The sequence below is a fragment of the Euprymna scolopes genome, chromosome 3 (genome assembly GCF_053919585.1).
Source record: "Euprymna scolopes isolate OS-2025 chromosome 3, ASM5391958v1, whole genome shotgun sequence".
Lineage (NCBI taxonomy): Eukaryota > Metazoa > Mollusca > Cephalopoda > Sepiida > Sepiolidae > Euprymna > Euprymna scolopes.
In genome coordinates, this window is record NC_136484.1 from 45832984 (window position 1) to 45905072 (window position 72089).

Consider the following 72089-nt stretch of genomic DNA (forward strand, 5'->3'; position numbering starts at 1 on the left):
AAGTATCATCCTTTAATTGTGCTCTAAATAGAAACATTTATTTTAAATACACACTTGTATTTTTATCTCTCTATCTCGTCCGAATACTATTTTCATTATTCTCATCATATATATATATATATATATATATATATATATATATATATATATTGTATCAATCGCTTTATTGCAGATTAGTAAAATATCAATATTTCACTAAAATATGCGTCACAATAAAATTAAAATTATATCATTAAACGACTCCTTTAAGATTAGTTATTTCCAAAGATTTTATTCAAATTCATGCAATATTCACGAAATTATGACATTTTATTCTTTATCAAAGAATTTCCATCGCTTTATTGTTGTTTTAGGGTAAAAATACAAATTCTTATCTTGTGAACTTTACTTTTTATTATATATTTCTATCAAAGAATAATAAACAAAAACATATCCTAGGTGTGGGTCTCATATACATTAATTATTTATCAACATATCTACCATATTTTAAATAACTTAAAACAACTTTTTGTCTTCCGAGGAAGTCGATTCTTTGATCTTAAAAGGAGTTATGGCTCTAGCAACATCAACTATGTTCTTCCACAAGGCATCCTTTCAAGTCAATTGTTCTCCTCTCTTATAAACTCCTCTTTTTAATATTGACCAGAGATATTCAATGGGGTTAAGGTCTGGAGAACACGGTGGTCAAGTCATGAGAATTTCCCCAACGAATTCCATAGATTCAAGGGAGGATGCAGTCGTCCCAAGCAGAATGGAATGGTACATTGTCATGTATAAAAATCATCTAAAAGCGACGTGACAATGGTAGGCCACCTAGTCATGTCGACAAATGATTATCCAAAAGGGCCATGTATGCATTGCTGGTAAGCTTTACACCCTCTGGCGCTCGGAATGGTCCAACCAACTTATCCCCGATGATTCACGGTAAAAACATGATGCCTCCATCTCCTTGTTGGCGATGAACTCTGTAATGGGTCAGAGTTCTGTTCGGGTTTCAAACTTTGGTCCATCTATCCGGACCGTCAAGAGTAGCATGGGTCTCATCCCTAAATAGGACCTGTTGAAAATCCATTTTCATATAATTCTGTGTCCAAGCCATTGGTTTTTCCCTATGTTGTTTGCTCAATGGCGGCAATCTCATTCAACACATTGTATCGGGCCTGCCTGGATTTTGGAGAGATTCAAGCTTTTGCAAAAACGAAAGTATTGGTGTTGTTTGTGTTTCGGATGACTTTCCTGCGAATTTTCTGAATATTACAATTTAAAAGGTTTCTCCTGATGGCCTTATTTTTCTGGATTTGGTGTTCGGGTTGTTCAAGTATGCAGCCAAGATTTTAGGATCCTATTCCAGCTCCGTGGCTAAATTTTTGATGGACAATCCTTCTGTGAGTCCAGCAACTATCTTTTGCTTTTCGATAACCTTTATGCACCTGAGTTTTTAGCATTGTAAGAGATCTGCAAAAAAGCGATGGACAGTAAAATTTCTTTTATAATAAATCAAATGTCATAACTTCATGAATATAGTATAAATTTGAATGAAATTTGAGGAAATAACTAATCTTAAAGCAACCCTTTGATGGTACAATTTTCATTTATTTGTGACGTATATTTAGGGAAATATTAATATTTTAGTAATATGCACTAAAACGATTGACACAGTTTATATATATATATGTATATATATATATATATATATATATATATATATATATATATATATATATATATATATATATATATATATATAATAAATTCCACTGTGAAATGAACCTACTTCGGATTTCGGCGCGGTTTGCTTGATGTGTGTTGGTTAATAGAAATTCTTGTGTGCAGGGTATTTGCTCAGTTGGTAGAGTGCTTGGCTCGCATGCAAGAGGCTCGGGTTTCGAATCCTGAGTTCGGATGTGTGTAACTGATGAACCCAAATGAGGGCGAAACTCGAGTCTTGGACTTCCGATTCGTTGACTGTCATGGCTCTTGTGAGCTGCGACGTTGTTTGGCTGTGGAATTTATTATATACATTCTCTCACATTCTGAAAACCCTAAAATATATATATATATATACACTACCGTATGGTTAAGTGTTAATTTTACTCATTTAGAACTACTTTAAAGTTTGAAAAGTTATTTTTACCTCTGCTGGTACTAAATGTGTTTTTTTTAGTATCAGCAGAGGTAAAAATAACTTTTCAAATTCCCATTTTAAAGAAAAACTTTTTACGAAAACATCTGAAGAGAGCACACCCTAAGCTCGAAACGTGTTATAAAAATATTTTTAAATAAAAATATGATAAAAACCTTCCCACAAAATAAAAATCTGGAGAACAGAAAGACAACTTTTGATTCTAACATTTAAAAGCAATTTTATTAATTATTTTCATTAGTTTGATTGGATTAGACAGAAGAGAGTTATTAGCAGAATGAGTACATGAGTATGAGCAGGGACAAAAAGTTAGGCAGTTCCGGTGAAAGAGCAAAAAGTTTATGTATGTGTATTAAGGTTGATTCTTTACCTCCTCGTCGAGCTAGGGCTGTGACAACAGCATATTCTTTCCATTGTTTTGACTCTTGCGTATATATCCGTTAATATCTTATATGTTTTTATATAGACTGATGTGGTTCTTTGTTGATTTACTGTGTTTACCGTGTTGGATATATACTTGAGTCAACAATATAAAAAAAATATTCTGTTGTCACAGCCCTAGTTATCACTACCGACAGCCAGAAAGGAAAATAGAAGATTGTCATGCATTCAAACTTTTTATAAACTATGTCACGTGCTCAATTCACTTTAAAAAAATCACCTCTGATCGAGAAAGCCAGAATGGAATGCCTGCATCAACGTATAAACCAAAGTTATTCAAACTAGTAAACTACGAAATGTTGCTGCCTGTAATCGCAGTTGCTACAAGTCTCAACCGTTTTCTATATAAAAATTTTCAATAACAAATAGACCTATATATTTATAATTAAAGCTTTATTCGTACAAACACAGCATTATTACACATTTGTAAACATGTTTCAGTCAGAGATTTAAAATGGCATTGACATCCTCTGGACGAAAACATGTATGCACGTCTGCATATATATATTGAGTAATGTAGCCATATATATATATATATATATATATATATATATATATATATATATATATATATATTACTACATTACTCAACATAATTTGGATGCGATACACATTCTGTTTTCATCATGGGTTTTTCATTTGTGTTTGACAGCTATAAAAAAAAAAGGAAATATGACGTTTTACATTATTTTAAATTGAAAATCATAGAAATTAAAAATAAAGGCATAAATGTTAAGATGGGCTTTAGAAGAACACTTATTTAATCAAAATTGTTGAGTGTAGCCCTTTTTCACATGAACAGGGTTAAAGCTTATAAATGTACTGAAGTTTATTCAATTTATTTAACTCTACTGCGAACAACTCCCATCTAATTAATACGGAATGCATTTTGGAGTCCCATCCCAAAATGTCTCATTTATAAAATTCACTATATATGTCTGTCGTTCTATCTGTCTGTTTCCATTTTTTTTTTCAAACTGTATCTCCTCCAAAACAGAAGGTCGTAGAGTGGTCAAAACTGGAAGAAATGACAACATAAATCGAATTAAATTGCTCTTCTACGCATGCGCAAATATATATATATACATTTATACATAAAACCTTTGTTCATTTTTAGTTATTTCTTATCCACTTGACAATGGCTGATTCGATAACGTCTCAAGCTGAAGTGCTATCGATTTTGTTTCAGGTTTGATTCTAGCTGATGGCATCCAACTCATATTTTTTTTTAAAATCACATCTATATATTGGGTAGAATATAATATGAAATAATCGATAGAGAAGTTACTCTATAATAATAATTACGAATTCTGCATGAATTAAATTATCATATTTATGCGTATTTTAGGACTGGACAATGCCAGGCTCCCTCTGCTAGTGTATATGTATAATAAATGTAAAATATATCAAAAATATATTAATTGTAAGATTGTGTTCTGGACTATGTGCAAAAGTACGCTGGGTTCCTCGTTTGATACCGAGCAACATCTGGTTTGCTTGCTAGCTCTTATTTAAATACTTGAGGACAGTTTTTACTGGGTCCTTCATTGTGAATTTTCAGAAATTTAGGTTGAATTGTAATCTATTTTTAATCTTGGCAAATAATTTTCAATGAAAAATGAGAAATATTTGGTGGAATTTAACAGGTAGTAATTAAACAGAAAAGGTTGAAAAAAAAAAATTACGCCCCCCCCCCCTTCGCACACTTTTTGTCATTCTTCATAACAAAATCACGGAAGGGGGACGATTTTTCCTATGAAAAACTAAGACTTATTACAGCTTCAAAACGGTAATAAAGACATTTAAATGAACGAGTCTCGTTGAGTTATCTCCCTTAGAACATATCAAGGGACGTTAATTTTACTTCAAAGTTATTTCCCTTGGTCCACCATCAAATCTGATATAATACCGTTGCTGCTCAGTGCATCCGTTCTTGATAGATCATTGAAGTTAAGCGCCAATTAAACCTGATCTAGACCGGATGGGTGACGGTTTGGCAATACCAGGCGCTAAACGTCGGAGGAGGATGACACCTTCTGCAAAAATTAACGTCGACAAACAACAACAAAGTAATGGTTATGTCTGTATTTACTCGCTGCCCTACGAGGGCAGAATACTATCGATTTTTAATGTGGGGAAAATTCAGCTCGTCCAAAAAAAAAAAAAGACACTGTGGAGTGAGACAAAAATTAAAATTGCCTCGGTCTAGAATGATTTCTTGTTTATTGAGCAGAGACCGGAAAGATAAAGTGTAGTATCAGAACATATACTACACGTTTAATTATTTATTTGCAAAAGAAAAAATATTTGGGGAAAAAAGTATCTTTTTAACAAATTAGGCACAAGGCCATCAAAAGAGTGAGGAGTGTGGGTGTCGTTGGTCATCCTCTGTTCCTTCCAAAAAAAAAATCATTTTCACTTAGAATATTGGCAATCTTCACATGTTTCTTCCCGTAAGTACCTGATATCTTTTTAGAAAGAATTCTGACTGGAAAATTATCGGGAAAACAATAGATTGATACATATATATATATATATATATATATATATATATATATATATATATATATATATATATATATATATATATACTAGGAAAAGTACCCGTCGTTGACTGGGTTCCAAAACAGTCTACAGAAAATGGACTCTGATTTATGAAAGTATGATAGGTTGTGAAAAGGAAGGGTTGTAAAGAGATAGCTTCGAATTTGGGGTTATCAAAACCAAAGCAAAATATGATGAAAGTAAAAATGAAATAGATAAACCCCATAATTTATTATACCATACCTGTTCACATTGAAACACTTATTACAATATTCTGTGGATCTATATTAAAAAACCTTGTTAAACTTTGTGACATATTCTATGGAGGTCAGGTGCGAGCGAACACTCCATAATTTTATTATACCATATTTCTTCAAAATGAAACATAATTATCAAAGTATACTTACACAGATAGATATGAAAAATCTTTATTAAAGTGTGTGCCTATTCCATGGAGGCCAAGCGCGAACGCAGACCCCACAATTTTATTATACCATCCCTATTTAAGTTAAAACATACTTATCAAAGTATTCTTTTATACATCTATATCAAAAACACTTGTAAACGTTTTTTTTTATTTTTTTATTTTTTATTTTCATACTTTGTGGACCAGGCACGTACGCAGACCCCACAATTTCAATGAATCATCATTATGCCAGATCAAACATATCCATTTTTGTGTCTCGATACATCTTCTATCATTATATGTGATCAGTTTTCTATAATAGTCAACCATATAGGTGCCTATTCGTGACCAGACACACACACAGACGTTCAGCTTTATATATATATATATATATATATATATATATATATATATATATATATATATAAAAAATGGGTTAAGAAATTCCAACGAAAGAAAGATGTATATTTAAATAAGGGAGTAGTCACCAACAATGTGTATTTTTTAACATTATTTTATTATTCCGTGTCTTGGTTTTTCATTGAGAATTATGTTTGGATCATGTGCCTAAACCTAAACGTAGCTTCCATGAAGAAAGCTTCTTTCTTAGAACTGAACACCTGCGGAACTCTTCTGTTTACCTGCTTTTCAACAGACTACAATATGGTCGTCTTCAAGTCCAACGTAAATTCTTGATGAGCCATTCCCCTTAAGTAATCTAATTTACCAAATTTACACTACCAATGATTACTATATTGTCCTTATCCTCGAGTGGCCTCTGGGCCTTGATAAGTGGTGATTCGCTTGTAAAAACAACCCAAAACATCCATGAAATAAATAAAGTGTTCTGTTCTAAATTCCTTCCAAATTCCCGAGTTTGACAGAAACATTCCCGAGTTCGACAAGATACACTTGAAGAAGGTCATAGGTTACATCGACTGAAACATGAAAATCCACACTGAAGATGAGAACAGTAGTCCGATGAATACAAATAATACATTCAATTTAGCTTAAATTTGCAGCTTTTGAAAAAAAATAACAAGTGCGGGCTTTCTTTTTTGACGGAACTGTATCTATCTATATATATATATAGAAGTAAGGGAGTAGTCACCAACAATGTGTATTTTTAACATTATTTTATTATTCCGTGTCTTGGTTTTTCATTGAGAATTATGTTTGGATCATTTTGATAATGTTTTTAAGTCATTAAAATCGTTTTTACGCGCGGTTCAGACGTTCTGTGAAGCGTCCTCGTCAGAAATTATTTTCAAATGTGTTGGAGATGTAACTTGAAGACGACCATATTGTAGTTTGTTGAAAAGCAGGTAAACAGAAGAGTTCCGCAGGTGTGCAGTTCTAAGAAAGAAGCTTTCTTCATGGAATCTACGTTTAGGTTTAGGCACAGAGAAAGAGGGGATGAAATTATTGATAGTAGTTTCAACTAGACGAGCGTTTCTTGTGAATGTTTGGCGAGGGGGGGGGGGCAGAGATTGTAGCTCAGACGAACACTTGCCATGAAAATAAAGATAAAACAGAGACAGGCTCGCAATGTCTCTTCTGTGAGAAAGAGGTTGCAGAGAAGAGAAAAGGGCATCTCCCACTAGGCTACGAAGTCTATTTTGAACTATGTCAAGTCAGGATAAAGTCTTCCTAGCAGCTCCTGCCCAGATGTGACAGCAATACTCTATCCTCAGACGTACCTGGCTCTTATATAGGTAGAGAATTGCATCAGCAAGTAGATATCAATTGGATAGATAAAAGGATCCCACAATTTTTCCAGTCACCTTGGCAACGGATTTGATGTACGTGTTCCATTTTAGATCAGGAGTAAAGGTCAAGCCCATAAGCTTGCCAAAACATGGATGAGAGCCATTCATTTCAGCTGATGCCAGATGGAGATCAGAACATTGATGATGTAAAGACAGAAGCTTGGTTTTAGATGCATTAAAAGTAATCAGACACTTTTCCCCCCATTGTATCATATGCTCAAGATCAGAGGAGAGAGAATCAGAGAGAACTTGGCCGTTTAATGTGCTGCCATAGATGGTAGTTTCATCAGCAAAAATGTCTATGAATGATCTAAGGATGTGATTTGGAAGATCATTAATTTAGATCAGGAAAAGAGTTGGACCCAGGATGGATCCCTGAGGGACTCCAGCATTAATACTATGAACTTCTTATTTCTGCCCATCAACCACTACTCTTATGAACCTATCAGAGAGAAATAATTTAATAGTTGAAAAGACATTTCCAGCTATGGTATAGCTGTAGATCTTGTGAAGTAGACCTTTATGCCATACTCTATCAAAAGCCTTTGATATGTCAAGAGCAATTGCCATAGAAAGAAGCCTCTGTCAAGAGTTTCACTAATCCTACGAGAAATAACCATAAACACATCCGCTGTAAATCTAGCAGAACGGAAACTATATTGCATGTCACTAAGAAGATTATTTTTGCTGAGGTGGTTGACTACTTCTATTTAACACAGATTCTAGTAACTTACTCATAATGCACAGGAGACTTATTGGCCTGTACTGAGAGCGAGACGACCGATCACCTGATTTCTTAAATACATACACATGAGGTTTTCTATGGTGTTGGGATCAATTCTCCTAAAGACAATGCTTGTACAGCTTTGTAAGTATGGCAGCTAGTTCTGGTTGTTCCATCAGCCATGACTGGGTAGAGGTCCAAGTAATTCTCAATTGTATTTTTTGGTCGCCTACACTGAGTATTGAACCTTCAACCTTCAGTAGAATATCACTTTTTACAATTGATTTTTCCAAGTACTCTAACCACCGCGCGAGGGGTCCTTGCAGACAATTCTGGTACAAATTTTTCAAACTACGGCTTTTCGATGTTCTAACTGTACTTTTAGTGGACGACACGTCTCACCTTTGTATAGTTTTCCATATTTACATGGGATTTCATATATACAGTTCTTAGTCATTCACAGGCTGTTTCCGGGGAGTTAAATCACTCCTGAACTGTCCTGATGTCATACGGATTACATATTCGCTGAAGTTTTTCAGAAAAGTCCTTCATGTATTGTACACAAATTGTGGTGAGTTTCTATAATCTTACCTATTCATATTTGACTTTTAATTGAAGTATCTTAGTGTTCATGTCAATTTAAAAAAGTAGCTTCAAATCGAGAAGTCAAAAAGAACCTCTGCAGCAACAAATGAGCTTAAAACCAGCTTAAAATATTCACCTTTTAGCATCTCTAATAATAATTGTTGTTATTCCTAGGTTATACAACAAAACATTGTGTCTATATACCTCGAGTCCCTCTTAGTGATCGTCAAGAGCTCATTAATCTCCACCTTTCTTATTTATCCAATCAAGAAATTAGCCGCAGATTGAGATGTGGTGAGAAAAACTGTGCAAAAGCACCAAAACACTGCCAGTGTTCATGATGCTTCTTAATCTGGTCATCCAAGAGTTAGTTCTTACAGGGAAGAAAATGCTATGAAGATCCGCAGCCAGAAACAGATTTGAAACGGCTCCCCAAATCCAACAACAGTGTAATTTTGTTAAAAAGTGCTGTCTCTTCAGATTGAAGGAATTTAATTTGCGATGCTGTGTTCCAAGACACAAGCCAATGATTTCTGTCAAGAACAGAAAGCGCCATCTGGACTACATCAGATGCAATGAAGATTATGACTCTTCATATTGATTGAAAGTGATTTTTATGACAAAAGTAAGTTCAATAGGTTAGGTAGTGATGGTAGGCAGTATGTCTGTCGAAGGAAGGATGAAGAATTTAATCCTAAGTGTACAGTTTCAATGCTGCAAGGTGGTGGAGATTTGGTGTGGGGCGTTATTATTGCCAATGGTCCAGGGCCTATAATCTGCTATACGCTGTCTCGGCATTTTCTTTGGTCGGAATTTGAATGATAATCCTATCTTCATACAGAATAATGCTCCCATTCACATAGCTGGCAAAGTTAAGAGGTTTCTTGAAGATCATGATATTCCATGTTTGGATTGACCTGTACAATTCCCAGAGCTCAATTCTATCGAAAACGTATGGCATTTCATCAAGCAACAGCTATGCAATGATAAAATTTCAAACCTGGAAGAACTTCAGACAAAAATTATAATAATTAATATATAAAAATTATAAGCCATTTTATTATTATTAGTTTTCTGCCACATCCTCGGGGCTGTCGTGAAAAGGTGACGATATTATTTTTTCCTTTGTGTTTTGTGAAGTTGGTTTTACTATAGCAAATTCAGATATAATAAATCTTGCGATTAATTTTTGAGTCGTTGGTATGATTCGACCAAGGATTGAACTTCGGTCTTTGGGCTCATTAATTAACACTCTAATCCTTACTGCCAAACGGGAATTGCGTGGCAATATCTTTTTTATTAACAAATTACATGAGTTCTGAAATGAAAATTCGGTTGGTAGAGTACCAGAACGTGCAGATAATAAACATTTTGTGCTGTTATTGTCTAGTATAGAGGCAAACAAAATGTCTGCCACTTGTAATACGATAATGAAACATGAACCATTTGAAATTCAAATACAAAAATATACTCTTACGTGTGAACACCCTGCATAAAAATGAATGGAAATTATGCTTTGTCAATGTTAGCAGTAATATCTAAATATTAATTTACTTGTCCGACATCTGGTGTCACAAAATAAACATTATCATCGCAAATATTAATTAATGAGAAATGAATTACCTCTCTTTATAATCGCTCTTTATCAGTTAAAAATCATTAAAACCATTTCCTCTCCAAAAATTTTCAAAGCAAAAAAAAAACATGGATGTCTGTTTACGGTTTTAAATTGGCTATTTTATTTTATTTGTAAGCTTTTTTTATTATAGATTTTTTTACAATTAAAAAAAAATAAGCATGTGAATTGACATTTGCTCATTTAGTATTTATGTTAAAAATATTATTCAAAAAAACAAAACAAAACAATGTGCTGTGTGTTCAATTTTCATTGAAAAAAATCTAAATTTTTTTAATCTATTCTTTTTAGCTTTTAAAAGGTTAAAAACAATTGCTTTAAATTCATCGTTATTTGTTTTATTTTATTTTTTTTTATTCATTTTATTCATGTGTTTTAAAAATTTTCAACTACCATCGAATTTCCATGGGTTCTCCTAGTTTATATTAATGCTAGCTGGACACCGTGTGTTGTCTGATTGTACAATATGCTTGAACATATTTTTATTCATGCAGAGTGCATATGTATTTTTATAGAATCAATCCTATTTTGATTATTATTTGATTATTATATATTACGAGGAATAATTTGCCCGGTGGATTAATTCGCAAAAAGTATAAAAAAATAAAATAATAATAATGATAACGTCATTCATCAAATTCTGTCTGTGTTTGTTTACAATATTCCGTCAGCTTATATTTGGGTCTGACGATAAATGCCCTGGAAAGGTTACTTCCGATTAATGTTTACTTTTAAAATATGCAAACGAAGAAATGATTCGCAGCGATTTTAAATGGTACGTCTTCTTTTATCGAAAATTGAACCCATTAATGAGAAAAAATTAAAATAAAATGGTGAGGTACATCCCGGGCTTGCACAGGGGATCATTCGATCTGTAGTTGAATGCTCTACCATTGAGCTATATCTCCAGATGACAAAATATGTTGTTGTTTTTTTAAGAAGTAAGAAGAAATGATTTGCTGAGATTTTATCATTTCCCTTGGTCGGTGTAACGTAAAATATTCCCCTGTAAAAATTCCTTTTTTTTTTTTTATATATCTATAAGAGAAGAAAGACTATTTTTAAGATTGGATTGTTTCGATTTTTGATACTTATCGGATGAAATTCTGTACAAAACATATCTAAGAACACTGCCAGCCATATAAATTAGCTTTGTGTAAAACTGGCAGAAGATAGGCTCAACCGTTTCGGAACCTATGAGGAACTCATTCACACACACACACACACACACACACACACACTCATACAAGTACACATACACACACACTCAAAGTGAATTTTATATAAAAGTGGAGATAAAATAATGAGGTAAGTTAAAAAAGAAAACGCCTCAAACTAGAAAGTTTTATAAGAGGAAAAAAACATATACATCGGTACAGAAAAATAAAGAAATAAATAGAGCGAAGGATATAGAGATAGCAGGAGTGTAGGTCTGACTCCTTTAGTACTTGAAATAGTTTGTCCATCAATTTTTTATTGCTAAGTCTTTTGTTGGTTGGTTGGTTTTTGTTTTACGGCATATCAACCCTTTTCAGGTTATTTAATGCCGAATCCAGTGATTTTGAAGAAAAGTTTTTGATAGAATATATTCGTTTTTTTTTTCAAGTCGGTTTCTATTTAACTCATAGTTGGGACCCGAACAGGTACTACCACTCTGGGTCAAAGTGGACCTGGGAGCAATGACAATTAAGGGGTTGCTCCACACTCCCTAAAGTCCGCAAGCGGGGGCCTCACCATCGGATATAATTTAAGGTCATATCCAGGACCCACTCTTTTATGATGGGGCAGGATATATATATATATATATATATATATATATATATATAAACAAATGATTAATAAAATATCTTAAAAGACATCTTGAAAAAGGACAGACGTGTTTCAAATATTATCTCTATAACTTTTCTTTTAATGATTTGGAATTCATTCCATTTGCGCTTTTTTCCAAGGAACTCTGCCTTTTGGATGATTTTGGACCATTTGGAATTTACCCAGTGGATTGAAATTTTAAATTCGACCGTTTGGGATTTTACCATTTTTGGATTTTTACCCTTCACCGGACTATCCATTCATGTGAAATCTTTTTATTATTTTTCTTTTGCCTCCTGTTCCCCTTACCTCACCCTTTTTTAACCAAGTAAGATCTTTGACTTACTTGTAGTTTCATTAAATACTTTTATATGCAAAATCCGATCCTGTATATTTTGCTAATTCCTGCCCTCTGATGAGAAGGGGAGTATTTCTTCGAAACTCCGTGGATTAAGGACTATCCACTTATCTTGTGCTTCCTTTTTTAAAATTAAATATGTTTTTAACTCTTTTTCAAGATGTCTTTTAACATATTTTATTAATCATTTGTTCATATTATAAGCTCTATTTCCTTTTCGGTTTTATTGAGCTTTTTATATCTGGCTGAGTTTATTTTACTTGTAAATATTAACTCTTTAATATTTATAATATATTTTAAGTTTACCATTTTGATTACCTTAGTAAACTTATTGCAACTTTTATTTTTATATATATATATATATATATATATATATATATATATATATATATATATATATATATATATATATATATATATACTGGTAATTAGTAAAAACCTGAAGAGAGTGCTCAATACTATTGCAGAGCAAATATGTGTTTTATTTTTTATTACCATTTGATCTGTTTGGTTACATATGTTTCGGATGTTGGACCATGTTTACGATCCAACAGCCTCGTCAGACCTTACAGAATGGTTGTTAGTATTTGGAAGAAGTGTTTTAGAAGTACATTTACTGTATATACCTGGCTAAACAAGCAAAAGGCAGTCAAAATTTTAAAACCTAAAAATTGAAACTCCTCCCCCTCCTCTCTTTACCCCCCCCTTTCTTTTTTCTTTACCATCCTCTCTCCACCTCCCCCTTCCTATATCCATATATCTCCACCCACGCCTACCTGAATCTGCTACCCCCCCCGACACACACTGCAATCTAATGTATTTTAACCTTCAAAACTTAATATTGTCGATACCCGTCTCCCTCCCCCTTATTATCTCTTATCCCCTCCCTTTTTTTTTCTTGTATTTCTTCTAAAACGCTTCTTCCAAATATTAACAACCATTTCTGTAAGGTCTGACGAGGCTGTTGGATCGAAACATGGTCCAACATCCGAAACATATGTAACCAAACAGATAAAACGGTAATAAAAAAACATATATATATATATATATATTAGTGTTGGGACGATTAATCAGAATCGGAATCGGGAATCTGAAAAATCAACAAATTTGGGGGTATCAGAATCTGTATTGGAATCGAAAAAAGAGGTGCCTATTTTCCAATGCCAAAACAATTCTTTTATTTGATTTTGTTTAAAACAAAATCTTCGATTTCTGGTAATAATGATATAATAATAAATATTAATTGATTTTAAAATACTAGTAAAGCTAAAATCTATAGATCATCCCCCACAAGTGTAATTTTATGTTTAGGAAAATATCTGCATATTAAACATGTTTTTTTTTTCACAGAAATCGGGAAAAATAACAACTCTGTATCAAATATTTAGAGATGTTTAAAGAATCAGAATCGAAATCATTAATTATATCGGAATCAGTAATTGTATCAGAATTGGGAAAAATACTGGAATCGTCCCATCACTAATATATATATATATATATATATATATATATATATATATATATATATATATATACAAACACACACACACACACACACGCACACACACACATATATATATATATATATATATATATATATATATATATATATATATATATGTGTGTGTGTGTGTGTGTGTGTTTGTATATATATATATATATATATATATATATATATATATATGATTGGTTATTGTATTTTTTCGGGACATATCTTCTCCCTCATCACTTAAGTAAACGTAAGTAATTAAATACAGCAGAATCACTAAAAAGATTTTAAAAAGTACAATAACAGGGCTTACAGTTAAAAGCGATAAAATTGTGCATAAAAATTTGACAGGGTGTCGTAGCTCAGTGGTAAAACATCAGGCTACCAATTATGAATTACGAGTTTGATCCCTGTTAAAAGTTTAGCCATGCTGATGATGGGTTATACCCCGAAACACATGTACATGGTGTACATGCACGTAAAAAATATTCAACAAATATTTAAATAAAAAGATATGTAAAATATTTAAATAAAATACATTTAAATATTTAATAGATAAAATAATGTGTGTATATATGTTCCATTGTGTCCTGTTCAAATCCTGTATACTGTTTTCGTCAACGATGCTGATGAACCATAGTAAGTTTGAAGCATATATATATATATATATATATATATATATATATATAGTGCAAAATTTTGTTGAAAATTCAAAGACTCACGTTTTCTTTTTATAACCTTCATTTATTTCCTGCATTTTTCTATTACAGCTGTTTCATTAATGAGTTGGCAATTTTACGATTTATGTTTCCATAAAAATATCCTGTCACCACCAACTTCTCCAGATGTTTATCCATTAGATTTTTACAACAAATGGTATATTTTTTAACATGCTGGGCATCGTATTCGGGTAAAAAGATTTCCACAGTCATGCTTCCTCACTTCCTCCATCTTTTGGTGTTATGTAAAGATAGTTTTCCATTTTAACCCGTACTTTCGTATATATATATATATATATATATATATATATATATATATATATATATATATATATATATATATATATATATATATCCTTAATCTTTATATTTTTTTATATCGAACGGTATAAGTATTTGTTGGTTTGCATTATTAAACTTCTTTTTGTTGTATTTGAGAATTTCCGGAATTGATATTTAATTTATGGTTTTTCGTCTCTTCAATCATTTTCTTAACCTAAAAATCAAACAAAAATTAAAAATTTATTTTTCGTGTAAACGAAAGTATAAATTAAAACACAAGAAAAAAATATTCAAATTAAATATTGATTGCAGTAAAGATTGTCTGCTCTTTTTTTACTTCTGGTTTTTACTCTGCAGACGGGACGACACTAACAAGATAGATATGGTTCCTTCTTATTAATGATTATCTTCCTGTCTGATATAATAAACTCCCCGCCCCCTTTCCTCGTGTTAAGGAGGGTTTTCTTGTTCGCTTGATCATGTCTAATTATCCATCAAAATGGACAGCAGAAACCGGAAGTCAAAAAGAGCAGACGACCTTGACTAGACCGAAATATGTATTAGGTTAAGAAGAAAGTTCTTGCGGAATTTTAAATTTTAATTCCAAATTATATATTTTAAAATGTTTTCGTTATAATACCTTTACTTTATATATCATTTTAAAAAGCGTTTTTTGCTCTATCTAATCGTTTTAAAAACAATTTTGTCCTATATTCAGAACGTTAGCATACAAGATCAAAAAAAAGGGCAAATTCACACAATTTTCTTATTTCAATTCAAGCTAGGCTAAACAGCTGCTGAAATAGCTCGCAATATCAAGGAAGCCTTTTGTCAAAGACTACCATTGAATGCATAGCACAATGGTGGTTTAAGAAATTTTGAGGCGGCCACGAGTGTCTTGAAGATGATGAGTGCAGTGATCGGCTATTGGATGCTGACAACGATCAATTAAGAACTTTAGTCAAGCCCAAATCCACGCACAACTGTTCGATAACTTGCTTCCTAATTGGACGTAGCGTATACAATGATTTCCAACCATTTGGAAAGACAAAAACTTGATAAATGGGGGCCTCACAAATTGAATGAAAACCAAAAGAAACAATGTTATGAAGTGTCATCTTCCCTTTTTTACACAACAATAACGACTTGTTTCTCAAGCGGATTGTGATTTGCGATGAAAATGGGTCTTTTATGACAAATGGCGATGCTCAGCTCAGTGGTTAGACGCCGACGAAGCTCCACCATACCTTTTGAAACTAGAGTTGCACCAAAAAGAAAGTCATGCTTACTGTTCTTTGGTCTGCAATCAGTCTCATCCATTCAATTTTTTTAATGCAGGCGAAACCATTACGGGCAAAAAAAGTATAATCAATAAATGGGTGAAATGCATCAGAAACTTCAACAACAACACCCAGCATTAATCAACAGAAAAACGCCCAATTCTACTCCACGACAATGCCCGACCATACGTTTCTAAACCGACCCTGTAGAAGTTGAACGAATTGGACAATGAAACTCTGCCTCATCCACTATACTCTCCAGACCTCTCACCTACCAACTACTTTTAAAAGCATCTCAACAACTTTCTGCATGAGAAATGCTTCAAAAAGCTAAGCGATATCAAAAACACCTTCAATAAAGTTTTGTTTGAACCAAGATATGTTCATCTGAATTTAAAAGTTAAAAACTGCAAGAACTTTTTTGTCAACCATACATATATATATATATATATATATATATATATATATATATATATATATATATATATATATATTGTTTTTGTAAACTATTTTTCACCTCAAATAAGGTATATTACGACTTGGAAGTAAGAGACTAGTATTCGAATTTGTGTCTTACGGGAAACTGTTGCGGGGTTGAGCAGTGAAATGTTAGATTATATTCCATGTTAACTTCAGCAGGTTAATACAGTTATAGAAGCAGGAAGGGAATTCTAAAGTTTAGCAGTCCGAGGGAAGAAACTATCAAAGTAAAATGTTTTCCAACATCTAGGGACGTCAACCTGTAAAGAATGGAATTATTTTGCTTGTCGGCTATTTATTTTTTAAGCAAAAATATAATCGCGTAAATGATGTAGAAAAAATTTTGTAAATATCCATTATTTTAGAAACTTCGGACACTAAATTTTAGACATTTTTTTAGATATTTTTAGATATATTTTATATATATTTTTTATATATATTCGTGGGTTTGTAACTTGTAGTTGCTTATCATGAACAACAGGAATGTTGCAGGTACACATATGTACAACTTGAACTTGTTCTATCGGAGTGCCTGACTAATAATTTTGTGCTTACAATGAAGAAATTATTCAATGATAGTGAGAAGATATTGATAAACAAGGCTATAGTTACAGGAAATTCGTGCAAACAGAAAACGACTATATGTGATGCAATGATAATAGAAAGGAACTTGTTCACCAAGGTGCACAAAGGAAGCTAAAGTAGGATTGTTAATCAAGGTATGGTAGTGATTGGAACAAAGGGCCGTACAATAGAGTTCAATATATTTAGAATTAATTTGGGAAGTGGCAATGAATTTTTCGGATGTGTATGACAGTTAGGGAAAATTTACAGACAGTCTTGAGCTTGCGACAGTTAAGAGCAGTTTCAAGCTTGGGACAGTTAAACGCAGATTGTAGCTCAGAGATAGGCTGACATACAACTGACATGACGAACATGACCTCGAAAGAAGACGTAGATGTGGACTTTTAACACTTAGAGGGATGTTTCCTGGGATGGTGTCACACACGTGCCCAAAGCTCAATCGATATGTACAGAATGCGTTGGTGTTTTTTGATCGCTCGAGTTTATGTTTTGGGTTGTTTTATTTTGTATACTTGCTCAGTTCCTCAACGCACAACTGCAAGAAAAGAAGACAGTGGAAACATCTTTGGAAGTCAGTGTTGTTGCAAATCAGGGTAGCCCTAAATATATATATATGCTCTTTGTGTAAACAAATCGAGCTTAGGTATTTCGGACGATGTCAAAACATTGTTAATTCACTACTCGCACAGCAGCCACTGATTAGCGTAATGGTTAGGAGCCTTGACTCTCGTACAGGCAGTTGGGTTTCAATCCTGGCTTGATGTAGTTGCCTGTCTAGTCGCACTGATGAGCTGTGAAACAGGGAAACAGTACTGTATGTGGATGACTATATATATATATATATATATATATATATATATATATATATATATATATATATACAATATCACAGATCTTTTAAAACATTGCTTTGTTTTTTTATTTGAATCTTATTTTAAATCAGGCCTGCAAATGTTTTCATTCAATTTTTTTTTATTTACAAGAGAGTCACCACTTATCAAGATCAAAAGGCCACTTGAGGATGAGGGTTAATAAATGTAAGGTGATAGTGTAGTAATCCTTAATGCTGTAGATTGAATAAGATTTGGATTATTTAAGGAGACAGCTCAACAAGAACTTGTTTACATTGGACTTCAAGGCTACCATATTATAATTGAAAATTAGGGGCTTCTGTGGTGGCTCTAGGGCCTTTCCACTCAGGGTAAGCTATGGTCCAATTCAGTTCTAGTTGCACCATCCCAGGAATTATTTGTTGTAACATAGCACGGACGTGCATATGCAAATGCATGCAAAATAACATAGAAAATAATAAACACTTTTTAAAAAAGATCACGTTAGAGATGGGAAGAACGTTCGAGATCACATTAAAGGTGTAAATGGCGTTTGTGACTACGGTTACGTGAGGGACGTCACAGCGGTAACAAGAGAATAAGGAAATAAATGTTGTACAAAAAAAAACAAGCGAGTTAAAGTTCTTTTCTATTTATTGTCTGCTTCGCAATTGAGGCATGCAACATGTTGGTTCCTGGACAATGTTATAAAGTTCACTTCGGCACTAAATTGAAAATTAGGGGTTGCTCTCCTAACACTAAGCCTTTTCACTCAACGTTCAGTTCAGTTTTAATTGCACCATCCCAGGAATTGCTTACTCTCTTTGAGGAAGAATTAGTTTATTGCCAATTTCTTGAACCACTCATACTAGAAATGCTGTTCATGATTATTTTTGCATGGGCAAAAATTACCCCCACATTTCGGTCTCATGCCAAAATGTTCTTTGCATGGATATTTTTTCTTTAGCTTGTATTTTTTTTTATGTATTATTAAATATTTTCCTTCTTGTGGTTCTCTTATGTAAAATCCCAGTTGACTTTATATTTTTCCTTTTTTTTTACCTTTTATATGTGGTTCTACCGGATCAGGTTGTCTGAAGATATCAGCTTTTTGGCCTAAAATGCCCAAGACATTAGTGCTATTGTTTTTCTTTTACCTTCCATTTTGAAAAACTCAACCATGTACAGCAACACAAAAACAAAAGCAACAATTCTCCTCTACAAAACAATCAGACCAAACACCATGAATAAATATTTTAAGATATAAAAGAACGCAAGTAGTGTCGAGTTGCAAAGTTAGAACGATAACAAAATGGCTAGCATAAAACAGTCATCTTGGAAGACTCGATAATGGGTCAAAACTCAAAAATGAAACAAAATACTGATAGAAATTCACTCAATAAATGTCTCGGTGACAGTTATTGCGTGTTCTGTTTCATTTTCGAGTTTAGAGTGATTACAAAGACTCCAAAGAGGGCCGTTTCATGTCTGTCTCTTTTTCGGTTTATTGTCTGTAGTAAAACAATGTCTACGTTGTCATTAATCAGAAACTTACCCAAGTAAACAAGACCAATGCCATTTCACTCACACAACACATGTCTTCCACTCGTAACATCCCCAGATTCGCCTCAGCTGCTCTCGCTGATTTCAAGGAGACGCAGTGCGGACTGCAATTCAGGATTCTTCGAATGAATGGATATTTGAAGCTTCTCATTAAAACAACTATTTGCTTCCAATCCTGGAGAGAGAAATAAGAAATGTTACTCTTGTAGTGTATGTCACTGATGCAAAGTAAACAGCTCTCATTGGCTAAGAAATTCATCGTTTTTCAGAAGAGAATTTGGAACGTTAAAACCAATGCAAATTAGAAGAATTATGTAATGTAGGAGTTATATTTTAACATCGACCTGATGTTATATATGAAAGTCTCTCAAAGAAACAATAGAAAGAAATTCGACACAAGTTTCTTGTTTTTTTCTATTAGTTGAAAAGAAAAGGCATTTATTACTGGTCGTTTCTACACCAAGCCGCTTGACGCACGTCAATGACAATTTTGTCGCATTACTGCTTTTGCCATCGTGGTCAATAAACAGTTCTTTTAATGTGCAGCTATAACCAGGTATGAAACTTTTAATTAAGTATCAAAAAGTTGACTGGCGAAGTTAATTAAATAATAATTAATTTAATTATGATAATAATTGTTTTATTGAACAGTATAAAATTCGTTTGGGTAGCAACACTTTTTAAGAACCAAATGTAATAAACTGTCATTGAGTGCAAAGAGATGATGACCCGAGAAAGAACAGGATTGACCGCTAAGTCTCTCTCTCGGTTCAAAATGTTGAGATCCAGCAACAAGCAAGAGCAAGATAGTCAGCAACAAGTTAAACTGTCAATAAAACAAAAACCATCTGCAGGTGTATCGACCTTTCAAAATTATAAAAACATTATTAAAATAAATTCGTTTTAGGAATCCAACATTTTAAGTGCAAGGAGATTGTGACTCGAGCAATGACCTATAAAACTAAAACAAAGTGCAGGTGTTTGCACTTGCTGCAAAAATCATCATTTTCAAAATTATAAACAATAAATATATTTCTAAGTTGGCAAACATTGTGGGTCGGCCTAACTTGGAATTAAACACAAGTTTGGCACAAGGCTGGGCGGCTATACATCGTTAATCAACTAATCACAGAATTGCTCCGTATAGTGCCCCCCCCCATGACTGCAACAAATTGGCCGATTATCTAAAACCAACCAGAGGCTAACCAGGGTGATTGTTACGACGATAGCGATTAGTCGGCAATCCCCAATGGCTGACCAATCAGAGACTGATTGTTCAAGGATTCGGACCAATAAATAGAAGATACCCAAAGCGAAAACTCGAGTTGGTTCATTTTTTTGTCGCCGTTTAAAGAACCAAATCCGTTGCCACTCCGTTCTACATCATTTACTCTGTTTAATTGCATTTAAGATTTTCTAAGAAAACTTTATTTCGTCAGTCAGCCACAATCACTCCCATTCCGTGGTGTTTTTGAAGATTGTGTTAATAAACGTTGTTATTGTTTATAACAAGCGCTTTCTGACATTTTCTTTTGTTTGCTTGGCAACTTTTCCCTCCAGCAACAACCCAACCTTTGTCGACTGGACCGTACTCATCTCTTCTTTCTACGGATCTTAAAGCAACGTGGGCGTGGAAGGAAACAAAGAAAGACCAGTCGAAATATGTGGTGATCACGAAACCATCGGCCAACTCGGGTTCGTGAAGATATCGTACCACGCTATGTTCTTAATTCGTTCCTCTGTATACGGTCGTCAGAAAATATTGTTAAAGTTTAGAGTTTTGCACCTTGTTTAAAAGTTCCTGTCGTGCCTGTTGTTAAAAAAAAAATCTGCCATATCGACTGCTTAACTCGTGCTTAAAAGTTACACTCTCTCTCTCTCTCTCTCTCTCTCTCTCTCTCTCTCTCTCTCTCTCTCTCTCTCTCTATCTATCTATCTCTTTTTTTGTTAAATAGAAAGATTATGCAATGATAGTTGCAAATGAAATGAAAAATTATTGTGACGAGTAATTAATAACACAGATGTTAGTCTTTAACATTACAAGAAAATCTATAAAAGAAATCTATAATATAAATCTCACCTGTGTGTTTAAATGTATGTATGTATGTATGTGTGTATGTATGTATGTATGTATGTATGTATGTATGTATGTATGTATGTATGTATGCACCTATTAGTCCGAACCAAACGATCTATTTAACATGCAGCAAAGTTTGCAAGTCTACTGCTGGTTTGAGAAGACGTGATTGTTCATAGAAATACCCTTCAACCTGCAGAGGAAGTCAACTCGATGGAAATTGCTCAATTTGTATGTCACATCTGCTTCAAGATTTGCAAATCTGCGGTGGGAGTGCAGAGTCATCTTAGATGGCATGGACGACAGGATTGGGACAACTCAATGTGACGGTGATCATCTGGAAAGATGTAGCAATCATCATCATCACCATCATGTATGTATGTATGTATGTATGTAAAGCGAGAGACCAGTACCCGCATTAAGCTGGTCTGCAGTTTAACTTTTTGCTGGCTATCTTGCTCTTGCCTGTTGCTGGATCTCAACGTTTTGAACCAAGAGACTTAGCTGTCGTAAAAAGCTAAGACCCTGTAACATCATCTGTGTATAGATACTCCCTCAGACATTTGTCTATTAAAATGGTCCTGTGGCGATGGAAGTCATTTTTGGGCTCATGAACTTTAAGTGTCTTAGGGAATGGCACTCGTCTGACAAGATTTTGCAATCATCATGTATGTATGTATGTATGTATGTATGTATGTATGTATGAGATTTAGCTGTTGTACAAAGCTAAAACTCTGTAACATCATCTTTGTATAGATATTCCCTCAGGCATTTGTCTGTAAAAAATACACCTGTGGCGATGAAAAAGTTGTGAAGCGTGTAGGCCTGAAATGATGGAAGCATGTAATAATTGATCTGCCATCATTATATGTATCTATGTGTATATGTATGTATATGTGTATGTATATACATGTGTATGCATATGTATGTGTGTATATGTGTATATATGTGTATATATATACATGTGTATGTATATGTATGCATATCTATGTGTATATGTATAAAAAGGGCGAATGAACTCATTTTGGGGTCAACGGCCAACTAGCACCGTGTATATTTGTGTGTGTGTATATGTGTATTGGGGTAGAGAGGGCTCCCGTAAGCCGTGGTGAAGGCAACCTTTCTAAGAGGAGCAAATCTCTGATTTAAAAAACCATAAAGCGGAAGACCATTACCCGCATTAAGCTGGTCTGCAGTTTAATTTGTTGCTGGCTATCTTGCTCTTGCTTGTTGCTGGATCTCAACATTTTGAACCGACAGAGAGACTTAGCTGTCGTACAAAGCTAAGACTCTGTAACCTCATATTTGTATAGATACTCCCTCAGGCATTTGGGCTCATGGATTTAAATGTCTGAGGGAGTGGCACTCGTCTGACAAGAGACGTTGCAATCATCATGTGTATATATACATGTGTATGCATATGTATGTGTGTATATGTGTATATATGTGTATATATACATGTATATGTATATGTATGTATATGTATGTGTAGATCTATATCTATATCTGCTTGAGTGTGTGAATTCACCGGCAGGACTAAAAAAGTCATTTTCGGGTTCATGGACTTTTAGTGTCTGAGGGAGTGGCAATCGTCTGACAAGACGTTGCAATCATCATCATCATGTATGTATGTATCTCTCACCAAAAACTTTCGACAGAGGCGATGGATTTTTATTAGATCAGTATCATTTTGAAGCTTGACCCTTCAGACGACAAATATAAAGAATTTGGCCAAAAACATTAATTCCTTCACCCTCAACTGGGCAGTTTTCTACAGGGAGGGTCGTTTTTTTTTTCGCTGACAACATTTGCAAGTTATTCAACCATAGCGTTCACAAAGTCGCATAAAGGCGTTATTTCAACCGCCCCTGACGTCACAACCACGGTAGGCACATCGGTAAGACAGTTTGTTTTTGTTTTTTTGTTTTTTTCACCTCTTTTTCCTCTGGCGTGTTACGGGTCCAAGCCTGCTTATTACCCCTATTTACTTTTGCTCAACACAAACCTCCAAACACCTGGGCAACGCCGGGCATCTAGGCTAGTATTTAATAAAATATAAGTATTATAACTTCCCTAGATATTACATCCAAGCAAAGAAGTTTTATTTCCCTTGTATCAGTGATGTACTCTACAAGAGCAACATAAAATCAAACGTATGTGGATCTAATCACTAATAGTAATGGTCTTATGAAAGTGGGAATATTTTAAGGATCTGCTTTTCCTGCTGGTGATTAAATATGATAATCCTCAATCTGAGATCTAAGATATTAGTTCATGTAAACAACCCAATATGTCGAATGATGCACAGTAATTTCGCAATCTCAATCAAGTTGTTGGTGAAGGACCAGTCAGTAAAATCTAAGTTTAAATCGGGCAATACTACGTCACAAAAAAAATAGCCGTGTTAAAACTGTTGAAGACAGTTAAACCTGGACAACGAAAATACTGGCCAATGACTTCAATGTGGATCATTCGATCATAAATTAAGCGACAATAAAAAAGAGATATTCTGCCTTATTGCTATTTCAAACTTCTCAAAAAATTATAGAAATTAACTGAGTGATCCTCCACCACTAACTCTCACGGCTGAAATATTATTTTTTGTTGAATAAAATTTATTGAAAGAAACAAACTCAATAGTTTTGAACCAACACAACAACTTGATTATTTGCATATTTTTCTTGTAGTTATAGTCAAGATTGTCCGCTCTTTATGACTTCCAGTTTCTGCTCCGGAGACAGGACGGCCATAACAAGCAAGCTATTGTCCTTTCTTATCAATGATTATCTTTCTCTCAGATAATGTGAAAGACCCTCTCCTTTCTCCATATTAAGAATAGCTTTCTTGTCTGCTTGACCATGTTTGATTATTCAGCTAAATAGACAGGCTGAAGTCAAAAAGAGCAACCTTGATTATAACCTCGTTCTCTTCTTAAGTGGTAAAAAAATCGATGTCTGTTAAGAATTACCTACCTTGAGTTCCTCTTCGGGTACGTTTAATATAAGAAATACTGATCTCATCACCATGGTGACACCCTTGGGTGGATTGCTGTAAGATTTAATTTCTGAAATGGCACGATGATTAAAAGAACCGATTGTGGTGCGAATTGCATCAAGTTCGTTAATCTTATTCGATATTTTCTTATCTTGGTTGGTCTTTTCGTGTAACCTGTCGTCAAATATAACTTTTGTTTGGTCTTCATCTGAAGTCACGGCAAGATATTCATTTTCTTCCACTTCCAGTGCCTTAATTAAATCTGAAAATACGTAAGAAGATGTATTTAAAAACCTCAATGTTCTTTTATATGACAGTAACACATGAAAAAACAGTATTCTATGTTTTATTTAGAAGAACTCAATAAGTATAATACTTGACTTTTGCCCTAAAACCTTATTCAAAGTAGGACTGAGATTCTATCCGGCAATTTAAAGTCTTAAAAGTTTTAAGAGTCACGATAGTAAACGCCTATCAGACAGTTTTAATCTGTTAATGTCTATGTTAGTAAGGTTTTGTCGTCACTTTTTGTGTGTCTGCGTATATGTGTGTTTCTCGTCTCTACATGACTTATTATATGACATTATTATATTTGTATTGTGAAAAGAATTGTGTTTGAAGGCTATTACAATGCAGATTGTAGGAAATACAGTGGACACAAGTTACTGTATAAAAGAATAATGACAGCAGGTGTTGATGTCACGAATTATCGAGAATAAAATTTTATTCTCTATCCTGTACGACACATTATGTTGGTAAATAAACATGATATAATTGAAAATTATTGAAATTTCTTCAAATTTCCGTCAATATTGTCATTATTTATTTATACGTTGACTCGTGTCCATTGTATTTCACACAAATTGTATTGCCATGACCTTCAAATACAATTCCTTTCAAACTACGCACAATGCGTGAATTTATATTATTTGAATTGCATGAACTACTGTTCTCTTCATGATTGTTATTCTCACAACGTTCCGACCTACTTTAAGTGCATCTTGTCGAGCTCAGAAAGATTTCTGTCAAACTCGGGAATCTTTATGGGTTTCAAACAAAACTCTTGGTTTTAATCGTGAAATTGTACAGCACAATCACGTTGACACACCGGTTCTCGCCAGATCACCAAAGTTAAGCAACTTTGAGCCTGGCCAGTACCAGATGGGTGACCATTTGTGAGGGCTAGGCGCTATATGTACCTTCTGGGAAGGTTGGGCGTGGGGCCAGCACCCTCACCCCGAAAAAGAACTCCTTTGCTACAAAAGCATTTATAAAGTTGTGGATGGCTTATGTCTCTCCAGGGGCTCAAGGCTATAGATTCTCCATGAAATTATCGTTTTTTCAACTCGTCAAATATGACCGGATGGAAGTCTTAAGTAATTCGTAATTGCATTCTTACTATCTCCCACACTGGGAATTGAACCCTCAACTTTCAGAAGACCTGTAGCATAACGGATATAAGTACCATGTTGTAATCATTTTTAAGTGATAGTCTTCTGTGGGGTTGAACTTCAAATCTCAGTGTGGGCGATATTTTGAGTGCAATTATGAATTATTTAAGAGTTGTGCCTGGTCATGGCTGACTAAATGAGAGAAAGATACGCCAAGAGATTAAAAAAAGTGTTTCGCTTTCAATTCCGTGCAGGTTCCCGAGTTCAACAAAATGCACCTGAAGATGGTTAGAGATTACATCAGTAATCATAAATAATATCCCAGATAAGAACAATGGTCAGAATAATCCAAATTATCAATCTTCATCTACAAATCCCAGAACATTATTTTAATAGGAGAAAAAGTTATTTACTTTGTGACGCTTCTAAATTTAATAGGAATTTCGAAGCATTTAAACTGTACAACAAATTGTAATCATTGAAAAAAAAAACATTATATTCTATTTTTCAAAAAAAAAAAAAGAATTAAATTATGCAGTTAATCAGGCATATCTCCTAACAACGCTGCCGTCATCTTTTCAGCTGCCCATGCTGTTCAGTCCTTTCCACTAAACAATTTACAAAATTACCGTATCTTAATTTTTTATGACTAAATAGAAAAAAAATGGTTCCTTGTTTTTTGTTTTTTCTAACTACGCTTATGACAACGGACACGAATTTTTAGGACTATTTGGTATTTTTACATGACAATTCACTAAAAAAAATATCGTATTATTATTATTATTATTGTTGTTGTTGTTGTTGTTGTTGTTGTTAGTATTGGTAGCATTGATATTTTTGGTCTTATTATTATATTCCATTCCCTTATATCAAGTGATACTAAGCACCTTAAATAAGAATGAACACCTTAAATGATAGTGTCCGTCAACGGCTGGCGGTGACCGACATTAGAAGACATACGATGTGCCCGCCAGTGCTCACCTCTGATCACACGTGGTCGCCAGTGCTCACCCACGTCAAGAAGTGACAGTAACCACAGCCGATTTCATGTCTGCCAGTGCCCAACAGTGTATACCAGTGTCCAACAGTTGAAGACAGACGATTTCATTTAGGAGCATTCCAATGGAGGTTGACACTGATCATGACCGCCAATGAGTTCCACCAGTGAACATCAGGTCCTGCAATAATCGCCACATGCCAGCACTTATCACCAGTAACCACCTAATTTTCCAGAGCCGGTCATGGATCTTACTAACAATCGTAGGTTAATTTGTTTGGGGGGTGGCCATTTACCAAATCTATTCTGGTTTTGTGTCTTATTTCAACTGGGCAACACAGATACACGGGTCTTACTCAGATCAACAAAATTAAAAAGAAAAAGTGACAGGGATAAACAAGATAAAAGAGAATAGAAGAAGATGGAAAAGTGGAAATGAAACTCACAGGTAGAGGATAAACAAGAAACATGAAGAACTGAAGCAAAAAAAAGTAAAAAAAAAAGGAAGTTAAGATGATACAGATACACATCAGAACAGTACAAGCAAAACAAGACCTTTGAAAACAATGAAAGTCAAATCTATCAAAATGTAAACGGAGGAAAAAGAAAAACAGAACGACTGAACCATAAGGAAACAAAACATTAATGGCGTAAGATATAGGAAGATCGGAAAGATCACAATAAGAATGTCGAATGGCTGAAACCCATGAAAGAAGAATTACAACAAAAGAGCCAGGTACGTCCAATGATGGAATACTGTTGCCACATCTGGGCAGGAGCTGCTTAAAAGGACTTGTCCTGCCTTGATAGGGTTCAAAATAGATTCGTGGCCTCGTGGGAGATGTCCTTTTCTCTTCGCTGCAACCTCTATCTCACAGAAGAGGTGTTGCGAGTTTGCCTCTGCTTTATCGTTATTTTCATGTAAAGTGTTCGACTGAGCTTCAATCTATGGTCCCCCCTCGCCAAACTTTCACTCCTCTAACTAAAAACACTATCAATAATTCCCCCCACTCTTTATCTGTGCCTAAACCTAAACGTAGATTCCATGATCAAAGCTTCTTTTTTAGAACTGCACGCCTGTGGAATTGTCTTCCGTTTTCCTGCTTTTCAGCTGTCTATAATATGGTTGTCTTCAAGTCGAACGTGAACAAGTTTCTGATGAGCCGTTCCACTTAAGTTAACAAATTTACCGAACTTCCATTACTATCGATTACTATATTATCATTTTGACTACTGTACACTCTTTACCCATTATCCTTGAGTGGCCTCTCGGTCTTGATAACTGGTGATGCCTATGTAAAAAAAAAAAAGGGAAAGAGAATGAAATCAGCAAGGAAATCCTCAAGACAACCCTACGAAAATGGGAAATTGGAGAGCACCAGATCAGGAGAGAATACACGCATACTGGTTCAAAAGATTCACGACACTACATGAAAGACTAATTCAGAACCTGACAATATTTATCCAGGAAGCAAACACAACTGACCAAAGGTAGAATCACACTTGTGCAAAAAGACACAGTAAAAGGAACCGTCTCCAGCAACTACAGGCCTATACCATGTTTACTTACAATATGGACAATACTTACCGCATAACTAAAAGAATAAATCTATCGCTCCTTTCATGATCGTAGACTACTCCACAAGGAACAGAAAGGATGCCAAACGGGAAAAAGAGGAACGCATGCTCTAGTATACATATACCAAAATATCCTGAAGGAGATAGAACCAAGAAAAGAGATAATAACCTTAACATGGATCGACTACAAGAAAGCGTACGACACGATCCCTCAAGCATGAATAATAGAATGCTTGTGAATATACAAAATACCAGACAAGATTATCAATTTGATAGAAAATGCAATGAGAACATGGAGACTTGAACTAACAGCGTATACACAATACATAACTGATTTTAAAATATAAAGGTATCTTTCAAGAAGACTCCCTATCACCACTGTTCATCATAACCACGGTGCGTCTTAACAATATACTAAGAAAGTACCAAGTCGGATACAAATTCACTAATACAGATGAAAGAATGAACCATTTAATGTACATGGACGACTTGAAACTGTTTGCAAAAAACAAGAAGGGAGTAGACACGCTAATAAATACAACGATTATCTTTAGTCAGGATATCCGAATAGAATTCGGTATGTGAAAATGCGCACTGCTGATCATGAGAAGAGGAAAACTGGGGACAACGGAAGGCATGAAACTACCCAACCAAACTAAATTGAGGGCACTAGGTGAACATGACAGCTACAAATATTTGGAGTTCTGGAAACAGACATGAAAGCTACAGAAATGAAAGAGAAAATTAAAAAAGTATACATCAGAAGAACAAGAAAACTCATTGAAACTAAACTATATAGTAGTAACCTAATAAAAGGCATAAACACATGGGTAGTGTCACTAGTAAGATACTATGGACCGTTTATAGATTGGACCAAAGAAGAACTGGGGCATCTCGATCAGAAGACTAGGAAACTTATGACCATGCACAATGAACTACACGCAAAGGGTGATGCCGACCGATTCTATGCGAAAAGGACAGACGGGAAAAGAGAACTGGTTCGCATAGAAGGGTGTGTGTATGACACAAAAAAAATTGGAAAAATACATACTGCATAGTAGTAACCTAATAAAAGGCATAAACACATGGGTAGTGTCACTAGTAAGATACTTGTGGTTAGAAGCAAGAAAGAGAAGTCTTACCGTGGGTGCTCAGCGAGTGAGTTCAGGCGAAGAAAAGGAAGAACAAACATGGCGGCCAGCATTTTTATTTCGTCTTTTCTCCCGTATGGCACTTAACATGGCCGTTCAGCTCTCGAAAATCAGGGACCGTTTATAGATTGGGCCAAAGAAGAACTGAGGCATCTCGATCAGAAGACCAGGAAACTTATGACCATGCACAATGAACTACACGCAAAGGGTGATGTCGACCGATTCTATGCGAAAAGGACAGACGGGAAAAGAGAACTGGTTCGTAAAGAAGGGTGTGTGTATGACACAAAAAAAAAAAGAATTGGAAAAATACATACTGCAAAACACTGAAATGATAATTACCGTAGCAAGAGACACTGAAGAAATGAACAACACAGAAAACAGAGATGCAAGGGAGAAGACAAGAAAAAAATGAGAAGGGAAGTAGATACACGGTCAGTTTATATGAATGACAAAAGATGGAACTAACGAAAATACATGGACATGGCTACGAAAAGGAAACATAAGCAGAGAAACCTAATCTCTAACAGCCGTACGAGATAACTCGATAGAATCAACCACATCAAAGCAAGGATCAACAAATACAGAAAAACAGCAAATAAACCACATGATAAGTGGATGCAACAAACAAGCCCGAAAATAATATAAGAAAAGAAAGTAAAGAAAGCAGTACACTGGGAATTATGTAAACAATTGCATCTTGAACACCCACGCAAATGATATAAGCATAAATCGGCAGCAGTGTGTTAAAATGTAAGTTACAAAAACCTTATGAAACATAAATTACAAAGAGATAAATCCATTCAAGCAAGAAGACCAGATGTTATAATAGTAAATAATATTTTTTTATAATAAGAGTATGATTAAAGAAAATTGGAACGTTTTACTTATAGACATAGGCGTTATGAACTGACCAATTAAATAGAGCCACGTTCTGCTAGCAACCAATCAGAAACCTGCATTGCTCTATAAAAATATTGGCTCTTTTAGAATTCCCGCGTATAAATGTTTCGTGTTCACACGAGAAAGATCTTTGTTTTTGTCTGAAAATTTTTTAAGTTCAAGACTTGTACATATCAGCTACCCACCGAAAATTCTTTTTCATCTCCAGGACCTATACAGATTAGCTACCCATCGTAAACTCTCCTGGAATTAAACATAGCTTTCAATTCAAAAGAATATTCCTGCCAGATCGTGCATTTTTCTCAGCAGACCACAGAGTTAATATCAAGGAGACAGAGAAGTGGGGCAAATATAGGAAACTGGCCAGAGCACTCCAAGGAATATGGGAGATGTAAAAAGTCAAAATAATACAATAATAGTGGGGACACTAGAAACAGTCCCAAAGGAACTTTTTAAAAAATGGAGGAAATAGAAATTAGAGGGATGGCCTAGAAGATACAACGGAAAACAATAATGAAACCGGCAGTAAGATTAAGGAAAACCCTTAAATGCAGAAACTAATGTACATGAATTGAAGGCACTAGTCAGACACACAGAAAAATACTACATAATTAAAACACAAAAAAAAAACATCACATAGAGAAAAAATGAAAATGTATAAATTTAAGATATGCCACCCACCAAAAAAATTACCGGCATCAACTGGCACAACACTTAATACTTGAGGATGATCAAGTAGGATGGAAAGGCCGAGAAGAGAAAGCACTAACCAGACTTCCACTGATTTGGCAAACTACACCCATTTATATTTATAAAAACTTTATCCATTTATAATCCGAAAACTCCGCCCATTTACGTTCTAAAAACTCACATTAACTTTTGTAAAAACGATTCGTATTTCATTTTATAATCTTTAAAATATCCGACTGCCTGACGTGTCTGAACAAACCAAGAATGTGACATTGTCACACATTCAAAGGTTTATAAACTGAGCTAATGGTTCTTTATGAAATAAAATAAAGTATATCGATTTCTTGCTTATCAATAATGATCGGGGTTTTTTTTCAAGAATCCTGCGCAGTAGAGCACCAGGGTGTGCGTGAATGATTAAATGACTGCCAAGTTAAAGCAGTATTGATCTAATGGGTTCATTATGTTTCGGAATATTTTAGATGGGGATTATATGGGTTAATTAGACTGCTATTCTCATCTAGTATATTATTCTCACAACGTTTTAGTCGAATATGGGAACCAATAATTATAAACAGCAGATTAAGACACAATTATATAAATATGTTTGTGTGTAAATGAGTGATGAAACGATATTTCAATATTTTTCCTGATTCTAATACTGTTTTCTTCTATTTCTTCTCTCCGGCATGGTTCGTTGTTGCCTTCGTCGCGGGGTCTACAAAATGCATACTTATGATTCACTGTCAGGTGGATTATGGAATCCTTCTCCTCCTACTTTGTTACAGGCCCTTCCAACAGTCGGATACGACTAGTTCCCGGCAGGATATATTTGTTTATTATTGGAAGGAGGGTTTCGGCGTTGCGATTTGGTACAGTTGCCAATAAAAAATAAAAAAGAACCCTCCTTGTCGGTGATATAAATAAAAAAAATAAAAGGTCGATTCAGCGTTTCAATATTTGAACAGCACTCGTCTGAAACCGATGATTGTCGGTCTCACCCGATCCATGCTTGACTAGAATTCCTGAGAATCCAGGTCAAATTATGTAATATATATATACGTTTCTGATTTTTTTTTTTTTTAGATGGCGATAAGTTATTCATATTATTTGGATTCTTCGGACTACTGTTCTCATCTTGCGCGTCATTTTCACAACGTTTCGATCGATGTAACCTCCGACCTTTTTTCAGGTGTGTCTTGCGAATTCGGGAATATTTCTGTCAAACTCGGGAATGTAGACGGAATTTCGAACGGAACTCTTCATTTACTTTACAAGAGTAGCACGCTCTCATTCCATCGTTCGAAATTCCGTCCACATTCCCAAGTTCGACAAGAGACACCTGAAAAAGGTCGGAGGTTGCATCGATTGAAACTTTGTGGAAATAGCATTCAAGATAAGAACAGTAGACAAATAATCTAAAACATTTATTCCAATTTCAGTTAAAATCCATTAAACGATTTTTTTTTATTCTCGAAGATATTTTAATATTAAAGCTTCAACTTACTGAGTATTAAGAAAGAAATAACTTCAGTGAATCTTGCTTGATTAGCGTTTAATGGTTAGAAATCTAACTTTTCACAAAGGGTCTTCACTCCTTTTTATCCCCCTTGCATAAAACTAAATAGAGCTCAAATTTCCGCCTAGCAAATGTGTTCCAAAATTTCTAATGTTGGTTGATTAGTTTAGGAGTAAATTATATACACATGGGTACATAAACGTATACACATATCTAATTTTGCAAACTGTGGCGTCATCTGACTATGGAATGTATCTACTTCGTCTAAAACAAGAGGTTATAAAGAAATCGCATAAGGGAGATTCCATTAAAGAGGATGAATACTAAATAGGTTGACTGATCGGATAAAGTTTGAGATCTGTATATCTGCTTCTGGCAACTGAAAGATTGGTATAGGACTGTGATAAACCGGCTGACTTATGTATATAATATAGGTAATTCTAACAAATGGGGTTTTCAAACTGGGTTGAATAGTCACAATAAATTTGATAAACTATTGGTGTTTGCAATAATATTCGAATCGGAATGTATGCAGAACGCGTATGACGTAAAATAGTATAGTTAAATAGATAGACCCGACCGACAGAGACGAGAGAAAAGACAGAAATTGAAGCGACGTTAACTACTTCACTCAACATAAAGACATATCATTTAAAACCAGGTAAGTGCAAATGGATACAAACTCGCACATATCAAATAAATTTAATTTCACTCACGACTGAAAAAGCAAATACACGTTTGCTGGCTATCAGAATGACACCATATCAATATCAATAAGGGTTTTATCATTTAATGAGAAACCCTTCCCCGGAATTCAACCATTTGTTTCTGCCCCGAGCTATCCGCTGCCATGTGGGACCCATGTGTTGTATCAGGTTGTCCCTCCATCTCGTTCTTGGTCTTCCCTTTGGCCTCTTATGTTTACGAGGTGTCCATTCCGTTGTCCTGATGGACCATCTATTGTCATGTTGTCTGGCTACGTGCCCTGTCCATCTACTGCCAAGATTTCATTTTGGTGAGTTGTCAGAGCCCATGTTTCACTACCGTAGATCATCACAGGTAGGACATATTCATTGAAGATCTTCCCTTTGATTGCTTTTCGGCTTCTCGCGATATTTCCCAAAAGCTACCCATGCCAATGCTATCCTTCTCTTTATCTCAGGGAGGTGATCTCCATCGTTCGTAATTTTCTTTCCCAGGTAGATGTAGCTTTCAACTTCTTCAATGGTCTTTCCATCGACAATTATTTGCGACTTAGCAGCGTGCTGATTTAACATCACCTTCGTCTTGCCAAGATGCATGTTGAGGCCAACCAGTTTGCTCTTAGAGTGGATGTCGTTTAGAATGTCATTTAGTTCCTGAGGAGAGATTGCCATCAGTACTATATCATCAGCGAAAATGAGATGTGACAGGTGTTCGCCATCGATGTTAACTCATAGTTGCCTCTTAAATAAAGCATGAATGAACTGTTAGTGTAATTTTATTCTGTGTCACCGCATAAATAAAGCAAAAGATATAAGCTTTGTCTACAATCAAAAGTAAATTGTACGTGTTTTCTTTGGTGTGTTAAGCAAAGGAACAAAAGCAATAACAGCAGCAGAAACAACCATAGTAGTAACTAAAATGTCATGAACAGAAAAGACAGCAGTTTATTGAACTAGTCATTCGAGTTATAATCTCAACGTTTATTAATAAGAGATTAGTATTTCATCAATTCATGACACTTACCTTTATTATTTGGAGACAATTTTAGAAGCTCATTATTGTCACATTTCGAGATGGCATGTTCATTTTTCTGTCTTAAAGAAGAGCCTGAAAATTCAACATTTTTTATTTCGTCGAAATGCTTTCCATAAAGTGGTTCTTGTTTATTTTTGTTATCTTTTAAATGTTTCATCGCGACTTGTGTTTCATCAAAGTTAGACAAGTCAACATCATCAGATACAATCAAATTCTGATCGCACATGTCTGACTTTGGAACTTCTTCATAATTATCAGTCGTCATTTCGTCTTTTAGTTTCAATTCGTCTGTTTCTTGTTCAAGTTCTTTCCCGACACATTTTTCGCGTATTTCCCGCTTGATATTATTATCTCTGTCGCTATCATTTTTTCCCGTGTCTTCCTTTCGTCTCAACAAATAGCGAGTCACTTTTCTAACTAATCCGGTTTTTGAGTCTTTTTCTAAAAGACTTAAAAGATAATCTCCAAAATGAGGTAAGGTTACTTGAATGTAGGATTTATCTTCCTGTAAATCGAAGAAAAATGATTAACATAATTAAATATTACTTTTTGAGAGGGGAGTAAGGTTTCTCTAACGACATATTCAAATTGAAATTTATTGGCAAAAAGTAGCAAAGTTCAACCAGCCATATAAAAAGACAGGTATATAATAAAATTGTAATAATTTTTTTTATACCTACACACTAGTGTTTTACGCTTACGCAATCATCAGTATAGGATGGCAATTCTTGCCGGTTGGGAGATTCGAACCTAGCCACCAACCCACCTTTGATTCCATTTGATAAGCCTTAACATTTGGGCCACCAAATAATTGCCACGGGAATGAAGGGAATTAAGAACTAATAAACGCTCGATTCGGGCGCGAACATTAGACAATCCATAGTGTTCGAACGCCAGAAAGTTGTGAACATTGCATAAAAGCTAGTTGATTACAAGTTAGTTTATACTTCCGAGACAGTGCTCATTCTTAAGTATTCTTAAAGGGGCTTGATGATTATAATTTAATAATAATTATTATTTTATACTTACGGCCATTAGGGTTCTATGGACACGTAATCATCAGTGTAGGGTGACACTTGCTACCGGTCGGGAGATTCGAACTTCAGTAGTGCTCAATACATGAGTGGAACTAGGAAGTAAGTTATGTAAATATATATGGCAATTAAGCTGCACATACTTTTCCGCGTTTCATTCTCGTGAACAAAGAAAAAGGTGAACTACATGTCAAGTAAACCTTTGTTTGATAAACGTGCGACTATTGGCTGCTGAAAATGGTGCACGAATAACAAAGAATCTGATTAGTTTACTAGCAAATTGAACACCAAGTGAATATATGTATAAACACAGAGTTACTTCAATTCCATTCACGAAACATGGAAAATTTGTGTGGCTTAATCATTGCTATATATATTTTCATAACTTATATATATAAGTGATTTTGTTTGTCTATCAATGTTTGGTTTACATACTTGAAACTTCATATATACGGGATTTTAACATGTGGAACAAATTCGATTTGATTTTTAGCCGGTAACAAATGAAACATGTCCGTGAGTGCACAGTGAACGAAGCATAAACAATGACTAAGTTCAGCATTTGCCCCACCCATTTAGCCCCAAATGTGCCCAGGGGACGTCAAATCCTGGTGAAAATGAACAAACGGCTCAGTTTTAGGCCTTAATATATGTAAATCTGAGTTCTGCACCATGCAAAAAAAGAAATGACTAAGTCCATCATTCTCCGCCCCCCCCATTTAGCCCCAAAAGTTCCCAAGGCCTTAACATATTTAAATTTGAGTGCAGCACTATGCAAAACTGCTAAATAGACATACACAGAAAATTTTGGATAAATATGGTAAAATAGTCCCAAAAATGGAGTGTTTTTATTAGCCCTAAAATTAGCCCATGGGGCACACCCAAGAGTTATCGCGAGGTATAGACAAATAAAATTATATAGAAATCAGTTAGTTACAACTTTTAAGAAAGTTTTATAAAAATCCAAGGCATCAATTTTTTTTAATAAGCAAAAAAATATCAATTTTAGCCATTTTAACCCGAAAGGCACCCCTAGGGGAACAACTGGATTTTTCCCGGAAAATCTGCTCTGTTACTTTTTTTACACATATCATGTTTAATGTTTGTGCAAAATTTCAAAAACTTCCAAGGCGAAGTTATTGAGAAAAGTGCGGACAGACGAATGGACGAATGGACGAATGGATAAGGGTGAATTTAAAGGAGTTCCGGAATGGAAGCTGCATCAATTTCACATGAATATTGACATGAAATGTAATAAGTCCTCAGATGTATCTCTCCATCGTACAGTATATCGATACTCTATGGCTGACTGGGATAGCTTCCGTACATTCATATCAGATCTACCTCTGCGTTCTATGTTTCAAAAGGATGTGTCCTCTATAGTATCAGTCCTGACGGAATGATTAATTGTAGGTATAGACCGTTTCATACCCTCGAAAAAATTCCAGCAAAAACTTAACAGCCAGACGAGGTTCTCTCCAGAAGGTGCTGCTGCCATTGCGCACAGAAATCACTTTTTCCATTGCTTCCAACGTAATAGACGTATTGAGACTACAGTCGCTTTCAGGACTGCCAGCAACCACTGTAAAAAGGTAATAAAGAACGCAAGAGAGTTGTAGGCTCAGTCCGTCAAATCCAAAGTAGCTGAGCAGCAGCTTGGTTCCCATCAGTTTTGGCAAATAGCAAACAGAATCCTGAACAGAAGTGTGTGTTTTATCCCAACTCTCATAAATGGACCTGAGGTTATCTCATCAGAATCAGACAAAGCCAAACTCTTTGCCAAGAACTTGGCAGCTAATTCTACCCTTTGCGACACAGGCCGCCAACCTTTAATATTTCCTCCTGTATCAGAAAACATGCTATGTGATATACAAATATCTGTACATTGACTCTGCAGTAGTTTCCTGTGGGGCATCTCGATACTTCATTAGTAGGAACTGCTATGACTTTTCTTTCTTTGGTGGAATTTATTTTCTATCTTAATTTTTCTTAATTGCTCTGTTGGCTTCGTCTACAAACATTTAAATCCGACCGTGATAATTCATTAAAAAAAAAACATAACTTTAAACTCGGAACCATAACCCCTAACGTAGATTCCAGGTTCCTTTTGACAACAATACATGAAAGCAATATTCTATGTGACAAGCAATATTAATTTCACCCTGCGAGATTTACAACTGACGTACTGACTGCAATATTGCACAAGATAAGTGAATCTATCAAGAGAGATTTCATTTTTAGGGTGATAGCTCGTAATACATCAAAGGCCTTCCATAGAGTTTTTTCACAGAGACTAGTTTTACAAACTTACTCGCTATAAGATATCTAGAAATTTTTCCTTTAACATCCCATCCTTTCTCTCTGATAGCTTTATAAAAGTAGTTATTAAGTAAAATGTCCGAGACACACTGTAGCAATGCCGGTATATATATTAAGGATCTATTCTGGGTTAAAACTCTCTTTCTCATCTTCATAAATGATCCCTCAAAATCATACTCTGGGATCATTCCTTTACACCTATGCAGAAGATACAACTATCTATGACAGCACTTCAAAGAGCATTGATGATCAAAACCTTTCCCACTCTTTCTTTCTGTTCCTCCCTCTTTCTCTCTCTCTCTTTCTCTTTTCGTCTCTTTGTCTCTTTCTTTCGCGCACGAACGCTCCTTTCCGACTCGGAGCACGTAGTACAATGGGAGAAAGTGTTTTGTTGCTTTTAATTCTTCTTACATGATTCCTATCTCTTTTATCATCACTAATATTCAGATCTTTACTTCTCCACAATCGAGGTAAACGATTCTCTTCTCGAGGAAGCCCCCATTTTTTTTTTTTTTTCATATAAGCTCTATAAGGAGCGGATTCACCCATACTTGAGGAGGTACTTTCTTGTCTTTACAAAACCCACTTCGAAATATAATGGGGGAATAATCTCCTGGCGTCTCTATATCTTCTTGACAGCCTCTGCAACAGTAGGTGGTCAACTAAACTTCAATTCTAAACCCCCTCTGGAAAATATTTACAAGAACTCGTCTAACTACAACCACAACAAAGAAATTCCCTTTCTCTCTGTGCAAAAAATAAACGAAATGTCTATGAACAAAGTTTCTTTTCTAGAGCATTCCATCTGTGGAACAAGATACAATGATTCTGCTTCCCAACCAACTGCAACATCGTCATTTTAAAGTATAATGTAAAAATAATTATCGAGTAATCCCTTTGGAAAATTATATCCGCTTAAGCAATCTTCTAATCATTGCACCTACTGTTTCTAATCCTCTCGTGTCGGTAATCATCGTCCAACCAATAATATTATCCTCGTTGCCTTCCCAGCCTTGATAAAGTACAAAAGAAAATCGGGGCTCGTGCGCAGATATGGTATTTATTTAAACGTTTACAATTAGCTATGAATTCATGTTTTTGTTGAGTAGTTTATACTTTAACTTAATACTCATATATTGGCATATTTTTTCTTTTCCACACATAGATATAGATAGATAGATAGATAGATAGATAGATAGATAGATAGATAGATATCCATCCATACATACATGCATGATGATTGCAACGTCTTGTCAGACGAGTGCCACTCCCTCAGACATTTAAAATCCATGAGCCCAAATGCCTGAGGGAGTATCTATACAAATATGATGTTACAGAGTCTTAGCTTTGTACGACAGCTAAGTCTCTCTCTCGGTTCAAAATGTTGAGATCCAGCAACAAGCAAGAGCAAGATAGCCAGCAACAAATTAAACTGCAGACCAGCTTAATGCGGGTAATGGTCTTCCGCTTTATGGTTTTTTTTAAATCAGAGATTTGCTTCTCCTAGAAAGGTTGCCTTCACCACGGCTTACGGGAGCCCTTTCCACCCCAATACACATATACACACACACACACACATACACAAATATACACGGTGCTAGTTGGCCGTTGACCCAGAAAAAGAGTTCATTCGCCCTTTGGAAGGTCTTGTTTTTAATCCTTCAGGGAGACTAGCCGCCCTCCTCACCAAACAAGTCTGGTGGGGGAACCAGTTTAGTCGCCGGTGACCCGACCATGAGGCAGGTAGTACTGGGTTACATGGTACCAGTAGCACATGACATGACCTGACATAAACATACATACATACATACATACATACATAAGATATGTGGATATAAACTAAAGCTGTTCGTCCATCGTTGTAACTTGCGCGTGAAATTTTTTGTGGCAAGAATGCGCAATCTCCAACCACACTTCTCCTGGGTCGGCGGTGTTTTATTCCAGTGGCAAGTAGAAATCCAGAATGACTGGAAACATTGCCGAGGTAAGTGGAGAGAACATACAGTGCATGTTATTCCAAAATTGTCACCGATCTGATACTGGCCAAGCTCCTTGTTGCTTAACGTAAGTGATCTGATGAGAACCGGTGTGTGAACGTGTTTATGTCGTATAATGTGGATATAGAAAGCGACTAAAAGGACGCATATAAACAAATTTGGATAAACATAATAATGGAAAGTGGGTAAAAGAAAAGAAATACATGATACTTCATACCTCATCAAAGACGCTGACGACATTGTTGCATGAAGTTGTCTCGTTTTGATGCTGAACAATCAAGAGTATTTCGTTATTAAAATCAGTCTGACAAATCTTGATAATCGATTTGCACGTTTCGAACGTTCCAACGATGTAAGCTGAAGTCAGTTGATCTGCGTCGATCCAGCGGGAACAAAACTGATTTGAGTTCAGTCTGCGTATTCTGTATGCGTGAACCTCATATAATTGACCATCGTTCTCGCAGGAATATGTCCGTTCGCTGAACTTCGCAAAGATCCTAAGTGTGTAATCGCCATAATTCGGAATGTCGATGCTAAACTGGTACTCTTTCGTCGCCATGTCATGCGAAGCAAAGCATTTCCCATTTGCGCAACTGGTGCGATCACGCGAGATCAGCCGACAACTGAGTTGGTATTCTGAACGGAAAAGAACATTTAAATTTTCCAAATAGGTCTGAATAAATGATCCCGGGTGAGATAAAACGACAATAGCTTTGTGATTTGTGATAGGTTCTTGTATCATCGGCGGGGAGGCTCGCGTATCGTTCTCATATCTGTAATTAAAATAACATACCTATTAACTGCTATTCTGATTATGTTATATTACGCCAAATTTACAAGTTCGTACATATATATATGTGTGTGTGTGTGTGTGTGTGTGTGTGTGTGTGTGTATGTGTGTGTGTGTGTGTGTGTGTGTTAAATGTGTTTTATTATCAGTAAAAAAAGATGCATACATACACAAATATAAGAAATAACAAATTATACTTAATATTTAAATTCGAAGTTTAAATAAAACTAGTATATATATTGAATGTGATTAGGAAGTCAAACCCTAACAAAGGATGTCGATAATTTGTGGACGAATGCAACGTCGTTTATGCAAAGGCGATGAGATTCAAAGATAATATTAATTGACTAATATTATGATAGAACTCTGGAATTTACGAAGGGTCTCAATATTTTTATATATAATATCTTTGGGATAACCACAAAAATCTTAAGGGTTATGGTTCGATGACTGTGGAGCTAATTCAAAATCACACTTGTTACTGAAGCGTGGATCTTCCGCATATAACTGAACTGCGATAAAGCAAAAACTGTTAGACATTCCTGACGGAAGCTTAATTGATGAGTCAGATATAAACTGAAGTCATTTGTACTAGAAAGTGTTGCAGAAAGGATAGTGGATTTTATTAACGATTCTATAGATGGTAATTTATGTGATCATCCTGTATTATATAGATGTGCAACAATGTGCCTGTGGCACAGTGATCAAGAAACTTTTTTTAGAGCTCCCCACAATAAAAAGATTTATACCCGCCCTTCTTTAGAGTTGAAAAAGTGTTATATAAAATGGCGACTTAAGGGCGTGTTAGTTGATTTGACATACTGCTTATAAAATCGAGTATCCGATGTTACTGCTTAAAAGTCAAATTTTGAATATTTCTTTCTGTTCATTTCGTATTGATATGCTTACATGTCTCTACACCCCCCCTCTCTCTCTCTCTCTCTCTCCCTCTCACTATCCCTCGCTTTCTATCTCGTTTTATTTTGCCACATGAGAAGATTTGTAATGGAGTTGGGATCCGATCTCTCTCGGAGACGGACGGGTTTTGCTAGCTTTATATGTACCATTTTTAAAATGTTTCTTCAATATTAAAATACATTTCTACTTTTATAAAAAAAAAAAATATGTGCTGTTCGTTTCAATTTCAGCACCAAAGGTCACGGCCTAGGTAATTAATTCTCAGGAGAGAAGTAATGACGATGGAAAGTCTGCTACTAAAGACACCAGAACTCATAGACAACCCGTCAAGCATACGTAGCAGATGACATCTACCATTGATCATAAGGGTGTGCCTATTGCTTTATCGTTTAGCGTTTATCATTTATTACCAAGGAGCTGGTGTGCCGTGCCAGGATATAACAGTTGTTTCAGAAACATCACAACGGTGCGGACAAATCAAATCACTCTCCTCGTATACGATCAATTGTAAAAATTGAATCAATATTTCCCAAAGAAAAATTGTGGCCCGAATTTTGTCGGCATACTTACGCTGCGATAAAACAACACAAGACAAATACTAGATTTAAATCAGTAAAGTTTTGGGTATGTATGTGATACCGTCGTGTAATGTAGAAATATGAATCCTAACGTTGTCCGTTGATAGCGATTTTCTTCTTGGCCCAATGTACTCTTTCCCGGCCTCAATCTCTCTTGGGAGACTTCTGAGCTGCCAACTGTCCCAAACTGACCACTGTCCTCAACTAGTAATTGTCGTCGACTGTCACACCAAAAACTACACGCAACCATTCCCAACTATCGTAAAATTTGTCGCAAAAACCGTATTACCTTTACTAACTCTAAAATATAATGAACTTCTTTGTTCGAATCATTGCCAAAACTTAATCAACAATCCCGCCTCAGCTTCCTTTTGTCTTTCTTGGTGAACAACTGCTCATCCATTGTGTTTCCACCAACCCCATTTCATATACGTTTGTTATTTTTCTGATAAACGTATTTTCTCTTCTTGTTTTTTTTTTGTTTTGTTTTTTGTTTTTTTGTTTTTCATACTTTTTTTTTTCTTTCTCACTCACTTCCTAACTCTTGGGAGGAAGATGTCAAATAGTATCGGCTAATATAAATGTTATTCCTAAAGTAATAAGTAAAAAAAAAGAACAATACACATTTTAATGATGTTCAATCATGTATAGTGATACTTACATTATGTTATAAATACAAAGCACTTTACGTTCTGTGGGTTTCATTTGGTAAACACTGAGGCCGTACTTTCCCGGTTCGGGTAATCTCAGTTCAATTCTCATCGTAACTAAATCAGATTCAATGTCATCGTCTCCATCGTACATGTGCAGAAGACTGTAACCTTCCAGTAACTTCCCGTTGTGACTCAGCTCGTGTCCAAGGGTAGCTTCCCTTTCGATGGGGAATGGTAACTTAATACGGCCATCATTGGTCGTAACGTTCTTCACTAACGGTTTAAAACTGCAACCGTAACCCAAGAAGAATTTCTGCGGTAAAACAGGGCCCTCTTCTGTGTAGTCGCACTTTACAACGTAGGAGCAAATCTGATGGTAATAAAAAAAAGCAAAAACCAGTTGTAGAAATTTTATTAATCAAAGATATAAAATTGATGAGTAAAGTTGAATTATATCGAGTCGTCGCATAAATCTGTTCATTTTCATATCTTTCCACCTCGGCCTGTTTTTAATTAAAAAAAACACACAGATACTTAAGAAAATTTTATTTGAGGGTAGAACTGTAGGATTGAAAATCTAATTTAATATTTTCCCCTTTTTCTTTTCAGCTGCTACACATCTGTTTACTTTCTGCATACTTCTCTCTTTGCCCTCCGCCTCATGCCTTTCGTGGTGCAATTACTATGATAAAATTATGTGTTACAACTTTATGCGGACAAAACAGTATCTTCTTCCACTACTTGCCTCCAGGCGAGGCTAGTCACCTAAGAGCCAACAAGAAGAATTCGCTCTTTTGTTTACTTATTTTCAACCCAAATATGGCATATTGCCACTTGGACATAACGGGATACTATTTGGGACCATGTTAACGGGGGGGGGTATGCAATATATCGGTTTGCATTTATATAAACTTCTGGATGCCATTACAGCCAAGAAAACAGGTAACAGGGAGGGAATTCCAAGTCTAGTAGTCTGAGGAAAGAAGATATTAGAGCAGAAGGCTTTCCAGCATCTGAGGACCTCAACAGGGAAGGAGTGGGATTTCGTTGCTAAACGGGTTTCTCGGGCTTATGCACATCGAGGGGCACGACTGCAATGAGTTCATCAAAGCCCATTCCATTAAAATACTTGCAAAACAAGCGCAAGGATGGGACAGGAGTTGGAGCTAAGGTGACAATGCGGGGCCTATTAGATTGGCGAATCTTTTTCAACTTTGTGTAAGGGGAACTTTGTCCCTATTTCTTCGCCTTGTGCGTAAACCGATCAAAGACTGATGTCATACAATGTCACTCATATGGCATACACATACATATATTCTCACAGAGAAACTCTGACATACACACACTCTTGTATAGAGAGTAATTAATTGTTATTTTTTATCTCATAAAGAAAAGAACAATTTACTGTATTGATATTGGAACATGTGACATCCACGTTCGACTTGCCCTGACATTTTGACTATGAACAAAGTGCAGCATCTGTTTTGATGCTACATTTACATTATTCTATTTTCGGTCAGTGAAAGAGAAATCCTTCTAGATTGAGACAATTTTTACTTTTGTTCCAATTTAGCGTTGGGGGTGAAAATAGGGGAGCTGGGTTTTGAAGACGTTAAAAGTGATAAGCCACTTTCCTTGCCTATTGAACTACGCGCTCCAAATCAGAAGAGAAAGAGCCAGAAAGACCTATGTTGTTAGTGTTGTTCGAGATGATGTTATAATTGTCGTGTTGTCTGAGTAGATACCAACGAATGATCTCAGGATACGATTTAAAGTATCGTTTATAAAGGTTGAAATAAGCGTGGGGAAAAGAATGGATATCTGGTGTACGCCGCCATTGATAATTTCAGTTTCATACTTCTGCATATAAACAAGTAGCTTAAATATTTTCCAATTTACTTTAACAATAGATTTGATGTTAGTCAACAATTTCAGGTCTACAGTGAAAGTCAGGTGTTGCAATATTTTTGGTATCTAATGGGATATGCTCGCTGAAAGTTGGGGGATTCTATTTATAAACACTGCCGATAGGAACTGACGAATCAAATTAATTCACGTTCTGTTATCAACCAATCAGAAACCAGAATTGTATCATAAAAATTGAATCTTTTAGGATTCTAGCACATAATTTTCTCGTGTTGACACGAGATCTTTTGCTCTTTGCTTGCAATATTATAAAGTCCAGGACCTGTACAGAACAGCTACCTATTGAAAATTCTTCATCTTGTACAGAATAGCTATCCATTGATATTATGGGCTTAGGGCATCTCCCCATCAACAACTATTTTAAAGCTATCAGAGAGAATAGATTTGATGGTTGCGAGGACGTCTCCAGATATCCCATAGCTAACAAGTTTGTGACGCAAACCTTTGTGCCAAACTCTAGCGAAGGACTTGTATATATAAAGAGCTATCGCCCTAGAAACGAAGCTCACGCCGATAGATTCACTGATCCTGTACGATATTAGTTATCACATTGACTGAAAATCTTTCAAGAATTTTGCTAAACGTTTCGTCATCTTTCGCTTATTTATGTAAACGGCGGAAAGATGCTGACGAAAAGTCGGTTTTAGTATGAATCATAAATTGTACCAGTACGACAAACTTTTATGGGACCTTAAATAAAATTGCCTATTTGCGTTCAACTTTGTTATGAAATCCTTCTTGTCATTTCTCTCAGATAAGCAAAACCAAACAAGAAAAAGATAAGTCATCAATAAAAATATAATCTCCTAGATGTATCTGCTCGGCGTTGCCCGGGACGCAATGAAATAATTTTCTGTGTATTAATTTTATTACGGACTGTTATCTTCGTTTTCATAGTTATTTTTGTTTCACAACGTTTCAGCCAACTTATCCTCTGGCCTTCTTCGGGTGGTTAACCTCGACGGGATATGAATACTGAACTTTGTAACTGTATCCCTAATAATTACTGCCTTCCATAGTTGTTGTTGTCTCAACACGTTTTGGCTAACTAATCCTCTGGCCTGCTTTGGTAGGATTAAAACCGCTATCTTCAGACAATGCTCACTTAGAACAGTAAAGACTCAACGCCTCTATCCACTGCGCCACGGGCCCTGAATAAACACAGTATACAATTTACGAAGCCTCATCTCAAAGGATTTTTTTTAATAGAAAATAAAAATACAAATAAATAAAGTAATATATGAACTCATTTTAATTTTTTAATTTTTATTTTGTTTCACACTTTAAAACTTAAGGTAGACAACTTTTATTATATTTTTATATTTTAAAAAGAGTTACTCCCCCTTCTAGTTTTTATTTTAGGTGATTATTTAAAAAAATATTTATATTAATGTGTGGGATTTTGTTTTTGTTTTGTTTTGTTTTTGTTTTTTTCAAATTTATGTCGTCTGTGAATGTTATATCGAGGAATTTAAACAATTAACTGTTAGCTAGAATGTTATTAGTAGCGCTATGACAACAGCATATTCTTTTCATTGTTTTGACTCTCGAGTATATATCCGACACAGTTAATCAAGCGAAAACCACAGCACTGTATATAAAAGCATATAAGATATCGACGGATACACACTCGAGAGTGAAAACAATGAAAAGAATATGCTGTTGTCCTAGCCCTGGTTATTAGTGGTGGCTATCGGTGGTTGAAAAATGGTTTCTTGTAATTGTTAAATGAAATAAGTTTAGTCTTAGTAGCATAAAATGTTACCATCTATTTTCCTCTCCATTCTACTACAAACTGGGGTTAAACTAATGTCGTAAACATGTGTACTTAATCCTTACTCAACTCTAACCCCTACCCTCTTAATGAATTTTGTTTTAGGTGATTATTTAATAAGTTTTATATAATCATCGTCTGGATTAGACTAAGTAAACATTTTAATGAATTATAGCTGAGTAAGGTATTGTATCGACAACAACACGATAAAACATTAACAAGTGAAAACAAATGTTTGTCTACCATTCCATGATGCGTTTGCAATGCATTTTGTACCGCCTAACCCTAATCCTAAACCTAACACGGTGCGTGCCTAGACAGGTCAACAGCGTGTGTGCGCACTACGCATTACTGTTGGAGCTTTCCTCTTTTTTGCGAAATTTTTTTTTTTTTTTTTTTGTTATTGGCGAGATATTTTAACAAAAGATGCTATTAATTACGTACCAGATAAAAGCTGCAGGTTGGCTTCTCACAACCGAAAATATCTAACTTGTATATTCCTTTCGACTTAAAACGTAAAGTCAGTAAAAATCGGTCGTCTTTCAATTCATATTTCCCCATCTCTAGCAAGTTATGCTGCTTATATGAAAGGCCCGACGACCAATGGTTGGCTATAGTGTACTTGAACCGGTAGGTGGCGTTGCACTCCGTCGGCAAAGCAAAATTGATTTGCACCATACGAGAGTTATCGACAAGCAAAACGCAGTTCGTGTGACTTTTCTCCGTTAAGGACATGCCAAGATGGTAGAATTGTTCCCGCACGTAAAAATGACTTAAGAATTCCTCCAAGTTAACCGGATTATCAAGTAGCTGCCATTGTTTTTTGTTAGGAAAATGTGTCCAGATGAGTTCGTCTGGATCCGTGAGAAAGTAATAATCATTAGCATGATAGAAAAACTCGTGTTTCGTCTTTGGTTTCTTCGGGAAGCTGGAAGCGTTGTAATCGTTGTCGTGATCGGCCGGGATGTTTCGCGAGGAGAGAAATTCCCGCTCGGACACAGCGACGACCCGTTTCCAATCATTTGGTTCGCTTGCATGAATGCAAGCCCACTGGATGCTTGCAAGATGCCAGTCGCCTTCCACGTAGACTGCGTTCCACTGTGCCGTCATATCCGGACTAACAATTGGTAGACCGAGTTTGTAGCCGCTGTTCTTTGTGACACCACAAATAATGACGCAAGAAATGTCAGCATGCCTGCAAATATAAAGAAGAGTTTTTTTAAAAAAAACAGTACTCCTCAGTTAAAAACTATACAGATTCCGGCATTAGTTTCTTTATGTATATATATATATATATATATATATATATATATATATATATATATATATATATATATATATATAATTTTTAGTCATTCAATGAATTTAAAAATTTATGACAAGAAATGTTTGAGTTTCAGATCCAAAGATTTTTATTATTCTATGTCAGACAAAAAATACATTACAAATATTTTAACTCCTTATCCTGTAGGATTTCGATGTCGAAAAGGATAAAAAATGTTAACATCCAAATTTACATGTTAACTATTTTATCCTTTTCTTTAACTTCCCTTACTCTATGACTTTTAATTACTCAATCAATTTTTAATTGTGATTTTCCTTGTCTCACTGACTTTAGAAAATAAGGTGTAAACCATTATAACTATTTGATAATATTTTCTCCTCTGAAGAGATGGTAGACATCGAAATCCTATAGGATAAGGAGTTAAAATATATCTGATGTATTCGTTGTCTTACATAGAATAATAAAAATCTTTTGATTTGAAAACTCAAACATTTCACGTCATAAATGATTAAATTCATTGAATGACTAAAATTTGATTTATTTGCTCTATCTTGTATATCGAGCAATTCTTATTTAGATGGGATAATACTTATAGAATATTACTGGCAGTAATATCTTGTAAAACTTATAATCACACGTTTCCATACTAGCTGATTGTTGGATACTTTTTTTTTAAGTATATATATATATATATATATATATATATATATATATATCCTTAAAATATATATATATATAACTACTTAATTTACTCACATAAAATTAATATACGAAAGTATAGATTTATGCGTAAACTTTAAGTATTTACTTCAAAAGTGCTCAATACGTAGGTAGAGCTAGTTAGTAATTTATAAAATATATATAGCGATTAAGCTACACGGAATATTCCGCGTTTCATCCACTCTAGGACTCTTCAGGCTTATGCGCGAATGGTGCAAAAGTAATGTCGTTTGCCGACGTAAATATGCCTGATAAAAAACGACATTATTTTTTCACCAACCTAATTATACATATATAATATTAGGAGAAAGTCAGGAAGTCAGATATGAAATTAAAAGAACATCCATTCAGAAAGGTTACAAGTAACGAAAGAGTTATATAGGGTGATTTCTTTTATTATTAACTAGAAGGCCGTATGTCGTTGCCCGGTCATAAAATACGCTTACATATGTTATTTTAATTTATGCTGATTTCGTATTTAGTATCATAGAACCAATATTCTATTGATTATTATATTGCACCCAATCTATAGTCGTGGTTGTCCGGCGAGATCTAGTCGTAAAATGCGCTTAACTAATATATTTTTATTTATTTCATATTTATTTATATAAATCCAATACTACGTTGATTATTATATTGTATTCAACATATAGGAGTGATTTAAAAATCAAAAATATATATGATTGGTTGCCATCAGTTAGAATTGAAACCAAAACATCTAGCGTTGCAGCCTTTGTTGTTACCATCTAAGCCTCGAACAGGACATGAGTTGCATTATAGAAGAGTTGATTTAATTTGAATAAAATAAAATACGCATCAAGTGCGTTTGAAAGCGAAATTACAACGCAATTTTACGAAAGTAAAATATTTGTTTATTTTTTAAATTGCGTTGTAATTTGGCTTTCACGCGCACTTGATGCGTATTTTATTTTACACACACACACACACGCACATATATATATATATATATATATATATATATATATATATATATATATATATATATATATATATATATATATATATACTAGCAAAAGTATCCGTCGTTGACTGGGTTCGAAAACAGCCTACAGAAAATGGACTCTGATTTATGAAAGTATGATAGGTTATGAAAAGGAAGGGTTGTAAAGAGATAGCTTCGAATTTCTGGGTATCAAAACCAAAGCAAAATATGATGAAAGTAAAAATAAAATAGACAAACCACATAATTTATTATACCATACATGTTTACACTGAAACACTTATCACAATATTCTGTGGATTTATATTAAAAAACGTTGTTAAACTTTGTGACATATTTCCATTCTATGGAGGTCAGGCGCGAACGAACACCCCATAATTTTATTATACCATATTTCTTCAAACTGAAACATAATTATCAAAGTATACTTACGCAGATAGATATGAAAAGTCTTTATTAAAGTTTGTGCCTATTTCCATTCTCTGAAGGCCAGGCGTGAACACAGACCCTACAATTTTATTATATCATCCCTATTTAAGTTAAAACATATTTATCAAAGTATTATCATGTACATCTATATCAAAAACACATTTAATTTTTAAATTTTTTATTTCCATACTTTGGGGGCCAGGCGCAAACGCAGACCTCACAATTTTTTATGAACCACCGTTCTGCCAGATCAAACATACCCATTCCTGATCCTCGATACATCTTCTATCATTATATGTAATCAGTTTTTTAAAATAGTCAATCATATAGGAATATAGAAGCCTATTCGTGACCAGACACACACACAGACGTTCAGCTTTATATATATATATATATATATATATATATATATATATATATATATATATATATATATAATCAAAAAGTAAGAATTAAGTTTACAAGCCCAAAACTCCTGTAAGCGTACAGCTAATACAAATATAAATATTTACATAGTAATCCCAACCAAATAAAAAGCTCAATACAGCCAAAAATAGGAAATAGAGCTTGTCATAAAAGAACACAATTAAAGAATGTAAAATATAATTTTCAAGAACTTATTATTGGACAGGAAATTCAAATAACTTTATTTTGAATATCTTATTGAGCAACAAATTCTTAACAATTATAATTTACAGGCTTTAATTTGTTTATATATATATATATATATATATATATATATATATATATATACATATATATATATATACATATATATATGCATAACTACTTAATTTGCTCAGATAAAATTAATATACGAAAGTATAGATTTATGCGTAAACTTTAAGTATTTACTTCAAAAGTGCTCAATACGTAGGTAGAGCTAATTAGTAATTTATAAAATGTATATGGCGATTAAGCTACAGTGTAGCTTAATCGCCATATATATTTTATAAATTACTGTATATATATATATATATATATATATATATATATATATATATATATATATATATATATATATGCAAGTTTATATATAAAATAAATCTTCTGCATTGTGAAGTGTAATATACGCACGCCAAAATGTTTACTAACCAACAAAGTATGTAAAAGAAATGAGCAAAGTTGCCATATCCGGTTAATATATTATTCAAATACCAACAAGCTGAATATTTTCTGGCATTTCCTTGAGCTGTGATGAAGAATGATCGGGAAGTTACCCAATAGAAAAGTGCGTGAACTTTGGCCAAATCATCGGCACATGATTCCGTCAAGTATTTAACGAGGTCTTTTACATCCGCATTGAGAAATTTAGGCGGCATCTGCAAGAAAAATAAATGAAGAAATTTCTTATTGAATGGCAATTTGAGGATTTTTATAAGTAAGATTTTGTATCACTGTATTGGAATAGCTGTGGAATAAAATCCATCAGAAAAATTAAAAGAAACGGTGACATTGTTGTATAATTTGAAAGTTGAAAAGATAATGATCGGCCCTTTTACAGAAACTAAGATTTGAAACGATATCTAATAATTTCTTGCATAAGTCTATAAACGCTGGAAATCCATCCCACCAGAAGAGTATAAATTCTGGCTCCACAAAAATAGCATGAGAAGCCCCGTCCAAATTCTTTAATGCAGCGGTTCATGCTAGTGACAATAAAATAACCCATTCTCAAGGAGACAGCTGCTCTGTGTTAAAATGGTGCCAATGGCATATTCTCGGCTAGCATGAGCGCAACCGGTAAACCAGACATTTGGAAACACGTATCGATCATCACACACTCTCAAAGGTCAGTTTGGTAGTGGGAAAACTGGGTTTCCTTTAATGACGGCTGATTAGCAAATGCGATTTCACGAAATCTCGGTCATACAAATATAACAAAAATAAACCTGTGAACCGCAAAACATGTGTTGTGTCTTCTTGTGGACATCTTGTATTTATGCTGCGGCATTGAACATCCAATGGTTTATCTGTGTTTTAGAAAACAAGACTACAAACAACATTGATCTAACGCACGCAGTTATCCAAGTTTTATAGCAATATTGAAACATTCAATATCCACGCTTTATAACAATATTGGCAAATTCAATATCCACGTTATTCAACAATATTAGAAATGTTAAATCTGAAATGTTTTGTTAAAATATCTTTACACCGTTATTTTTCTTTCTTAAAAGTTAAATTGGTTTTTATTCGGTATTTATTTAACTTGTAATAAAAAAAATAGCTGAAATTTCCACCAAAACAGTTTTACAGTAAATTTGATTTGATTTGCCATTTTTTTCTGCGATTGGACAATATGTTGAAATGTGTATTACTTAGATTATCAAGATATTGAATTAAAGAATAAATTACTGTGAACACACAGAAAAGCAATATTGTAAAATTATTCATTTAAAGTACTTTAGCATCATCATAAACTTACTCTAATAGATAACGTAAACTCAGTCGCATTCTCATTTGTTAACTTTTGTTAGATTATGCCGGGGCAACATCGAGTACTTTGCTAAATTTAGCAAAATCGACTATTATTATTAAAAGTTAAAATGCAAGATAAAAGAACATTGTTGTTTGTCGGTATGAACAAAGACAAATAGATTTCGGAATTTGGAATAAGGGATATGGCAATAGAAAAAAGAGCAGGAATGCGACCTTGAGAACTGATTGTTAAAATACTCGAACAAAGTCGGTTAAAAAAAAACTAACAGATCAAAAACGTGATACAAAATCACATGTTAAAAGATGTGAGTTGAATTACGTTACAGCAAGCGAATAGATAGTACAGATATATGCAGAAATGCACAAATAAACTCATTATATACTCACGCTATAAGAATTGAATGTTAAAACAAAAATAGGTTAACAAAATAACAGATCAAAAACGTGATACAATGTCACATGTTAAAAGGTGTGTTGAATTACGTCATAGCAAGCGAATAGCAGATATATATATATATATATATATATATATATATATATATATATATATATATATATAGTGTTATAATGGAATAAATCCAGAGGAAATCCGGGTATGAGAGCTCAATGTGGTAAACAGAGCAATAAGATAAAAATTATAACACGGAAATTACATAATTGTCGATGCAATAATTTATTTCAATCTTATGGTATTTTGGAAAATACCATAAGGTTGAAATAAATTATTGCATCGACAATTATGTAATTTCCGTGTTATAATTTTTATATATATATATATATATATATATATATATATATATATATATATATATATATATATACAGAATTAGGCAGTGGTCAGTGGTCAGTTGAACTGAGAGCTAGCCAGACAGAGCGACAGACGGAGAAAGTTAGAACGTTGGAGACAGGGCACAGGACCCTGTACGCAGAAGAAAATTAGAATATAATATATACATCCAATCTTACAACGGAAAAGCATTTGTAATAAAAACTGTCTGAACATATAACCGGAGACTCCTGGTAGTTTTTTTAGTTGGAATCTTCTTTGTAGATGTTTGCAGATTGGCAACCAAGACCCGGATGAATGAAGGTAATGTTTTCCTGTTTGGCATGATGTAATTTCCCAGAAAGATGTTCCGTCCTTTTGTGTAAGGGACTGTTTGTTTATAAAATGGTATATGTCTTGTTGAAACTGTATCTATATGTGTAATGTAGGTATGTAAACAGTTGTAGGAACATTATGAAACACCAAACTCATTATATACTCACGTTCATTATATGTATATCCTTACACACCCACTATGTAATATACACTTTTTGGTATCGCTATATAACACTTTTACTAACATATCAAGGCCAAAGGTCGCTCAAGGATAAGAATTAGATAAATTGATTGTCAGTTGAGTAAAGAGGACTATTTAAAGAATGTTGAATGGGATGAACAAAATTCATTACTTATTAGGACAATTTTTTGTTTAAATGTGATTTGAAGGAGAGCGTGTGGTAGTCTGTAAGGTTGTACATACGCTTACACACGGGACTCACGTTTAAACACTGGACCCACACATTGTACGCAGTCTACGTGACAAGTTACATAGGACAAGTAATAACTTGACTACTTTTTTTTGTTAAAAATGACATTTATTTCCGAGTACTTTCCCCAAATAGAACGTGATCGTTCTCATCTCTGACTTCTATCCTCCCGAACGTCCTCCGGTCTGTGCACGTTTTTTTATAGTTTTTTTTTTCTTTTTCCTTACAGTGACGTTTTCGCATTTCGTATGCATTTGTATACACGCGTCCGAGCTCTGTTACAGTCTTCAGGGAAGTAATCATGCGGTAATGTGTTCCGCATATCTGATTCCATAGTCTACGACGGTATCCACTAGGATAATCACTCATGCGTTCAAGTTTGGGAAACTTAAATCGTTTAATGTTAATGTTAACGTTTTGCGATATTTTTAATTTTAGCCTCCATGAAAATATAAAAGAAATATTGAATTAAGTTAAGTAATAATTCCTAGAACAACACTGGTAGGCAGTAATTAGTGAGAATACAGTTAAGAGACTCAGCATTTCTATCCCCTCGTGGTTAACCACCTGACGATGGCCAGGAGAATAGTTGGGCGAAACGTTGTGAAACAACAATTAGAAGATGAGGATAATAGTCTGCAATTAAATAAATAAATAATTAGATAAATAAATAAATAGATAAATAAATAAATAATTAGATGAATAAATAAATAGATAAATAAATAAATAATTAGATAAATAAATAAATAGATAATTAGATAAATAAATAAATAATTAGATAAACAAATAATTAGATAAATAAATAAATAGATAAATAAATAAATAATTAGATAAATAAATAATTAGATAAATAAATAATTAGATAAATAAATAAATAGATAAATAAATAAATAAATAATTAGATAAATAAATAATTAGATAAATAAATAAAAAAATAATTAGATAAATAAATAAATAGATAAATAAATAAATAAATAGATAAATAAATAATTAGATAAATAAATAAATAGATAAATAAATAAATAGATAAATAAATAAATAATTTGATAAACAAATAAATAAATAATTAGATAAATAAATAAATAAATAATTAGATAAATAAATAAATAATTAGATAAAAAATAAATAAATAATTAGATAAATAAATAATTAAATAAATAATTAGATATATAAATAAATAAATAGATAGATAAATAAATAAATAAATAAATAAATAAATAGATAAATAAATAAATAGATAATTAGATGAATAAATAATTAAATAAATAATTAGATAAATAGATAAATAAATAATTAGATAAATAAATAAATGACTCATCTCAAAATGATTCCAATAATAAAAATTGTTCCTAGAACGTTATGATTTCTCATTAGTTTTTATTATTATTATTATTATTATTATTATTATTCTTTTTTCTTATTGGAACTATTAAGTGATCAAGTTGTTGCGGACTGATTCAATGCTAAATACCAATGGTGACTGGTTATATTTCACCATTTATATAGAAACACGTTTAAAAAGCTTTATAATAATAAATTATATTTTTATAAAAGTATTTCATCAGTTTAATGTTAATTAGTTTGACTTTTAATGCTAGTAAGCATTATAGACGTATTGCCTTATGATTTCGGTCGAGTTTGATGGTTTGTTATTGTGTTTGTTTTGTACAGATGAGCGATCACATGGCTTGACTAATCGTCACCAAATTTGGTTTAAATATTAGCCATGATCTGAATTAGAATTGACTTAATTTGGGGTTATGTCCTAGGTCAAGGTTACGAAAAGTCGAATGCCGCCTTTGATAATAGTTTCAGCTTTGTTCTTTGTTCTCGCTACTTGGTGCATATTGATGCTAATGAAATTATACATCTTTGTATTTGATCTTGACCTTGAAAGGTGTGATCACGGTTGAATTTTTATGAAAGTTCAACTTTCAAATTTGATGTATGGATGTGATGCTCTATAACAATAACCATCACGCAAAATTTCAGCCTGATATATTTTTTTTTTTTTTAGTTATCAGTGTTTCCATGGAATTACTTTAGAAATACTTCCTAGAATATAAAGAAGTGAGACAGATAAAACTTTGTCCCATCCTTACGTTGTCAGAGGAAGATACGGAGTTATGACTTAAGTTCGTGTTATAAATTTCTTTTACCTTTTTTTCATAACATGCAATAACAATTGGTGACCGAGTCATTCATCAAAAGTAAGACGATCGTGACATCGAAATTCTGAAAAAAATATCAAATAGTATTCAATCAACAACTTTGTTGTTATCGATCTGCCGATAAAGATATGGTTGATGGTTATAAATTATTGATACTTGATAGCATATCGATTAAATGTCTTATGAATAGAGCATGGAAAAGACTAATCAGCTTAGCTGATCAATTCGTACAATAAAACTATTAGAGCATCCCATGTGTTCCGTTTGGATGTTCATTTACTGATACCTAATAACAAATTGGAATATGCAGCTGGATATATGAAATTTAATTTTACAGAAAAATTCATTTAAAATTTCACGTTCAAATGTGCTTAAAACATGATAGTATCCAATTAGCATTCAAAATACTTAATAGTTTGTAAGTTTTGTAAAGGTAATTCTACAACAGAAGCGATTCAAAATATTGACTCGGCTTATGAAGAAGAATGATCCGCTGATAGAAATCCAGAAAATGGTTTGCAAAATTAAGAAGTGAAAATATCAACCTTGAAAAAATATTTAGCGATCCCGGAACAATCGGGAAGAAAGACACAACTAGGTAATTAGTGGACACAAAATATAATAACCAGAAAAGCCAATGCAACAATTGAAGATTGTGAGTATACGTCAGTCCGACTACCACGAGTGCAACGCTGAAAGACATATTCTCTCGGTTTTTTCTAATGTGTTGAAGAGTTCATTATTATCCGTAGGGTGGACAGGCTACATCAAAACAGAAGAAGACGTGTCTAGTCGAGTTTGAAGAAATAATTCCTTGTGACATCACTAAAATAAAATCCCGTTATATCTGTTGAAGAATTGTCAATGAAGTTTTTCTAAAACCATACAAATGTCCGTTATTATTTTCAACAACAAATGTCCCAAAGTTTGGATAATTGGTGCTTCATGAATTTATTGAAGGCAATTGAAAATCACGAGTTCAGATCTGCTGATAATTCATCGGGAACCAATTCTGTATCAAACTAGACATGATGTACCAACCAATCTTCATGAAAAAGAGTTAAATTTCTAATCCTGCATTTACAAACCATCTACTACAGGAAGTCATTATCAGACACGGTTTAAGTCATACACGGTCATATCGCATATGACGTAAATAATATTCAGTTGAAACGAAAATTCGACAAAAATGTACGAATTAACCCAATAGAAAAATAGATGAATATAACAGATTTAAATAATTATATACGTAAAAAGGAACAAAGACACGTTGTGTGCAGTTTCATTCGTAAAGGAGATGAAGATAAAGAATAAGAAAATAACTCCAGCTCGCTTTTCCTTTGTGCCTATTTACAATGCCTCCCCACGGGACAGAGTTAGACACCAGGGTCGTTTTTTTAACGTGGAGAAAAGGTATAAAAATAAAAAAAAATTGTCTCAGTCGTGAAGGACTGCTCCTCCACCGAAAGAGAACAAGAAATGGAAGTGCAGCATCTGAAGAACAGATACTACACTTTGAGTTTGGCTTTTTCTTTGTAGCAAGAACATTCATCTCCTTATTGTTACAGCTTTGACGTCACCCACATGATCTAGAACGCTCTCCACACCTCTCACGAGATCTCGAACGTTATCTCGTTCCGTGCTCCACGTCTCTTACGTGATCGTTCTCTTTCTCTTTTTATAGTCCATTTTCTTTACCGGCGACGTCATTTCGCATGCATTTACATACGCACATTCGCACTATCTTACACCCGGCGTTGTCCGACAATCATTTATTTCGGTTAATAATTCATTTAACTGGAATATGTTTTCTTCGCCTGCAAACAAAATCTAACTTTGGTTATGCATAAATCATATGCACCCTAAACTAACAGAGGAGGCGTCCGGCTTTGTCCGTGCGTAAAATACGCTTAAATATGATATTCTAATTTGTCCAGATTTCGTATATATTATTATAGTGATTTCAAAAAGTTTTTAAAAAAAAATATTTAGGTGCCATCAGCTAGAATCGAAACCGAAGCATTCAAAGCTGGTGACGTTACCACTGTACCAAAATGACACGCATATAAACTGATAAAAAATTAAAAATAAACTAAGATGAATGTACAAAATGTTTAACGAATTTAAACCGGCTAAAGACCCATAAAAGAACGGCCCGTAAAAGCATCCAATCATTTGTGCTGCTCTGCGACTTCTAGTTTTGGAGAAGATAGAGTTTGAAAATATGGAGACAGACAGACAGACAGACCGACAAACAGGCTGACAGACAGACAGACCGACAGACACATATATAGCCGTTTATATATTATATTAGCCATTTACTTTGTTCGCTAAGATTTTTTTTTTTTTACATGGAATTCACCACTTATCAAGGCCCAATGGCCACTCGGGGATAAGCGTTATTGTGTGTACAGTAATCAAAGGGATAGTGTAACAATAGTATTGGAGAATTGATAAGGTGTCATTACTTGGGGGGGGGGCGGTTCATCAGGAATTTGTTTGTGTTGGACTTGAAGACATCCAGGTTGAAGTCAGGAGGGAAACAGGCAAGCGGAACAGCGTTCCACAGGCGTGCAGTTCTAAGAAAGAAGCTTTGTTCATGGAATCTACGTTTTGATTTAGGTACAGATAAGGAGTGGGGAAAATTATTGACAGTGGTTTCAGCTAGTCGGATAATTTTCGCCTGTAAAAAGGTTGTGTGGGTTCTTGATACTTTTTTTTAATGATTTCCATTTTCTTTAAACGGTAAATTTGATTTGGTTTGCCATTTTTATTTTTTGTAATGGGACAATATGTTGATTGGTTGTGTATTTTTGTTTTAAGGCATATCAACCCTTTTCGGGTTATTTAATGCCGAATCCAGTGTTTTGAAGAAAAAAAATTTCATAGAATATTTATTTTTCAAGTCGGTTTCTATTTAACCCATAGTTGGGACCCTAATAGGTTCTATCACTCCGGGTCAGAGTGGACCTGGGAGCAATGGCAATGAAAGGGTGGCTCCACAGCCCAAAGCCCGCAAGCTGGGGTCTCACCATAGGATATAGTTTTAAGGTCATATCCTGGACCACAATATGTTGAGATTTCCATCACTTAGATTATCAAGAATCCACTTGAATGACTGTACAGAGAAAAACAATATTGTAAAATTATTCATTAAATATGACTAACTATACTTCGCTAAATTACCTTAACACCATCATCAATTTACCCTAATATATAAAGTAAACTCAGGCGTTTTCTAATTTGTTAATTTTTACTAACTTATTAAAGGTAAAAAGTCGCTCGAGGATAATAATTTAAGAGATAAATTGATTGTCAGTTGAACATTGATGACTATTATGAGAGGATTGAAAATGTTGAATGAACAAAATTTGCTTACTTATTAGGACAATTTTTGTTGAAATTGGATTCGAAGACGACTATATTGTAGTCTTCAGTGGAGTAATAATGTGATAATATGTTCCGCATATCTGATTCCATAGTGTACGACGGTATCCACAATGATAATCACTCTTACATTCATGTTTGATAGTGTAAAATAGATGAATAAAAAAAGTGAGATGTTTGCTTGTGAACGCCATGTAGTTCGCATGTGTTTCGGACTGGTGTCAGTATATTATTATCGGTGAAGAAAAGAAAGAAAATGCAATGCTGCTGATACTAAGATCGAACGTCTTCTCTGTTGTTGGTGAAAATACGAAAATAATCCAGCAAGTGTGCGTATTATTTCTTACAACTCTATATAATATACGTGACTAAAATAGGAATTTATTAACCAAATATATTTTTCACATCGCCACATGTAACTCTGTTATAGCTCAATTGTCATGCTGTCGACTTCTCTGCCTGCTTTCTATGTTTCGACTGACTACGACTTTTATGCCAGTGCTTTTGTTTTTTGTTGTTTTTTGTTTACTGTTTTATGTGTTTACGTTTGCCTGAAAGGCATATTAAGGCCCACTGATCTGTTTTGTCACATGTATTGCATGTGTCATTCTTGTCAATGCAGTATTCTTTACTGAAACACTGGTCATGTCTGCAATTCTTATACAGGTGTCTAAAGTTTCTTTGCCCCCCCCCCCCTGACGTTGACGATTACATCGATTTATGGTGCTCACCTGCGAAGATGCTGTGGTTGTTGTAGCATGTTTACATATATTGATGAAGTGTGTGTGTGTGTGTGTGTGTGTGTGTGTGTGTGTGTGTGTGTGTGTGTGTGTGTGTGTGTGTGTGTGTGTGTGCTATTTTAGCATCCTAAGGACGTGTTGGCAATTAGTAATTAAATTAAATGACCATTCACTTCGTGGCCTGTGAAAATGCATTTCTTAGCTAGGAAACGACATCTGTTTAAGAATTCTAAGTAGAAATATATGGGTGAAACTAACGCCAGCAATAATCAACTGGGTCATATGGAATAAATGAATGAGTTCGTGTAAATAGATAAGTTTTCTGTGACGATTTATTTTTTCCTTTAGCCCTTCGTGAATTCTCTTCTGTCGTAGACTCGCTAGTCATAAAACCTTTTCTGGAAGCTGATTTTCTCCGCTCTGAATAAATCTGAGATTTTCGATATGGTTACGATATTTTCACTCGCCCTCTCCGTCTTCGTAGCTGTTTAGTAAAGAGATTTAAAAAAAAAATAGATCTGCGTATACATTTTCAATATCTGACTTCCGGTTACATTACAGAGAGAAAAGTTGTTGTTTTTTTTTCTGGTCATTTTATTTGTCTTCAGCCCATCTGCCATCTTCTTCTTTCGAAGATGCGATAATATATGTCCTCTTTTTGAACATCTGTCTAGACAACGCTTAGAGTGCCAGAGGGGGGAACCGATGAGAATAACCTACTGGTAAGTTTTATTGAAAGAGCAGGTGGAATATATGCTAAGGGAGAATAGACTCAATAAATAAATAGCATAAACCAAATGTACGTGCGCGTGATTGATTAATCCCCTCCTCCCCTCCTCCTCCTCCATGAAAACAAAAAACAACATTTTTTTAATATTATTATCCACGGAGACATGTTTCAACGTCTTACAATTAATCCGCGTGGCTGAATCTAGGGAGATGCGAAAAAGAGACCTCGGAAAGTAACGTCCGACGTTCTACCAGTGAGTCAAACACCACTAATAAAGGTTAAAAGTAAGAATCGGTTTTACAGATGTAATTTTATTTTTTTATATTTTTATTTGAACTTACATACATATGGGATACATTCAGAGGATAGCAATTCAACAGAATATATAGGTAATAGAAATGGAATGGGGAATAATCGTTACCTAAAAATATCATCCCTCTGTTGTGACGGTGTGAGACTCTAAGAAGGCAATTCCTGTCCTGTACGTGCGTCAGTAGCGGAAATGCATCATTGAATTCCTGGCCAAAGTGTGTTGAAGATGGGGTGTGACTATGTAGACAAATAAATTCTGGAGCAGAAAAAGGTCGCTCATTTGAATGGTACCACTCCCGTCTTCGTAGCTCTTAAACTTTTTGAGTTAAAAAAAATAGGAGGCTTTACTTTTGAAACGAACATCGTATATAAGAAAGATGAGGAAATTAAACCCAGATGACGAAATGATATACGATACTTACGTTTTCTATTCGTTTATTCAACTTTTGGTATCTGGCTGGATCGTATATTTCTTTTTTGCGTTTACTTGGCGGCCTGGGTTCATAATTGAAATGTAAATTCCTCTTCCGGTTCATCAGGTTAATGTGCTGCAATGGACGGAAATGACGTGAAATGTAAGAAATTCCTATTTACTTAAAATAGCGTTGTAAATTATGTTTACCGTCCTATTTAAATTTAACTATGTATTGTATGCAGTTGCTTTACAATTATAATATTTTTCCAAATTCTCGCTTCCACATATTATATTTTATTCCCTGTTTATTTTTTTATTATTATTTATTCAGTAACAAATGTGTTCTATTGTACCACGAAACCAGTTCACGGTGGTATTTATAGCTTCACCCATATCATATGTATATTACATAGTTTTTAGCCTTTCTTGTAGTTATCCAACGACCCTTACCATAGTGCCATAGAACCGACAAGATTTAAACTTGGCTTGATCAGATCGTCAGGTGTTGCAATATTTTAGGTGGATAATGGGGTAAATATTTAAATGCTGCCCACATCAGCATTATGTGACACAAGGCCGGAAAGTGGGAACCCCGCAGGCTCCCCTAAAGGAGGGGCACTCCTACAATTTTAAAAATTGCCTGAGTAACCCCGTCGGCATTCCCCGGTCGGGGAGCCTCAGGCAGCAAGCAATAAACTTGCCCCACCGGAAAGCCTGGTGGCAAGGCCTGGGAGGGTGGACCTCCTAGGTATTACCCAGGCGGTGTACCTCAGTCCAACAGGTGCTGGGCCGGTTCCCGGCCCCTCACCTGTTAGGCTGAGTGTCAAGTGACGAATCCTTGACATGTATTACCCTGTCTCCCTGCAGCCGAAGCCGCGAGGAGACACATCCCATCAAAACGGAGTGATAATGGGGTAATTATTTAATTGCCGCCCACATCGGCAATAATTGGCACAAGGCCTGGAAAGTGGGAACCCCGCAGGCTCCCCTAAAGGAGGGGCACTCCTGCAATTTTAAAAATTGCCTGAGTAACCCCGTCGGCATTCCCCGGTCGGGGCGCCTCAGGCAGCAAGCAATAAACTTGCCCCACAGGAAAGCCCGGTGGCAAGGCCTGGGAGGGTGGACCTCCTAGGTATTACCCAGGCGGTGTACCTCAGTTCAACAGGTGCTGGGCCGGTTCCCGGCCCCTCACCTGTTGGGCTGAGTGTCAAGTGACGAATCCTTGACTGGTACTACCCTGTCTCCCTGCAGCCGAAGCCGCGAGGAGACATCCCATCACAATGGAGGTTTAATGGGGTATGATCCCACACAGTCGGACGATTCTATTTATAAACGATGCTGCTAAGAACTGACGAATCAAATTAATTCACGTTCTGCTACCAACCAATCAGAAACCAGAATTGCTTCATAAATATTAAACCTTTTCTGGAGCAATTTCACATGTTCTTATCCCGGGTTTCGACACGGTAAGAATATTTTGTTCTGTGGAACTGTCTACTACAAACAAGTCACCTCCTAGGACTTGTGTGTAACAGCGAACCATCTGAAACTGTTCTGAAAGTCAAAATGGCTTACACTTCTAGATCAGGACAGAAAAATACCACTGAACCAAAGTTACTCTCCCCTTAACATGCTAAATCGGTTGAGTCAAAAAAAAAAAAGAATTAAATAAAATAGTCTAATTCAATGAATAGATAACTTCGAAAGTTCATTGTAACGAGCTGGGAAATAAACTTTCTTTCTTTCTCTGAATCTCCAGAGAAATACGTTTTCCAATTCATATATATGCACGCACATACACACATACATATGCATATATACGTATCTTAATATATACACAAACATTTCACGTCATAAACTTTTAAATTCATTGAATGACTAAAATTTGATATCTTAATGTATATATATATATATATATATATATATATATATATATATACTGTGTAAGCAAAACAAAGACTTCAAAAAAGGTGTTGATGGCAACAAAAAGTGTATTTCATTTTACGTTACAATTGTTTCCATGTCCAGTCGACAATTTCAAACATTATATCGTTTGAAAATTTTCAAAAACCAGCATTTCTTCAGACTTTATGAATAAAAACACTTTTGACAATAGAGCATTTTTGAAGAGAAAGAAAAAGAAAGAAAAAAGGAAAAATCCCTTAACGGAAAAAGCATGTGAGAAAAATTTACCTTTGCGGAAGCTACGGAAAAGCCCATTTAAATATTAATACATCACCTAATGTTCGTATCCTTATTTAAGAACGGAGTTATGAGAAGTTTCCACAGAAAATCCTTAGCCATTTAGAAAAAAAATTATATATTCCATTCGTTGAGTTCCTAAATTAGATTTCGCTGTTTCTTTATTTCCAAATAATTAATTTTGTTTATAAAAAGAATTTTTTAATTTTTATTTCCATATTTATAATATGGCCGTAACAACCTTGCATAAACGTTACGGTTAATTTTATTTTCGTATTAGTAGCAAGTCATGTTTACAGATTATCGTTATTTTAGTACCAATATTTAAGACCATTTTAGGTTTAATGTTTAATTGAATATGAGAATAAAGAAAAAGACTGTATTATATATATAAATCCTTGTACAACATTTCGAGTAAGGGATTTTAATCTATTTATTATTATTTAATTTTTAGAATTCATTGTCATTCTAATTAAATATGTTTTCATATCGTTACTCAAAACAATTGCGAAGGGAGATAATCCAATTATGTTGTTAATTGCTAATAGTTAATTCTGTTGGAAAATAGGTCGATTTTTATTTCCTATAACAGCTAAAGGGAGATAATTCAGACCGTTTGATGTTTTCGGTCTATTGATTACTAGAAAGCGTCTATGATTTAATAATTAATTTAATCAAACAGTTCCAGAACGTGCTACGATAGGTTGTTTAACATATTAAAGCTGTAAATTATGTTTTTAATCTTAAAAATTGTTTTTTGCCCATGGGTTTAATCCACATCTGTTATTAATCACTTATGCTGCTCATGTCTTCAACGCCAGAGTTATAATTCGTGTGTTGTATTCTTGAGTATCTAAATAAAATAGTATATATCCTCTAATTATTATTCTGACAGCAAAACCACTCAATCGCTACAAATGTGTTTCACACCGATGAGAAGATGTCTACTCCTGCATTTATGGGTAAAAAAAAACATTTAGAACAAGGAGTAAAGTAAGTAAATAAATAAACCAGCATGGATTCTGTAAACTTAAAATGTCAGAAGACAAAATCAATTAAATTAATTTCCAGTCCCCAATTTTCTGATTTAATTTTTAATAATAACTAGTTTATTGTAAAGTTGTTTTATTGATTTGAAGGGGGTATCACTTATTTCACCATCAATACTGCTACAACTGAATACAAAAAAATGCTCACCGTTATGGAAAAAATTTCATTCTTAGATGAGCTTTATACTTTATTTATATTTCTGATCCGGTTTAGAATAATGGAAACTATATTCGCATGTTAGATTTGGATCCTTCATTTAGATTGTAACATTCCTAGCTATTTAACTCTACATTAAAATTTAATCCTAGCATCCGATGATCCTTATTGTTGTAAAAAGTTATACTTCAGTTACATTTAAGGCGTGGTAGCAGAAATCTATTCCTGTGAAGGCATCCCTGTATAGCATCTAGTCTTTTATTCAAAATTTCCTCTTTTGAATTCACTATGTAGAAGGCTTCCAATAAACATAGATTGCACCTTTTTGATTTCCCGGAGCTGTACTTCCCCACCCCTATCCACTACTGACCATTTTAATTCAAAATCTTTATTATTTCTATTAAGTTCTCTAATCCAATCACCTAATGCAGTTGTATTCCTCCAGTTGTATTCCTCTTTTTGTTTTTATTTTTAATGCTGATTTTTGTACCCTCCCCCTGCTATCGTTAACGCCATCCGTATTGGTTTCTATCTCAGGTTCCTTTTTAAAGGATACTACGTGGTTTCTATATCTGTCCTTAAACACTGTCCCGTGGCTCTCAGATATGTCTTCTTAGTGTTGTTGCTTTTTATCTCGCATTTATACACTATTTACGAGATTAGACATTTCTCATCCAGCGGACAATTCCCAGGTATTCTGCAATTACATTTTCTGTCTAAAATACTTTCGTTTGATGCTAATTCGTTATAATTCCTTATTTTGCTGATTTTTCTATTGTTGGAGCTGATTATAGTGCTGGTTAAGTTGCTGAACATTGAGAAAGATAATTTTACAGAATTTCTATTTATTATTTTGCTTAATTTATTACCCGGGGGGAAGTTTTGGTCTATTATTCTATAGAATTCCCTAGGCATATTACTTTTGATATGCTCGCTGAATGGTGGATTGAACCAAACCTGTCTCTTGCGTCTATTTTTCTTTTTAATGGTACCACCCTTATTCTTACATGTTCTGCTATTATTATTACCCTCACCGTTCCTATTCTTTTGATCATTTTCAACGTTTCCTTTATTGATCTTTGTATTTTTTTCTAGCTCTCATTGCCATGTTATACGAGATTGTGAAGTAAGGTTCGTTGTTCTTACTATTATTTGTCCTATTATATTCCATTTTTCCGTTGTATCCCGATCTTCTAAGGGTATCATTGTAGTAATCCTTGTTTTTTTTCAAAAAGACTCTTATTCTTAGAAAGTTCTGGGGATCAGCGCCTTCTTCATGCATTTCGGATGGTTCGATCGGTAATCTATGTAGAATGTTTTCTGGTTAGGTTTGTGATAAGATTCGTATGTGTTGTCGTTTAAGTTGAGGGTAAGGTATAGAAAGTTAACTATCTTGTAATCGCGGTCCATTGTTATTTCTAATCCAAATTCCTTTAAGAAACTTCTGATGTTTTTTCTTGATTTTTCCGTAATACGATCGCTAGAATTAACTACGAAAAGTGCGTCGTCCCTGTACACATTTAAACCTGGAATTTTCTTGTCTATCTCCTTTAGTAAGTAAAGACCAACCAAGTCAGTGACTCGAGGAATCTGGATAACCCATTGTGATATCAAAATGGACCTCTCTATCTTTTCTTGTCCACAATTCACCGTAATATCTGATTAAGGTTTTCCTGGAAATTTTTATGATTTCAATTTCCAACTTTGTTAAGTCAGTTTCATCTTCTGCTAGTTTAAGTGCTTTCTTAAATAGTGCATATATATATATATATATATATATATATATATATATATATATATATATATGCACATATATATATATATATATATATATATATAATTATTTACTATAATAAGTATTAAATACGTACATACACTAGTTTTTCATCCTTTCGGGAATCATTAGTTCAGGGTGTCACGATTAACACCAGTCGATAGATTCGAACCCGGCAACAGACGCTATCTCTGGCTTCATTAGCAAGGATCCAATCAATTCGGCTACCGTAAACCACGAAAAATGACGCTGAATTTTAAATATTCATTTTTAAATGCTTTTTAGCGTTTTAACATATATATATATATATATATATTCATGTATGCATATATATACATAGAGATACGTATGCATATATATGTGTGCGTGGAGAGAGAGAGAGAGAGAGAGAGAGAGAAATTTAATGAATAACGAGAAGATGCTGTCAGATTGACAGTTTTATAAATTAGTCAGTTTATCCATGTTTGTATTCTAGAAATCAACATTAAATTAGATGACAATGTTGTACAAGATTGCCCCCGGGGTTAGTTGAGACTAATTAATTTGAATATAATATGTGCAGACAGACGGATAAGCTGGGCATCCGGTGTCTCCATAGGCCCATCGGGAGTTATTTATTCTGTAGTGACGAACGCAGTAAGACATTTCTCATACGCTAAAAGACAAGAAAATATAATATACATGTGTTAATACTTAGCTTCCATTTCGATGTGTTGTAATTTGAAAATATAAATAAAAGTACAGTGGTAAAATAATATCTGGAAAGTTTTGAAAAAACAAATTTTGCAACACATTTTCAAACCGTTTCGACGCAACAAAGAAGCCATTACCTTGTTCACTTTCGCACGCGTGATACTTGTGTATTCTTTTTTAATTTAACTTTTATATTTTTCATCGCTTCTCGGTTGATGGAAATGAAACACTCCAGCAATCGGCGTTCCCCTGAATCAAGAGTTCACCCAATTTCTCTAGCATCATTGCACAATGAAAGCATTTAGAAAAATCGACCAAAATGTTTAAAATAGAATTACTTGATTTGAACATTCTATGACTTTATTTTTTGTCATTCGACTTTCATTTATCATTATTTACGGATTAAAAGAAACGTTTCCTTCGTTTTATAGGCAGCTTGTATAAGCAAGACATCTTTACGTATAGTGTTGTATTATCGAATTAGATTAATTAATGTTTAAATAAATTCATTAAATTATTTCATTCAAAAACTGATTTTTATTGACTAAAATTATATACATTTTTTAATAATAACCTACACAATAAAGTAAAATCGATTTTCCCATATTTTATCAGAGATTATGTTTAGAACCAAAACCTTGATTCCACATATCACAAAAGCCAACATTTTATGCATATTTCCATGTGTTCATTTTGTTTACCTTTAAAATTTCTTAAATTTTGTCCAGGTTAGATGTTTCTCTAAAAATAACCTTTTACAAAAGAAGATGGCAGCTATTTTCCATCTTATACTAATATCGAACCCCTTTCACATTTACTGGTGAATGTTTATTAATCGATAGAATTTGGCTCAATCATCAAAAGTATTTAATTTTTCCTACTATTGACTACATAATACGCCAGATTTTAAATTTAAGTAAAGATCGCTCATTTTTGTGAAATGAAGGAATATCAGATTTCATTCTTTTGGTTGTTCTGATTGTGTGTTATTTATACGTTCTGTAAAGAATATGGAATAATGGAATACGAATTAACAAACACATGAACGCTCTTCCGAAATTTGCTAGATGCTTGAATGTTTGAAAAATAACGCATGTTATTTTTCACTTGTATTTGGAATTGGCTTGATAAGTTCTTTGGTTGAAGTTTATTGAATGCTACCGATATAAAGTAAAGTTGAACACGTGTTATTTCTGAGTTACAATCAAGTTTTTACAATGGCGAAAATTCTGCTCTCTATAAAAAAATTGAAATTGCATCTGTTTTGAAGGATTTCTTCCTTACGGGTCTAGGAGAAAAATAAGCAAATAAAAGAAAAGAAACGAGCATTTTTAATATGGAGTTTTTTTAATCTTGGATTCTTTCTTGAGATTTTTTCATTATAGGGTATGGAGATATGTGGAAGAGTTCGGCAGAGTTCTTAGAGCAAAACAAAGCAAATATAGAAAAAAAAGAAACGAAGAGTAATTTTGGCAGACCATGAAGAGAAGAAGCTGTTACATTACCCATTAGTATGGCATCGAGAAGCCCCAATAGAATAGAAGATACTGCATGGTCCAGAATCCATTCACCAAACTGCAATACAGCAGCACCGGTACTTGTCACCTGCTGATAGTACAGCTCTCCTTGGTGGTTAATCAAATGTTCGGGTCCCTGACTATCAGGCGGATAATGTCAACCCAAGTAAAACGTTTACCTTTTTTATATAGGCATCACCACTTATCAAGGCGCAGAGGCCACTCGAGGATAAGGGTTAAAGAGTGTACAGTAGTCAATTGGACAATATAGTAATCGTTAGTAATGGAAATTCGGTAAATTTGTTAACTTACATGGAACGGCTCATCAAAAACTTGTTTAAGTTAGACTTGAAGACAACCATATTGTAGTCGGCTGGAAAGCAGGAAAACGGAAGACAGTTCCATAGGCGTGCAGTTCCACGAAAGAAGCTTTGTTCATGGAATTTACGTTAAGGTTTAGGCAGATAAAGAGCGGGGGGATTATTGATAGTGTTTTCAGCTAGAGGAGTGTTTCTTGTGAAAGTTTGGCGAGACGGTCCATATATTGGAGCTCAGTCGAGAACTTGCCATGAAAATAACGACAAAGCAAAGACAAACTCGCAACATCTCTTCTGTGAGAAAGAGGTCGCAGAGAAGAGAAAAGGACATCTCCTACGAGGCTACGGAGTCTATTTTGAAGTCTATCAAGGCGGGATGTCCTTTCTAGCAGCTCCTGCCCAGATGTGGCAACAGTACTCCATCCTAGCACCCTTATTAGTGACACGGCCACAATGATGGAAATAAGAAGTGAAAATAAGGACACCTCAGGCGACTGCCCAGGAAAAAGACTGCCGGACTAGTATATATCTTTTTCTTTTTCCTTTGTCAGAAACATCACATTGTAAATAAAGATTGAGGGACAAAATAAGAGAGGCGAGAGTTTCGAGGCTGCCGAAAACACGTCTACTCCTCTTGTCTTGTGGTCTTTTGTGGGAAGCCTTCGTGTAAGTAACTTATTGGAAGATAATACCGTTTTTATTGCTTTGAGAATTTTTTTTAATTCATAAAACACTCGGTAACCTGCTAAATTAATGGCGTCCCAACGATGGCATGTTTAGACACACAATCGGTTTTTAACGTGAGAAAAATACAGTTCCCGAAAAAGAGGCACTAGATATGAAATAACGCGCGGAAACCATTTCAGATTTTAACATACAATAAAACAATAGTGTAGAAACTGTTTGGGCTGCATAATTTTTGGACTTAGCAAATTTTGTTGTTGTTGTTTGTTTTTGTTTTTGCTTAAAAATAAATTTAAACATGTAAATAAATAAAAAAAAAAATAGAGGGATTATATCAATTGTTATATCACTCATAGAACTTAGTAGCAAAATTCATACAATTCCTACCGAAAGCTATGGGAATCCTGAATGGCCGATGGAGAGAGCGATTCTATCTCTTCAAATTATATGAAAAAGAGATGCATTTTATCAACCAACAACTGTAACAGCTGCTGACGCTGGGTTAGCAGCAGGAGCAATATATAAATGATCAAGCCGGCTGCGCGATTTGACGTCACAGCAGAAATAAAAAGGACCTACGTGTTCAGAGAAGACGTATTCGAGACGAGTTCAGAGGAAGAGAAGTGCTCGAGATGCGTGGGTGGCATCAGAGCAGAGGCGAGAAGTCACACGCGGCCGGAGAAGGTGAAATGAACTATGTAAATATTTAGAAAAATGCGTTGTTGGAAATACGAGATATAATGGTTTAAAAAAAAAAAAAGAAAGAAAAGCTGCGTTGAGTTTTTTTTCTTTCGTCTACTTCTCCGTCAGAACGGAGTCTAAAACGTGTTTGGTCCGTTAAAATTTAAAAAGGAAAACAAAGAGTATACAATGTCACACAACTGCTTGATGGAATCCCAGGTAAAGAAAAAAAAAACTCGGTTTTCTGGTTGCTACTCTCAATGATGACCAGGCTGTGCAATACCCTTTTGTAAATTCATTATAATTGCCTTGTATGTCAACACACCAATTAAAGCTGACAGCTGGATGTCGAAATATGTTACTCCGGTCTCTTAATATTTTTTTTACAAAAGAAGTCACCACTTATCAAGGCTCGAAAGCCACTTGATGAGAACGATTAATGAGTGTACAGTACTCAATGAGACAATATCATAGTAATCGTTAGTAGTGGAAATTTGATAAATTGAATTACTTAAGGGGACATCTCATCAAGAACTTGTTCGCGTTGAACTTGAAGACAATCATTATGGAGTCAGTCGGGAAGCAGGGAAACGGAACAGAATTCCACGGGTGTGCAGTTCTAAGAAAGAAGCTTTGTTCATGGAATCTACGTTTAGGTTTAGGCTCAGATAAAGAGTGGAAGAAAATATTTATAGTGATTTCAGATAGATGAGTGTTTTTCTGAAAGTTTAGCAAGGGGGGCCATAGATTAATGCTCAGACAAGCACTTGCCATGAAAATAACGACAAAGCAGAGGCAGGCTTGCAACGTCTCTTCTGTCGGAAATAGAAGAAGAGATTTTACGAGTTTGTCTCTGCTTTGTCGTTATTTTCATGTAAAGTGTTCGACTGAGCTTCAGTCTATGGTTCCACCTCGCCAAAATTTCTCAAGAAACACTCCTCTAGCTGAAAATACTATCAATAATTCCTCCCACTCTTTATCTGTGCCTAAACCTAAACGTAGATTCACTGAACAAAGCTTCTTTCTTAGAACTGCACGCCTGTGGAATTGTCTTCCGTTTTCCTGCTTTCCAGCTGACTACAATATGGTTGTTTTCAAGTCCAACGTAAACAAGTTCTTGATGAGCCGTTCCACTTAAGTTAACAAATTTACCGAATTTCCATTACTAACGATTACTATATTGTCCAATCGACTACTGTACACTCTTAACCCTTATCC

General features: G+C 34.5%; 1 protein-coding gene across 1 annotated transcript; it reads right to left on the bottom strand.

The window, feature by feature from the left end:
* Positions 1–14629: 14629 nt before the first annotated feature.
* Positions 14630–47887, bottom strand: LOC145263276 (uncharacterized). The gene is made up of 7 exons (XM_080120360.1): positions 47117–47887; positions 42981–43342; positions 40251–40806; positions 34672–35188; positions 24693–24976; positions 19636–19818; positions 14630–15119 (listed from the first exon to the last, which is right to left on the bottom strand). The coding sequence occupies exons 1-7, from the start codon at positions 47780–47782 to the stop codon at positions 15036–15038; spliced, it is 2652 nt and encodes an 883-aa protein (XP_079976486.1). The 5' UTR covers positions 47783–47887; the 3' UTR covers positions 14630–15035.
* Between the last annotated feature and the right edge of the window lie 24202 nt (positions 47888–72089).

What these genes read in the sequence shown, in the direction of transcription:
- LOC145263276 (XM_080120360.1), bottom strand. Translation starts at nt 47,782, where the DNA reads ATGACGGCACAGTGGAACGCAGTCTACGTGGAAGGCGACTGGCATCTT. An exon ending in CAACCTGCAGCTTTTATCTG is followed by an intron (nt 43,343 to 47,116) that starts GTACGTAATTAA and finishes TATTACCATCAG; the next exon opens with ATTTGCTCCTACGTTGTAAA. An exon ending in ATTGTCTCCAAATAATAAAG is followed by an intron (nt 24,977 to 34,671) that starts GTAAGTGTCATG and finishes ACGTATTTTCAG; the next exon opens with ATTTAATTAAGGCACTGGAA.